The following is a 72089-nucleotide window of genomic DNA, read 5'->3' as shown; positions in this document are numbered from 1 at the left end:
GCCCTAACCGCTGCCCTCTCCGCCGCCGAAGCCTTCACCCCTCGGTGCCCTAGCCACCGGCGCTGACGCCGAGCACCGCTCCTCCCCGCTGCGTACGGTGATCCCGACTCCTCTGTGCTGGCAACCGAGCCCTAGAGCCGACGACCACCTTGTGCCCTAGCCGACTCCTTCCCGACGCCACTGCCCTAGGTTTGGGCCACAGCTTTTCATTTCCTTTCCTCTGCCCTTTGCTGTGGAGTTTACAGCCGCCGACCACAAATTTGCATTTCATCTGCCCTTGATTCATTCAGCACCGTCGGCCACAGTTTTTCCTCAGCCTTCTCCACTGCACAGTGCTGACCACGACCTCACCTTGTGCCCTAGTGCTCTTTGCCTTTGATCAAGTCCACGGTGAGGTTTTGTTTGGTTGGAAATTTAGTAGGTGCAAGGATTTTTATTTTTGATCTGGTTTGCTTGTGGTGTGCTTTGGTCCAGCGATTCACCTGGTTGCCAGTAGCAACGATCTTGGCAGAGGATCATCAGAAGAGGGGCTGTGAGGAAGAGGTAAGGTGTAGTAATTATGTTCATGAGTACTTGGATTTAGGTTTTTGGATTTCTATCTAATGGTTTGTTTAGAGGTAAGGTGTATAAATTTGTTCTGGTATCAGGTTCGTATTTGGAAGAGTTTAAGTTGATTTAGGTTTAGACCTAAATCAAATTTTATAGTGGAACGAATTAGGGTTCTGGTAAATAAGGAATTTTCTTTAGCTATGTGATATGTATGTAGCTAAATTAAATGTGGTTATTACAGGACTGGTCGCGAGACGAGTATCTCGATATCGGATTGGACCTTTCTATTTTTGGAGGCGGGTACTTTTGACTTATGTCATTTGATATGCTTAGTAATTAAATTAACATGTTGCATTAATTGTGTTTCTTATCTGTTTTCGGTTAATCACTACTCAAATCTTACATGCTTGATTGATTGATTGGTTTTGCATCTCAGGTATATTTTACCTGTTTGTACATGCTTATAGGGGTAGTGATATGCCATGCTTGACCATGTTCAGGACCTAGGTTTTTATACCTTCTGTGTACCTTTGATTCGATATGATTCGTTGACCTAGGGTGCACTTTTCTATATATATGGATTAGGTCAGGATGTTTATATGGTTATTGCCATGCATCATTTGCATGATTGCATGCTGTGCGATAGTCCGCTCCATTCTTGTTGAGCACATTGCCAGTTACATGGATCTGCACACACCACCACTCATGGGTTAGTGGTCGATTCAGGATGAGTGTGTTGCAGCAGGGACTCTGTTAGGCACCGTTGGTCCGCTCATGGGTAGTGTGACACAATGTGTTATCCGGCAGGGATTCCTCCCCGTCTTTGAGTACCGGGAGTTGAGAGCATTGCGCTCCCCCATCTATGATTTGGGGTAGGAGGATAGGCGTACTCCGACAGCATCCCGTCCACTCGGTCACTCATCAGGAGTAGTGACGACAGAGTGCACGGTTGTCAACCCACGGCCTCACGTAGAGATGATCGCGGGGTGACCGCATCATGCATCATACATGATCATTTATTCTGTTTGTGTTTATTTATATATTGTTGGATACCTATGTTTACATTCCTTATCCTGTTGACCTTATACTACTGGTTAGATTCTCTTATTTATGCATTCTTATCTTTCTTATGAGCGATGATTAGTGCTAGGTGTTGTTTCTTTACTTTGCATATCAACTGTACCTGCTGAGTGTTGGACTCACCCCGCCTCCATTGTTGTTATTTTCAGGTTGATGCTGTCAGGAGGGAGTTCCAGTCGCTAGTCCCCACTGCACGTAGTGCTACTCTGCTGCTGGTTTTTGAGTTGTTTCATTTTAGCTTTTCGCTATCAGACTTTATGTTAGTTTTGTTTTGGACTTACATATGGATATTGTATGGAATCTTTCCGTTGGATGAACTTTTCGTATGATTTGGATTTACTCTACTACATGCCTGCCTGAACGGCAGAAGAGGTAAGAAAAATCGGATTTGGGCTTTACGAGTGTAGTTGAGTAGGGTGGATTTTGAGTCAGAGTATTATTACTGCGTGGTTGTGTCAGCCAGAGGCTGAATATATATATAAACTGCGTGGTGATTGATTTTATTTATTGTTATGATTCCAGCCGCCTGTGGCTGAGTATTTAGTGCTTGTAGAAATTTTTGATTGTCCGTCGTACAGGGGAGATGCTGCCGAAATTTTCTCGGACAGGGACTCCTCTGGGGGCGTGACATGCTCAGCCTGAGCTTCAACCTCTCCTCGTAAGATATTTGCTTCAGTACTGGGAACAAGTGCGGCAAATTCTAATTCCTCTACCCATTCTCTCAAGATTTTATTGACACACTCTAAGTCTATAGCTATTTGGCTTAAGTGTATTCTTGAAGTGAAAAATTAAAAAAGAACAACAATGAGACTTTAGTCTATGAGATATGTTAGTGTTATCTTTGTCCATATGGTATGACAAGTTGTAGGTTTATCATAGTCGCATTCAGGGCATGCTCATCTGCGCATATTGATACTGCAGAGCCTTTTGATTGATCGCAAGCCTTTAACCAAGATTCGGCTAAGGGGCCATTCAATTTCAACATCCCATATGAGGATGAAGTAGTAGCTTCCATCCCTTGCTGGCTAGGCAATACATAAGATTGTCTAAATTGGAAAGGAGGATCAGTCGGAGAATTGGGTTTTGAAGGAAGAGCAATGGAAGTCCTTCGTGACCTCGAACGGACGAAGGCCAGCCAAGCAAGCAAAGGCTCTGATACTTTCTCGACCGGTCCAAGGTCTTGCACGACTATTTCTTCAGAGCCTGAGATGATGGGAGAGACACCTAAAGCTTGCGGCAGAGTCGGTTGAGTAGGTATTGTCTCCGGATATCTAAGGCAATCACACAAGACACGGATATACGAATGCCCAACTTCATCATAGCAATTCTAGAATAGCATCGACTATAGTTTTGAGATCCAAACTCTTTATCTTGAGCCAAAAAAAAAAAGCTTGGTTATATCAAGGGAAGGCCTCTTGGTGCTTGGTTGCTCAGGTAGATCTAGACCCGAAGTCCTTGATTGAGGCCTTAACTTTTGCGCTTAAATATTAGGGGGGTATTTGAATCTGAAGAGCTAGAAGAGGTTTCTTTGGGAGGATCTATAGGAGGTAGACAGCCGGCAGAGGACGATGCCCGCCCGGCCTCGTGATCCTTTAACAGGGCTTCCCTCCATTAGTTCAAAGCATCTCCCTTCAGCTAGGTCCTTTTGAAAAGGAAGGCAGAAGTGATAGCCTCCGCTGCAGCAATAAGTAAATATCATAAGAAAAATCTTTACAAACAACTAAGAAATGAATATTTTTTTTCCAAAGGTGGCGATCAACCCAAGGTCAACCGGGATAAGCCCAAACATATAGCAATCCCTCTATGGTTAACTCAAGTAAACTAAATTTTAGGCCTCTCAGGCTCTCCAAAGCCTTTCATAGTTCTGAATCGGTGCAAATGTTGCCCAAATCTGGGATAGGGGAAAGATGTTGCTGCTAGGTTATTAGGCAAGGCAAAGAGGTCAGAAGGTGAATAAAGAAGTATTTATCTCTCCATTCACCTGGGGCTGGAATCCAATCAAAAGAGCCATCTTTGGGAGGGTGCGGATAAAAGTAGTGGTGAAATAAGTGGGGAGACAAAGGAAGATCAAGTAAACAAAAGACAATGGTGAAACCACTCATAATGTGAAGAGAACAGGGAAGAAGTTGATGAAGTGGAAAGTGGAAATATTGGCTAAATACGATAGAGAAAGGATGGATGGGGAAGCGTAGTCCTGCCACCACTTGCTCTCTAAAGACAGCAATGCTTTCTACTGGGGAAGATGAGGGTGATCTTCATGGGTAATCCATAGTTGATGCTGAAGTTATAGGCATCTATGATGGTAAAATTGGAAGAGTATTGTGTATACCACTTGTTATTCTCAACCATTGCAGGTCAAGAAAAGAAGAAGAAGAAGTGAAGAAGAAGGTGCGGGAGCAAAAAAGGAGAAGTTGTGAAGAAGAAGAAGTGAAGGAGATAGGTTCTTAAGGATTTCTTATGAACCTTTAAAGGTTACTTTTTGGGTTCTTTTTTGCACAAAGCCATTGGATCATAGTTGATAGGCGAGCTAAATATTGGACCGTGGGATAAGCAGGTGAAACGGCGAGTATGGAAAAAATGCATTCACTTATAATAAGGCATACACACATGTAACCCGCAAAAAGCCTGTAGTGGTAACTGATTCGATAGGTAGTCCTCGGGAAGAGTCGATGCTTTTATCGAGGCAAGCCTTGTTTTTTGTGCTGCTCTTTTAAAGGCTCGACTGGTCATAAGCCCGAATGGTCAAGGGCCCGAACGGTCATTAGCTGAACAGTCATAAGCCCGAACAAGTTCTTAGGACACGCCCAGGAGAATACCAAGGAAAATAGAAAGAGGGGAGCTTGGCCAAATGCGTGCTGGACTAGCTCTTAATCCCGAGCATTGCTTAGGTCGAACGAGTTTAATCCCAATCGGTCCTAGACACCTTTACTTTCAAAATCTTTAGTCATTCTAGTTTATCTAGTTTTCAAGCTCAGATGAATAGTCTCATAAACTGTAACCGACCAGACTTTGGTTCAGGCATACTCACGCTCTCTTTAGTATATCATGAACATTCGGGTAAGAACACAAGCTACCAAAACTCAAGTTATTGAGCGAATTGAATATTGGAAGAATAATACAATGATAATAGAAAATAAATTTGATACAGACTTAATTGTTCACAATCGCAAACACAAACAAGGAGTTTTGATCCATTGACTAGAAGAAAACAAAGTCAAGCACAACAAATCAAAACAGTTGTGGAATCAAGTCGAGGGGAGCATTACAATTTATCCTTTTACGTTCAAGAAACCGAGCAGGGGGTGGGAAGCTAAGTAACCACCCTCCTTCAATTGCTCCACCGTGCCCTTCGCCCCAAGAAGAAGTGTTGGGGGTAATGGGCGTATTGAACTCAGATGTCTAAAGATGCACTTTTTTCCTCGCCTCAAAGTGCCCATGAACTCCCGCTTGATGTGCCTCCAATTCCACCCGGATGACCACCAGATCAGCGGAGATACCCGCCAGTTCAGATTCCTTGGAAGATAGAGAATTCAGGGCGGTTGCCAAGTACGAGCGAAAAGTTTCTTGCTCAGCACCTCGAGCAGACAGCTAGAAACTTTGGCAGCGAGTTCAACTTCATATGTAGCCTTTTGCTCCTTTAGCTGCAACAAGAGGAGATCGGTTTCGGATGTTAGCTGGGAGGATAGGCAGTCAAATTCTACACTTTTTCATCCAGCACTGTCTTAGGTTCGCCCGGAGGGTCGTTTTTGATTGAAGTTTAGCTTAAGCAATCTCCATGGCAATCTTCAAGCTAGCCGCCTTCTCAAGATTGGCTTTGAATAATTGTCGTGCCTCTTTAAGTTGGGTTTCTAGTTCACTCAGCCATTTAGAAGACGGGGCTATAGCAAGTTCAAAAACCTATTGTTTCAGCAATTCATTTTCTTGTGCCAAAGAGTATAACTGTTGGGTGGCATATATAACGACCTAAAATTCCTCATTACGAGTCCTAATATTACGTAAAAATATTTAGAAATACTTTAGAAAAATTCTAGAGATTTTTAGAAATTTTTAGAGTATTTTTACGCAATTTTTAGATGTCGTTTGGTATTTTTACTAAACGAAAGAAGTTTCGACAAAAATAATGTCCAAGCCGAGATTTGAACCGGAGAGCTCAGGCCAAGCCAACTCTTAAGCGAATCCGGCTGACTAAGTGGCCAAGCAGGCGTTACTGATTAAAGAAGGAGCAAAATCTATTTAAGCAGTAGTTGAGGAATAGGAAATAAATTGAAATAAAAAGGGGCGGCTGAGGAATCGAACCCGCGACCTATGACCAGGTCGAAACACGGCTAGCCAAGTGTTCAAGCAAGCGTTGCTGATTAAAGAAGAAGCAGAATTAATTTAAGTAATAGTTAATAGATAGAAAATAAATAGCCATAAAAAGGGTTCGGCAGAGGATTCAAACCCGCAACCTCCGGTCGAACCAAGAATCCGGCTGACTAGGTGCCCAAGCGGGCGATGCTAATCAAATAAGGACAAAATTTAGTTAAGTAGTAGTTAGAAAACAGAAAATAAATAGGATTAAAAAGCGATGTAGCCAAGATTTGAACCCGCAACCTCCGGCCGAACTAAGAATCCGGCTGACCAGGTGCCCAAGCGGGCGATGCTAATCAAATAAGGGACGAAATTTAGTTAAGCAGTAGTTAGAAAACAGAAAATAAATAGGAATAAAAAGGGATGCAGCCGAGATTCGAACCCGCATCCTCCAACCTGACCCGAACCTTAAGCAAATCCGGCTAACCAAGTGCCCAAGCGAGCGGTTATGTTTAGAAAAGATAGAAAAATTTATTTAAGGAGTTAACAGAAATACTAGGTTATAAAAGGGATAAGTTAGAAGAGGGTTTTATTTCCCGTGACCTAGAAACCTTTCTCCTCTCCTTTATTCTGCGCGCGGCGACGCCGATTTCTCAGGCGAAAACAAGCCGGAGCTAGGCTTCTCTCCGGCGGCCGGCGAAGGGCAAATCCCGAGAGTTCTTCACCTCCTTAAGATCCTCTCGTCGAAGAGAAGCCATGGGCACGAAGAAGAGCCAAAATCTCAAAAAACCCTAGAAGCCTAATTCAGATTGTAAGACCAAGAAACCAACGTAAGTGCTACTCACCTGCGGTAAGGGTAGTTTCGAGCTTTGATTTAGTGTTTTTTAGTTTTTAGAATATGCTGTAAAGGATTGTGGTTGCTTGGGAATTTAGAATAGATCCAAGATTTATTTTTCCCTTGTAATTAGAAATTCAGATTTTTATAGTGCAGATTTTTATCTAAGTTTATAGTGCAGATTTTAATTAAGCCTATATTGTAGATTTTAATTAAGCTTATAGTACAAATTTTTATGTAAGCTTATAGTGGAGATTTTAATTAAGCCTATAGTGCAGATTTTAATTAAGCATATAAGTGCAATTTTTTATTTAGGCTTATACACTACAACAAAAATGTCAAAAGACAACACCACAAAGACAACGGTTTTGGAAGAAACTGTTGTGAATTTGATAAAAGACAACGGTTTTTGACAAAACCGTTGTCTTTGAGCTCCCATAAAATATAAAAGACAACAGTTTTGATAAAACTGTTGTTGTTGAGCGATTTTATTTTAAATCAATGACACATTTTACAACGGTTATTTAAAACCGTTGTCTTTAAATACTTCTTAGGGGTTAAGACAACAGTTTTATAAACCGTTGTGTTTTTATATTGTTTTATATAGTCAAAGACAACGGTTTTAATAAACCGTTGTCTTTGACTTTATTCTTTCATTGTTTTCCCCTTCACATTTTTATTGCAACCGTGTTTTACTTTCCCTTTCTGCCAAAAATTTTTAGCGCCATCTTTTCCCCCCTTAGCCTTCTCGAACCCTAACCTATTTTTCTTTCCCTTTCATTATACAATCTCTTCATGCAATGAACCCTTGCTGTTTTTTCTTCCTCCTCCTTCCTTGGTCTCTGATCGAGTTGCCCCTCCTCCATGGTTAGACTAACTTCCACCCCGATCTTCTCATCTTTGGCACAAACTTCTTCTACACCTTCACCCTCAACCTCACCATCTTCTTGCTAGACGTGAAGACCACTTCTCTCACTATGAACGTTGCCAGCGTCATCAAGGATGGGCTCCTAATTGCCTTCTCCCGGTCCATCATCCGTGACACAATCAACCCCGTCAACCTCTTCCTCTATGATGTCACCTTCCTCGGCGTTTCCTACTACAACAAGGGGCCTCGTGGCCTCTTCTCCCGCCACATCCATCCGTCTCTACGGTTTCTTTGGATTTCGGGTACCGATTTTTTTTCCTCTTTATTTCTTCTACGAGTACCAAAGTTACAATCTTTGTTGACTCTCCTCCCGGCTCCTTTGATTGCTTTTCAATTTCAGCAGGTAAACGTTTCTTTCTCTTTCTGATCTTATGTTGTATTTTCCAACCTAGGGTTACTAAATCGGTTGTTCTACTTCGTTTCTGTGAGATGGTTCCACTGGAAACTGTTCGAGTAGATTTTTTTTTTCTTTTTTCCTTTAGTTTTTCTCATAGTATTCAGTTAGATTGGGAGTTCAAGATTGAAACTTTCAGTCCATTGAGGTCAATCTTGAATTTTCTCTTACACTTCTTGTTTAAAATTTTTACTTCTCCTTTCTTGGTATATGTGTCCGTGTCGTGTGACTATCTTTTGTCATCTATGTTCTATCCTGCTATTTTCTTTCGTTCTATTGAATTTTTTTTCAATGATGTTTCGTAATAGATTATTGGATCAACAAAGAAAATTGTATGGCATTGTTCTGTAAAGCTGCAGATGTATTGGATCACGGTGCATTTGCTTGAAAACTGTTTGGTGCTTGTGTAATTGTATTGTGGTCAGTGTCTTAAGAATAGGCAGTTTGTTGCCCCTAAACCCTCTGTGCATTGCATACCTGATCTCTTTTCCTTTATGGACATTTGTGAGTATGATTTTCTCATAGACTCAATTTTTTTTTTTTTTTTTGCTTCTGTGCTTATTTTGACCCTTTTACTAATTTATTCTTTGAATAAGCACGGAATTCTTCTTGTGAAGGAATTATGGTGAAGACTCTAGATGATTTTGGGTATTCTGCATCAAAACGTTGTGAGGCATGGCTGAAGGTATCCTAGTTTCTAACTGTTCTATATAGACAATCATTTTACTAATTTTCTTTAATTTTCTTTCTTTTAGGTAAAGCGTGATTATGTTGAAGGAATAGGTGACAGTCTTGATCTTGTTCTTATTAGTGCTTAGCATGGAAATGGAAGAAAAGTTGGATGGTACAAATTTTGAGTTTTTTGTTCTGCTGTCATTTTGTATGAAATCTATGGCATTTGACATTTCACAAGGATATTTCATATTTGTGGATTCCATCGTTCAAGTATAGTCCTTTCCTCGTGGCGTGCTACAATCCAGATACTGAAGAATTTCAAAGTGTCTGTCGCATCATGTCTGGTTTTTCAGATTCATTTTATTTAGAGGTACTCTTTTTTTGTTTGGTTTCATGCCCAGCTCATACATTCCATGCATAGCAGATTAAGCAAATTGATTATTTTGAAATTTTGCAATATATATATATAATAATAATAATAATAATAATAATATAATAATAATTATTATTATATAATTCTTAAGCCTAAGATTTATGGTATTTTTGGCCTAAGATTTATATTTCTCTTCTGTTACCTTCACCATGCTATGCTCCAATGAAAGGTAGAGACTTTAATAAATTAAAGAATGTATGTTTGGTGCTTTTGAGCTCAACAAAGATAAGATAAATTAAACTAATTCCCTGTCAGGTAATTAGTTTGTGTTTGATGTATCTGCCTTTACTGTGTGACTTCCTTTTACCATCATGCTTCGTTCAACTACTTTACTTTATCAAGATCGATTAGAAAAAGGATTAAATTTTGTTTTCCCTTTCCAATCGATAACTTTTGAATTGGTCATGACTTTTGCAACTGCTTCTAAGATTCTGCTCAACTGCCTTCTTCTTAAAGAATTGGACGCTCTGTAGTTGTGGGCGAAGTAATATTGATGACCTACTTGCACAAGAAGCACAATGAAAAGGGAAATACATAATTAATATAAGACAGTTCTATAGTGCTGTAGTGCAAATGTACTATTATTAAAGGTTAAAACAAAATAATAATCTTAAAATTACCAACTTGTGTTGGAAAGCTTGCAATGCTCCCCTTCGATGGATCAAATCAAGCTCGATTATTATAAGTTAAAGGTAATAATTTGTAGCCAAATGTGATGGATATAGTTTCCCATTAGATGTGTAATGGGCATTTTTCTTGCAGGGGAATGGTTGGCTGATCAAGAACCGGAAAGTAATATATATTATGTGACTTTCTTTTCTCCAGAACATAAATAAATAAAGGAAATAATGTCTTCTAGTTTTAAGTCTGAAATTTTTTTCTTGTTTTTATTTTTGATTTCTCTTGCATGGCATAATGTTTTCTGCTTGATTTTTCTGTTGGAGCAGTTCATGCTATCTAATGGTTTTGGAAGAAGAGAAACAAAATACCAAAATGAAATCTTTCATTTTAAAACTTCATTCTTCTTGCATTTATAGTCTCCAGCTTTTCTTGGTGTTTAGAACAAAAGTGAAAAACTAGTTCAGCAAGCCTATCAGTGGATTAAGGTATTATTAATTTTCCCACTGTTTAAAACTGTTAAAAGATAACGGATTTTATCCTTCCACAATCAGGATTCATTCTCTGGTTAACAATCAGAAACTGAGATTGAAGCGACAGATATTGAATACTATTTTAGGTACCTTAATATCTGTAAGGTATTTTTTTCAGGCAGTTAATAATTTAAATTGTTTATGCTGCAGCGTGGATAATCTCTGTAAGGACATTTTTCTTCGTGGCAAGATGGATGATCAAGGTTGGGTTCCCGTCTCATTGATTGCTGCCTTTAACATGGTAAGTAATCCATGTGATTATGGATATGAGGAGTAATTCCATGTTCAAAAAATTTAACTGCCTCTACTTCCTAACACATCACAATATATGCAGGTCAAAAGGGTGACCACGAGCATAGCGGTGATATTGAATGCTCTAAGAGATTCGATAGAACTTGAAATACAGGTACTTCACCCCCATCATTTCCCCTCTTTATTCTACTCTTATCAACTATGTTTCTTAAATAATTCATTTTGATATTTTTCTTCAAAACATGTTCCTGCATTCATCTACAAGCAGAGAAAATTAGAAGATGAGAGGATTGGATGAGATGGTTACTGCCCTCGATGGAAAATCCAAATGGTCATGGTTCCACACCTCAGTTGACATTGAACCATGATGATTCAGTCATCCACCCCATGCAGACTCTCGGATTAGAGGAATATTCCAGCCAGACCACCATGAGTTGTACTCAAACTGAGGTAGCACTTGATAGGGGATCTACATCCTGTAGCTGCAACAACCAGCAGGGTAGAGATCCAGCTCAACTAGAAGAACTTTACCACAGTGGTTCAAATCATGAAATAAGCAGTGACTGAATCATCATGAAATAGTCGTTTGGCTATTGTTCATTAGTTGTAAATAGAGTTTATTTATTTATTTGTATTGGGATAAATTTTATTTGAACATGAGATATGTTTCTTCTTTTGTGATTGTAATTCTTGTATAACTAACATTTTGAATGATATTGATGTGGGAAATATTCTTTCTTGATTATGATTCTTTATTATATTTTAAATTGATATATGATATATTGGTATTAAAAGATAATAAATTAAAAGACAACAATTTAAAATTGCTATTGTTGTCTATCACCCTCAAAGACAACGGTTAAAAACCGTTGTCGTAGCCCCTAAAACGGTTGTAATTGGCAGAAAAATGCTCTAAATAACAACGGTTTTAAACCGTTGTCTTTTCATTCAAAGACAACGGTTTAAAACCGTTGCAAAACTGTTGTCTTTTGATTCAAAGACAACGGTTTAAAATCGTTGTCGTAGCCCCCCACTTTTAACAACACTGCCAATTACAACGGGTTTAAAGGGCTACGACAACGGTTTTTAACCGTTGTCTTTTAATATTTTTGTTGTAGTGATATAGTGCAGATTTTAATTAAGTTTATCGTACAGATTTTAAATAAGCTTATAGTGTAGATTTTTATGTAGGCTTATAGTGAAGATTTTAATTAAGCTTATAGTGCAGGTTTTAATTAAGCTTATAGTGCAGACTTTTAATTAAGCTTATAGTGCAGATTTTAATGAAGATTTTTTTTATGTAAGCTTATAGTGCAGATTTTAATTAAGCTTGTAGTGAAGATTTTAATTAAGCTTATAGTGCAGATTTTTATGTAAGCTTATAGTGCAGATTTTAATTAAGCTTGCAGTGCAGATTTCTTAGAGCTTAAAATGCAAATTTCTTTAGAACAGATTTCTTTAGAGCTTATAGTGCAGATTTCTTAGAGCTTAAAATGCAGATTCCTTTAGAGCAGATTTCTTTAGAGCTTGTAGTACAGATTTCTTAAGAGCTTATGGTGCAGATTTCTTTAAAGTTTATAGTGCAGATTTTTGGTGGAACTTGAGTGTTGATTTTTGGTGGAATTTATAGTGCAGATTTTTGGTGGAACTTATAGTGCAGATTTTTGGTAGAACTTATAGTGCAGTTTTTAAAGAAAAAGATTATAGTGCAGTTTGGTTAAGTATTATAGTGCAAAATTTATGTTTGCATAGTATGCAGAAATTGTGTAGCATAGAATGCAGAATCTTGATTAGTATAGTATGCAGAATTTTGATTAGCATAGTATGTAGATTTTTTGTTTATGCATTTCAAAGTTAGAATTTGTTTAAACATTTCAATTTTTAAAGAAGCATTCTTTTATTAGAGGTATTAACAAGTATAAGAAAGATAAAGAAAAGAAATAAAAAGACCAAGACCTTAAGTAGATCCCAAAGTCAAGACTTTAGGGATTTGGCACACAAGGTGCTCGTTAAATGCCAAGGCGTTTAAAGAAGAAGTAATTAAGATAAATCAGCTTATGAATAAGCATTTTACTTTTATCAGTGGCACTGTGCTGGACTCTTAGTTGTCCTTGGGTTGGGCTCCCATAGTCGTCCCTAGGTTTAGATAACCTAGTAAACCCTACTAGTTTCGGGACTAGCTACCTCGGGTCTAGTTAGGGAGCGCGCATAGCAAGTACAATTGTCGGACCCATCAGCAACATGATTATTATTTTTATCTATTATGAAAATAGTTTTCAAAACTTCACAAATCAATTTTAGATTTATTTTATTCACATGCATATTCGAGTTTTGTGAGTTAGATAGCGCTTACTAAGCAATTTTGCTTATAGTTGCATTTCCTCTTACTGCAGATAAAGGAAAGGAAAAGTTATAGCAAAGGAAGGCGACAAGGAGGTGCGGATGGATGTGTGATGCCTGGACTATAGAAGTCTTGGGACCTAGCATAAGAATTTATTAAGATTGCCATTTGTTAAGAATGTATTAGATGAGTCTGTCACGCCCCGGAGGTGTCCCTGTCCGAAGAAAGTTCGGCAGCATCTCCCCTGTACGGCAGACAATCTGAAACTTTCTATAATCACCATATACCTCAGCCACTCGCGGCTGGAATAATAACAATAATAAAACAATCACCACGCAGTTAATATCAATTTCAGCCTCTGGCTGACACAACCACGCAGTTTAATAGTAAACAAATAGAATAGTAATACGATGACTCGAAAACAACCCTACTCAACAACACTCGTAAAGCTCAAATCCGATTTTTCCTACTCCACTACACTCATAAAACACAAATCAGACAAACTCTTCTCTTCTGTCGTCTAGACAGGCATGGAGTAAAACATATCCAAATCATACAAAAATCCATCAACGATAAGAATTCATACAAGATCTATAAGTAAAATATTTCAAGACAAAGATAGTCTGATAGAGAAAACTAAAATAACAACTCGTGATCAGCAGAGGACTAGCACTACGTGCAATGGGGACTAGCGACTGGAACTGCTTCGGATAGCCTCAACCTGAAAATATCAACGGAGGAGGGTGTGAGTCCAACACTCAGCAGGTACAACTAATATGCATAGTAAGGAAGTAACATCTAGCACTAATCATGCGTACAGTCTCCTGACGAAATAAGGTAAATGCAAATCTGAAATGAACAGGAGAATACTGTACTAACCAGGACCTGGTACAAGGACAAAACAGTCCGAGAGGTATATAAATCCTATATGCATGTCAAGCATGGGCATCCAACCAATATGCAGTAAATAAATGAAGCAAACACAATCACAAGAAATAAATGCATCAATGTGTATGATGCCAATGCAGTCATGGTCACCCCTGATGGCAGTCAACCATATCACACCCAATGGTGGAACCGAGTGGGTAGGGCTGTGATAACCGTGCACTCTGCATCACTACTCCTGATGAGTGACCGAGTGGACGGGATGCTGTCGGAGTACACACATACTCCTACCCCCAAAATCATAAATGGGGGAGCGCAATGCTCTCATCTCCCGATACACGATGACGGGGAGGGGTCCCGACGTGCTACCACGCTGCAATCACACTACCCATGAGCGGACCAACGGAGCACCGAACGAGCAAACTGACGTGCTACCACGCTGCGTCACGCTAGCCATGAGCGTCAACAATGGAGCACCGAACAGTGATGAAACTGGCGATGTGCTCGACAATAATGGAGCAATCTATCATATAGCATGCAATCATGCGAATGGTGCATGACACTTAGCATGGTAATATACTGAACCAAATCTATATACATACATAATGTGCACCATAATCAATAAATCATATCAAGATTTCACAGATCAGATAGGGTATCACACCTAGGTCCCGAACATGGTGAAGCATGGTTATATCACTACCCCTAATCATGTATAATCAGGTAAGCAATAACATGAGATGCAAAACGGACAATCAACCAAACATGTAACAAGTAGCGGGTAGTGACTAACCGAAACAAAATAATAAACATAATTATTACTATTTGTTAAATTCACTACTATGCATATCAAAGACATAAAGTCAAAAGTACCCGCCTCCAATCGAAAAGGTCCAATCCGATTGATCCTGTCTGAGAAGCTGACCGCGAAGGAGATTCGGAAGAAGGAAACCCATCGTACTGATGAAGAACAATTCCGATAGAACTTCGATCCGAGAAACCCAAAGCGGATCGAAAGAAAACCAGGATCACCGGAAGTAATCTGATAAGCCGGAAGAGATCGTAATCCAAAAGGGGAGAGAAACCAAACTCCCAAGCTTCGAAACCCCTGCACACAAGAGACCAACCAACACTATTGTCAGTGACCTAAGACCGGGGTGGGAATCCCTGGCTAGGCCCTCCGACGCTCAAGTTAGTGATCTCTCTTGATGTGAAGAAAGAAGAAGAAAGGAGATGAACAATAGTCAGAAAATTAGGGTTGTGAAAGTACACGATGATGTGAACTTACCTAGCCAACGGAGAGGATTCCCCCTTTTATACCACTTCATATAACCTCCACAGTCATGAAGTGGACCCCGATTTGTTAGAGTTCGTTATGACATCAGCTGCGTACTTGGGGAAAATGATTTTTAAGGAATCTTTTTTGTACCCCAGATGTACCTTCTTTGTCGTTTAGCGCCTACAAGACAATCTGAAAGCAAATTTCCCGCCAAAATATATATTCTCTATCATGAATTATTCTATTCGATATATTCATGCATGATTCTTCTTCCTGCGACTTTTGTCTTGTCCAAAAAATAATATTTTATTCAACATGTTTCTAAGGTATTTATTGAAGGAACTGTGTGTGTTCTTTGCTCGAAAGAACCCTCTTGACCGATATTGGCCTATCTTTGCTCTGAAGGTATGTCCCGACCGATATTGGCTTACCTTCATACGGCAGGCATGTATCGACCGATATTGGTCTGTCTTTGCTCCGAAGGTATGTCCCGACCGATATTGGCTTACCTTCATACGGCAGGCATGTATCGACCGATATTGGTCTATCTTTGCTCTGAAGGTATGTCCCGACCGATATTGGTTACCTTCATACGGCAGGCATGTATCGACCGATATTGGTCAATCTTTGCTCCGAAGGTATGTCCCGACCGATATTGGCTTACCTTCATACGGCAGGCATGTATCGACCGATATTGGTCTATCTTTGCTCTGACGGTATGTCCCGACCAATATTGGCTTACCTTCGTACAGCCGGCATGTATCGACCGATATTGGCCCACCTTCATTCGGCAGACATGTATCGACCGATATTGGCCTATCTTTGTTTTGAAAGTATGTCTCGGCCGTTATTGGCCTACCTCCTTTGATTCTTTCTTCCTTTTCTTTCCTTATCTGGAAACCCATAAAACCTAACCCATATCACCGATAATCGAGATACTCGTCTCGCGTCAAATTCCTGTGTCACCAATATATATATATATATATATATTTTTAACTAAAATTCTCATAAATAGCTAAATAAAATCTCTAACTCCAAATTAGGATAAAACCCTAATCATATTATTAGATTAAAAAAAAATCCTAATTCCTTTGACACATAAACACTATCTGAAATAATTGAATCAAAACCATGATCCATAACATGTATCAAATGTCCTACACCCTTACCTTATTTCTCAGCCTTGTTGATTTCTGGAACAAGGGGTGTTGTTGGTTGGAATTTTCTGCTAGAACCAAGTAAGCCCACAGAACACAAACTCCCTGTTGAAATCCTTCCCACTGATCATATCATATTGAGACCAATAATTGGGAATCACAAATCAAACAACAACCCATCTTACAACCTAATCTTACCTCAGGTGTGTCAATCTGTTGACAGGGGTGTGGTGGCCGGAATCAAGCAGGGACAGCAACAAACTCTTGATGCTGTGATAGCCGGAACGAACTAGGTCACTGTCTTCCAACAATCAAATCCAAAGAAATCACACTACGAATGCATCAACTACCCAATCAACTACTAGTGCACAACTAAAATTTCATCCTGATCCTTACCTTCATCCAGTAACTCATTGGAATAGAGGACGGAGGAGTTAGGGCACCGATGTTGTTTCTAGCAAGGGCTACTGAGGCAGTAAACTAGAGTGGAGGGGCGACGCCTGCATACGGATCCCAAGTGGTGGCCACGGCAGAGCCCTTACCGGCGTCGGAAGCAGAGGCTAGGGCAGAGGGACGGCGTCGCTGTGGTGGCGACATGAGAAAAGAAACCCAGGGCACAGCCGCGACTGGTGGTCGACGCTCCTTTGCTGAGGACAAACGGCCGACGGTGTGCGGCTCGGGAGAAAAGATGAAGAGGAAGATGGTCGGCGTCAGTGGGCAGAGATCAGACTCGCGGCGATGTTAGGGCACAAGATCGGGAGAAGAGAGGAAAAAAAAAAGTCGAGTGCGGAATAAAGAAGGAACGAGGGAGAAGAAACGAAGAACTGCCTTGAGCAGTTAGGGCACGGGGAGAAGAAGGCGCGCGGGAGAGAAAGAAACAGAGAGAAGAGTTCGGCGAAAACAAAGAAAGAGAAAAGGAAAAGAAATAAATAAATTGAACTTTTCCTCGTTAAAAAGGGATAGCCCAAACGGATTTTTCCCAGCCCCGTTTTCATCCCCGTTAACTCGTCCATACGAGTTCTGAAAAATTTCCGAAAAATTTCCAAAAATTTCGAAAAATTTTCTTATTAATATTCGTCTATTTTCGATATTTTACAGAGTCATTTCATCTTCCGCTGCTAGTTAATTGTATGTTTTGAGTTCTCCGAGAGTTTTAGGAATTACTATCAACATGTGAACAAGGTTAGTTATGTTGGGTTTTTCGGGCCGCGAAAACCGCTTTTCGCGTCACGGAAACCCCGAATCACCCAAAGCCGTAGGATCCGTGCAAGAAAAATTTTCGGAAAACACGAGTACGAGTTATAAACTACGATCTACAGTAGATCTACAAAGGAAAACACTTTATACCTTTGATGCGTGCCCTCACAAATCCCGCTCGTCCAAGGTACGTGTCGGATCTCCAAAGTATCAAGGTAGATACTTCTCTAGTGATATCCACACGAACAAGGAGTGCTCTCTAGCACTCAAGGATAGAGAAGAGAGACCCCAAGTGTGCTAGCACTCTCTCTAGGGCTCTCGGATGGGAATGGAAGAAGAAAGGAAAGCAAAGAAGAGAATACAATACACTCCTCTAAAAATATTACCTTTCTTCTTAGACTTCTTGGATTAACTCACTAAACCACCTTCTCCTCACCATGAAAGTCACGACAACATCTAGCCAAGAGAGGGGAGAAGCAAGCAAGAAGATGATAGAATGAATGCACACATAACTCCACAAAATCAAAACCCACCTCCCATTAGTGTGGCCGGCCACACAATGTAACCCGCTTCATTAATGTGGCCGGCCACATTAAAACCAAGGGAAGAGTGTAACCCCTATGAGGTGGCATACCTCATGAGGTGGAGGTGATGTGGCAAGGATGAGTCATCCTTATGATGTGGCAATACATCAAGTCAAACTTGATGTTTCAAATTCCATTTGGTCAAGTCAAAATTGACCAATTTCTTCCTTGTTGAGTTAAATCCAACCTTTGATTCAAGTCAATTTCAATTTAATGAATCTCAATTCATTAATATAAATTGACTCAATGAATCAAATTTAAATTAGACTCATTCAACAATTGAATCTAATTGAGTCTAACTCAATAAGTCTAATTCGAATCCAATCTTTGGTGCATCATATGAACCTAATCCAATTGATTCATCATATGAACCTAATCTCCATCCACTTATTCTTTGTGTGTGACCAAATAGACTCTTGTAACGTTGGCAATGTTTCTAAACTCCTTTAGAAACATAAGCAATGAGCGGCATCTAGCAATACATCATTGCTACCCAAGTTACAAGAATGTTGAGATCCAACATCACCTTGTGACTATTAATTGTGACTCCTCACAATATATGACAAGTGTCCTTCTATCCTAGACATCTAGATTGATCAATGTGAGGCATAGACCGTGTCATCCTCTGACCAATCTAAATCTTGAACTCCAAGTAGACTCACTCAATCAAATGAGCTCAATATCTCATATTGACTCATTTGGGTATGGCCATACACTTCGTGGTCTTACTCTATCAAGAATATCGATGTCACTCCCGTCATATAGGAGAGATAGATCCCATCTACATCACTCACATCTCTCTGCATAATTCGTTAAATACCCAGTAATCGCCTTTATAGTCCACCCAGTTACGGGTGACGTTTGACGAAACCAAAGTACATAACTCCTTATGTAGAGATCCATGGTGACTTCAGGTCTAAGGACTAATAGTCATACTAATAGCCACATGAGAAAGTATATGACACTCATATAACGATCCATGATACTTTCTCATGGCGGGTCATTCAGTATACATTCTCTAATGCATACCCATGTGTCAGCTTGATATCTCTATATCCATGACTTGTGAGATCAAGTCATCGAGCTAACCTACATGCTAGTCTTATTGTATTAACATTGTCCCTGAATGTTAATACTCGACTAGGAATGATTTAGAGTAGTGTTCCCTATATCATCTCACTATCGATTCAACTAATCGATTGATATAGGTATGAACCTTCTACTCAAGGACGCTATTATACTTAGTCTATTTGGCACTAATACAAATAAGTATAATAACTAAACAAATGCCTTTATTAATATACAAGAATATGATACAATGAGTCCATACAATCATCAAATGATTGGCTCTAGGGCTCTAACTAACAATCTCCCACTAGCACTAGTGCCAATCAGTATAGGCTCTAAGGCCTAATGACCTAGTGTGACCATCATGCTTCCTCTGTGCCAAAGCCTTGGTCAAGGGATCTGCGATGTTAGCCTCTGTAGGTACTCTGCAAATCTTCACATCTCCTCTATCGATAATCTCTCGAATGAGATGGAAGCGTCGTAGTATGTGCTTGGTCCGCTGGTGTGAGCGAGGTTCCTTTGCCTGTGCTATAGCTCCATTGTTGTCACAATAGAGCTCAACTGGGTCAGCGATGCTAGGAACCACCCCAAGTTCAGTGATGAACTTGCGGATCCAAACTGCCTCCTTTGCTGCCTCTGATACAGCAATGTACTCGGCTTCTGTTGTTGAATCAGCTACTGTGTCCTGCTTCGAACTCTTCCAGCTCACAACACCACCATTAATGCAAAACACGAACCCTGACTGCGATCTATAGTCATCTTGGTCGGTCTGGAAGCTAGCATCACTGTAACCCTTTACAGCTAGCTCATCATTGCCTCCATATATCAAGAAATATTCTTTAGTCCTTCTTAAGTTCTTAAGAATATTCTTGACCGCTATCCAGTGACTTTCACCTGGATCTGACTGGTATCTGCTCGTCATGCTCAAAGCATACGAGACATCAGGTCGAGTACATAGCATGGCGTACATGATCGATCCTATGGCTGAGGCATAAGGGATCTGATCCATACGGTCTCTCTCCTCTCTAGAAGAGGGACCTTGAGTTTTTGAAAGACTCACGCCATGTGACATCGGCAGAAATCCCTTCTTGGAGTTTTGCATGGCAAACCGAAGGATTACCTTGTCAATGTATGTACTCAGACTTAGGCCAAGCAATCTCTTAGATCTATCCCTATAGATCTGTATCCCTAGAATGCGGGATGCCTCACCTAAGTCCTTCATTGAGAAGCAACTCCCTAGCCAGGTCTTGACAGACTGAAGCATAGGGATGCCCTTCCCAATGAGTAGTATGTCATCCACATACAATATGAGGAAGACAACTATATCTCCTACAACCTTCTTGTAGACACAAGGCTCATCTTCGTTCTTGATGAAACCAAATTGTTTGATTGCATCATCGAAACGAAGATTCCAGCTCCGAGAAGCTTGCTTTAGTCCATAAATGGACCTATGCAGCTTGCATACTCTGCTAGTATGCTGTGGATCTACAAAACCCTCAGGTTGTGTCATGTACACATCCTCGAGCAGGTTTCCATTCAGAAACGCGGTTTTGACATCCATCTGCCATATCTCATAGTCATGGTAGGCTGCAATAGCAAGCATGATCCGAATGGACTTAAACATCGCTACTGGAGAAAAGGTTTCATCATAGTCAATACCATGAATCTGCTTGAAACCTTTAGCTACCAAGCGACCCTTATAGATAAGTCCATCCATGTAAGTCTTTCTCTTAAAGACCCACTTGCACCCAATGGGTTTTACCCCTTCAGGTGGATCAACCAAAGTCCATACTTGGTTGGTGTACATGGATTCCATTTCGGATCTCATGGCCTCTAGCCATTTCTCGGAATCTGGTCTCATCACAGCTTCCTGATAGGTGGTAGGCTCATCCTCTATGAGCATAACGTCATCATGGTCAGACAAGAGAAATGAGTATCTCTCAGGCTGACGCCGTACCCTATCAGACCTGCGAAGAGGTATGTCTACTTGAACCGGTTGTTGTTCCACAACTCCTTGTGGAACATCATCCGCAACACTTTGTGGCTCCAGTTCAACTTCCATCGAGGCTTCAGTGCTAGTATTCGCATCTTGAACTTCTTCAAGATCGAATGTGCTCCGACTAGTCTTTCTAGAAACAAAGTCCCTTTCTAGAAAGACCCCAGTCTTTGCCACAACTACCTTGTGCTGACTGGGAATGTAGAAGTAATATCCCTTAGTTTCCTTGGGATATCCAATGAAAAAACACTTGTTGGATTTGGGCCCTAATTTGTCTGAGACTTGACGTCTAACGTAAGCCTCACAACCCTAAATCCTCATGAAAGACACCTGGGCATCTCTCCCAGTCCATACCCTATATGGTGTCTTTATCACGGCCTTTGATGGAACTCGGTTGAGTATGAAAGCTGCCGTGTCTAGAGCATATCCCCATAGATATGTCGGAAGATCTGTGTGACTCATCATAGATCGTACCATATCTAATAAGGTACGATTCCTCCGTTCGGATACACCATTCCACTGTGGTGTTCCAGGAGGAGTGAGTTGGGATAGAATCCCACACTCAGCTAGATAGTCACGGAACTCATGGCTAAGGTATTCTCCACCTCGATCGGATCGAAGTATCTTAATACTCTTGCCAAGCTGGTTCTGTACTTCATTCTTGAATTCTTTGAACTTTTCAAAGGATTCGGACTTATGTGTCATTAAGTACACATAACCGTATCTACTGAAGTCATCAGTAAATGTGATGAAGTACCTATAACCGCCTCTAGCAGCGACTTTGAAAGGGCCACATACATCACTATGTATGAGTCCTAACAAATCAGTCGCTCTCTCGCTGTGCCCACTAAAGGGAGTCTTGGTCATCTTGCCTCGTAGGCATGACTCGCATATCTCATATGATTCAAAATCAAATGAGTCCAGCAAACCATCCTTATGGAGCTGGGATAAGCGCTTGTCATTTATATGACCTAAGCGACAGTGCCAGAGATAGGTGTGGTTCATATCGTTCGATTTGAACCTCTTGGTACTAACGTTATAGATAGAGCTCTCAAGGTCTAGAATATAGAGTCCGTTCATCAGAGGTGCACTACAATAGAACATATCATTTAAATAGACAGAACAACATTTGTTCTTTATTATAAACGAGAACCCTTTCTTGTCCAAACAAGAAACTAAAATTATGTTCTTAATCAAGGCAGGCACATAACAACAATCATCTAATTCTAGTACAAGCCCAGAGGGAAGAGATAGATGATAAGTTCCTACAGCAATAGCAGCAACTCGTGCTCCATTGCCTACACGTAGGTCTATCTCACCCTTCGTCAATGCCCTGCTATTTCTCAGCGCTTGTACATTAGTACAAATGTGCGAAGCATATCCGGTATCTAATACCCACGATGAAGAAATAGAGAGGTTGACTTCTATAACATGTATACCTGAAGTAGAAATCTTATTTCTCTTCTTCGTAAGATCTTCCAGGTATTCTTTGGAGTTCCTCTTCCAGTGCCTTGCTTGTCCTTGATATAGGTGACAAAGATGTTCAACCATATCGTAAGCGCTCATCAACTCATGTTGCTTCTGAAGCTCAGAGTTCATGGTTGCGAGCATAAGATTGGACACATCTAATGCGTCATCTTGATGCTTCTTGTAAGCATTCCGGTCAGCTCGCGTGGCAGTGGCAGGAGGAGCCTCCAGAATGGGCTGCTCCAAAACGTACAATTTACGTTCCTGAGTGAGAACTATTCTCAGGTTCCTGTACCAGTCCAGGAAATTTGCTCCGTTGAGCTTGTCCTTCTTAAGGACAGAACGCAGGGAGAAAGAGTTAGTATTCGACGTCATGGTTATCTACAACAGAAAATTTGCAGAAATAAATATCATATTCTTTTAAAATCATTTAATTAGGCCTTTAATTAAATGATGCTCCCACTGAATTCTTGTGGGACAAAATCCACATCATACTAACCCTTGAGTTAGCTTTGGCTAATACGCCCAAGGCTTAGTATGATCGGTAGGTAACGATTACCAATTACATCTCTATGCAACTCTTGTTTATAGAATCAATATCCGCATTTATATTAAAACTCGAGTTAGCTTTGGCTAATACGCTCGAGAGTTAATATAGATGTGATTTTGACCTATCTTTTCCAACCGTTGGAATAATGCCTATAGTTGACTCGATCCAACCGAGTAACTAGGAATACTCAATCTAATTGAGTTTGTATTCACCCATGCGTTGATAGGCGGGACCAAGATTGTCCCTCCGTACCCTACCAAGATAATATGTATTGCTCTGCTTTGGCAGATTCAACAATACATATGATCGAGGTAGTGATAGGTATCACGGCACGGTTAAGCATTTAGAGTTGGTTCGATCGAGATCTAATATAATCGAAAAGGATTTATCTTGTGCATGACTTAGATCTAATCTAATCGCAAGGGTGCATCATGAGCACGACTTAGATCTAATCTAATCGTAAGGCACTAATTAATTAATTACTTATTAAACATGCATCATATACATAAGCAATTAACTAATTAATCTATTTGTGATTTAGTCATGGCCCTACTACGATCTTCTCAAGCCAATGAGAAGATCGAATGGTCAACCTAGGGTCAACAGCTTCTCCAAGCTCCTCCCTTTGACCACCTTGTGTTGCTCGTGCCCATCTCGGAACTCCGTCTCGTGTGGACCCTCCACCGCTCCAATTTGTACATTACAATTTGAAACTCGAGTTACATTCGAGTCTAAATCTAATTTACAACAAGAATATAAGAGAAAGGCACGACGCGCAGGTCGCGGAAAAATAAAAACATACACGCAGGCCGTATTATGAATTACAACACAATCCAATCATATTGGGTTTTTGGGCCATGACTATCACAAAATTAATATATAATTCAAAATTATATATTTTCATAATTTTCTATAATTTTAAAAATAATTTTTTACAATTTTTACGAGTAAAATTTCCCGGCGGTCCCGTTTAGCGGTTTCGGGCGCAATCGCGGAACGAATCCCCTTGCGGGGTCAGGGGCAGCACCCCTACCCCCAATCTAACCATCGCGAGGGTTCCTTTGCGATCCAACAGCGCCTAAACCCGCTGTCCCAAAATGATTTGGGCCGAGACATTGCCGTTTCGGAAAAATCTTCTCGGCGGCTTCGTTTTTAGCGATTTCGGGTGCAATCGCAGAGCAAATCCCCTTGCGGGGTTAGGGGAAGTACCCCTACCCACGATCTAACCATCGTGAGTTGCTCCTTTGCGATCTAATGACACCTAAGCCCGCTGTCCCAAACGGATTTGGGGCAAAACGAAGCCGTTTTGGAAAAATCTTTCCGGTAGCCGAAGCCTACAAGTGCCGAGACACTTGTGCTTCGCTTCTACGGAAAAATTACCCATAAAAACTATAAAAATCATAATTTTACAGAAAATTAAAGAAACTTTAGTTTTCATAAAACCAAAAATTAAACTCGTACAAGCCTTGCACGTGGATCTGATACCACTGTTGGCTTTTTGGGCCACGAAAACCGCTTTTCGCGTCGCGGAAACCCCGAATCACCCAAAGCCGTAGGATCCGTGCAAGAAAAATTTCTGGAAAACACAAGTACGAGTTATAAACTACGATCTACAGTAGATCTACAAAGGAAAACACTTTATACCTTTGATGCGTGCCCTCGCAAATCCTGCTCGTCCAAGGTACGTGTCGGATCTCCAAAGTATCAAGGTAGATACTTCTCTAGTGATATCCACACGAACAAGGAGTGCTCTCTAGCACTCAAGGATGGAGAAGAGAGACCCCAAGTGTGCTAGCACTCTCTCTAGGGCTCTCGGATGGGAATGGAAGAAGAAAGGAAAGCAAAGAAGAGAATACAATACACTCCTCTAAAAATATTACCTTTCTTCTTGGACTTCTTGGATTAACTCACTAAACCACCTTCTCCTCACCATGAAAGTCACGGCAACATCTAGCCAAGAGAGGGGAGAAGCAAGCAAGAAGATGATAGAATGAATGCACACATAACTCCACAAAATCAAAACCCACCTCCCATTAGTGTGGCCGGCCACACAATGTAACCCCCTTCATTAATGTGGCCGGCCACATTAAAACCAAGGGAAGAGTGTAACCCCCATGAGGTGGCATACCTCATGAGGTGGAGGTGATGTGGCAAGGATGAGTCATCCTTATGATGTGGCAATACATCAAGTCAAACTTGATGTTTCAAATTCCATTTGGTCAAGTCAAAATTGACCAATTTCTTCCTTGTTGAGTTAAATCCAACCTTTGATTCAAGTCAATTTCAATTTAATGAATCTCAATTCATTAATATAAATTGACTCAATGAATCAAATTTAAATTAGACTCATTCAACAATTGAATCTAATTGAGTCTAACTCAATAAGTCTAATTCGAATCCAATCTTTGGTGCATCATATGAACCTAATCCAATTGATTCATCATATGAACCTAATCTCCATCCACTAGTTCTTTGTGTGTGACCCAATAGGCTCTTGTAACGTTGGCAATGTTTCTAAACTCCTTTAGAAACATAAGCAATGAGCGGCATCTAGCAATACATCATTGCTACCCAAGTTACAAGAATGTTGAGATCCAACATCACCTTGTGACTATTAATTGTGACTCCTCACAATATATGACAAGTGTCCTTCTATCCTAGACATCTAGATTGATCAATGTGAGGCATAGACCGTGTCATCTTCTGACCAATCTAAATCTTGAACTCCAAGTAGACTCACTCAATCAAATGAGCTCAATATCTCATATTGACTCATTTGGGTATGACCATACACTTCGTGGTCTTACTCTATCAAGAATATCGATGTCACTCCCGTCATATAGGAGAGATAGATCCCATCTACATCACTCACATCCCTCTGCATAATTCGTTACATACCCAGTAATCGCCTTTATAGTCCACCCAGTTACGAGTGACGTTTGACGAAACCAAAGTACATAACTCCTTATGTAGGGATCCATGGTGACTTCAGGTCTAAGGACTAATAGTCATACTAATAGCCACATGAGAAAGTATATGACACTCATATAACGATCCATGATACTTTCTCATGGCGGGTCATTCAGTATACATTCTCTAATGCATACCCATGTGTCAGCTTGATATCTCTATATCCATGACTTGTGAGATCAAGTCATCGAGCTGACCTACATGCTACTCTTATTGTATTAACATTGTCCCTGAATGTTAATACTCGACTAGAAATGATTTAGAGTAGTGTTCCCTATATCATCTCACTATCGATTCAACTAATCGATTGATATAGGTATGAACCTTCTACTCAAGGACGCTATTATACTTAGTCTATTTGGCACTAATACAAATAAGTATAATAACCAAACAAATGCCTTTATTAATATACAAGAATATGATACAATGAGTCCATACAATCATCAAATGATTGGCTCTAGGGCTCTAACTAACAAGTTAAGATAAGTTAGTAGTCCAGTAACGCTCCGCTCCCTCACGGACTAGTAGTGAGGAGGGTGGGGTGTTACAAGTTGGTATCAGAGCAATACCTATTCTCCAACATCACACATCAGCACCAGCCTTGCCGTCTTCAAATAAGAAAGTATTTAATTTTTTTTTAGTATTCTTTCTTTATTCTTTATGGTAAAGAGAAATCCTTAGAAGTATTAGATTATATGTATAGAATAGGGAGATGTTTAGAAGTGCTTATAAAGTTAAGAATTCTGCTTAGTTTCTTTCTACATAACTAGATGTCAAGAAGAGGGCATCCTCGTACTGCTTGTACTGAGGACCGAGTACAGGAGAATAAAAAGGACAAAGAAGTTATAGGTGATAGTGGATAGGAAAGTTAAGAGACTAAGGAACAAAGAAGTACCACTAGTGAAGGTCATCTGGCAGAACCAGAAGCACGAGGAAATTACTTGGGAGCGTGAGGACAGTATGAGACGGAAATATCCGGAATTATTCTAAGTTCGAAGATGAACTTTTTATAAGATATGGAGAATTGTAACGACCCAAAATTCCTCATTAGAGTCCTAATAGTACGTAAAAATATTTAGAAATGCTTTAGAAAAATTCTAGAGATTTTTAGAAATTTTTAGAGTATTTTTACGTAATTTTTGGAGGTCGTTTGGTATTTTAACTAAACGAAAGAAGTTTCGACAAAAATAATATCTAAGCCGAGATTCGAACCGGAGACCTCCGACCAAGCCAACTCTTAAGCGAATCTAGCTGACCAAGTGCCCAAGCGGGCGTTGCTGATTAAAGAAGGAGCAAAATCTATTTAAGCAGTAGTTGAGGAATGGTAAATAAATTGAAATAAAAAGGGGCGGCTGAGGAATCAAACCCGCGACCTCTGACCCGGTCAAGATTTAGCAAAACTCGGCTGACCAAGTGTCCTAGTGATCGTTGCCGATTAAAAAGGGGAATGAAATATATTTAACTAATAATTAATAGGAAACAGAAAATAAATGGGAATAAAAGGGGCAGTTGAGGAATCGAACCCGCGACCTATGACCCGGTCAAAACACGGCTAGCTAAGTGTTCAAGCAGGCATTGCTGATTAACGAAGAAGCAGAATTAATTTAAGTAATAGTTAATAGATAGAAAATAAATAGCCATAAAAAGGGTTCGACAGAGGATTCGAACCCCCAACCTCCGGCCGAACCAAGAATCCGGCTGACCAGGTGCCCAAGCGGGCGATGCTAATCAAATAAGGGACGAAATGTAGTTAAGCAGTAGTTGAAAACAGAAAATAAATGGGAATAAAAAGGGATACAGGCGAGATTCGAACTCGCAACCTCTTGCCGAACCAAGAATCCGGCTGACCAGGTGCCCAAGCGGGCGATGCTAATCAAATAAGGGAAGAAATTTAGTTAAGTAGTAGTTAGAAAACAGAAAATAAATAGGAATAAAAAGGGAACGCTGAAACTGAATGTTCTACATGTACCTAATAATTGTACACATGCTAGGGAGGTATTTACCACTGATACGGACTTCTGATCGGTCCACTGACATGACACGGGGAAGCTGTTAGAATTTTTCGGGCCACGAAAACCGCTTTTCGCGTCGCGGAAACCCCGAAACACCCTAGCCAAGGATCTCGTGCAAAGAAAAATCCGATTCGAAAAATTCCACGTATTTATATCATGCTTAATACCCGAATATGTTAGATCTACTCCTAGATCTATAGTTTAAAGAAAAACTACCTTTGATGCGTGCCCTTCGCTTATCCCGCTCGACTAAGGTTGAAGTTGGATCTAGAGGGCACAAAGTAGAGCCCCTCTATATGTGTCCACACAAGCAATTAGGTGGAGAAGATGACCGAAACAAGGTGTGCTAGCACCTATGTGGTTTTCGGCCAAGAAGAGGAGGAAGAGAGGGAGAAGTTGCCGAGAGCACCAAGGAAGAAGAAGAATCAAAAAATTGAATTCAAAAAATTCAATCAATCCACCATATCATGTGGCTGGCCACATAAATGTCATTAAGTGGGCAATTAATGCTCTTAATTGCCCCCTTAATGTGGTCGGCCACTCATGGGTAACCTCCCATGAGGTGGCAAGCATGAGGTGGCATGGTGATGTGTAGCATCCCCATTGGTTCTCCCATGCCACCTCATCAAATGTGGTGGCATCCAAGTCAAGTCAATATTGACTTTCAACCTTCCTAATTTGGCCAAAGTCAAACATGACCAAATTAACTCCCTTAATTGATTTATCCAACATTTGGATCATACTTGAGTCTAACTCATAGTCAAGTCAAACTTGTGGATTTAGGTCAAGTCAAACTTGCCTTTTATAGACTTTCCATATTTAGCCAAGTCAAACTTGACTTCATCTTTCCTCTTGGTTCATCATATGAACTAGTCTCCATCTATTGCTCTATGTGTGTGACCCTATAGGTTCTTGTCAACGTTGGCAATGTCCCTAAATCCAATTAGGGACATAAGCAATGAGAGGTATCTAGCAACACATCATTGCTACCCAAGTTACAAGAATGTTGAGATCCAACATCACCAATATGACTAATAATTGTGACTCTCACAATATGTGACATTGTCCTTCTATCCTTGATATCTAGATTGATCTTATATGAGGCATAGACCGTGTCATCCTCCAATCAATCTAAGTGTCTTGAACTCCAAGTAGACTCACTATAATCAAATAAGCACAATATCACATATTGCCTTATTTGGGCATGGCCATGCACTTAGTGATCTCACTCTATCAAGACTATGATATCACTCCTGTAATATAGGAGGGATAGATCCCATCTACATCACTCACATCCCTCCGCATAATTTGTTACATACCCAGTAATCGCCTTTATAGTCCACCCAGTTACGGGTGACGTTTGACGAAACCAAAGTACATAACTCCTTATGTAGGGAACCATGGTGACTTCAGGCTAAGGACTAAAGTCATACTAATAGTCACTTGAGAAAGTATATGACACTCATATAACGATCCATGATACTTTCTCATGGCGGGTCATTCAGTATACATTCTCCAATGTATACCCATGTGTCAACTTGATATCTCATATCCATGACTTGTGAGATCAAGTCATCATGTTGACCTACATGCTAGTCTCAATGCATTAACATTGTCCTTCTATGTTAATACTTGACTAGGAATAATTAAGTGTAGTGTTCTCTATATCATCTCACTATCGATTCAACTAATCGATTGATATAGATATGAACCTACTACCCTAGGACATTATTATACTTATTTATATAGCACAAATACACACAAGTATAATAATCACAATGCCTTTATTTATATATCAGAAATATATGTACAAGAATATGATACAAAGAGTCCAAAAAGTAACCATCACATGATTGGCTCTAGGGCTCTCACTAACATGGATCGGTCTGCCGACCGATCCAGGACCTCACTGATCGGTCGGACTGACCGATCCAGTGGCTCACTGATCGGTCAGCTGATCGATCAGTGGTGTGTTGTTCGCGATCCAACTATCGGGATTCTTTCTGTTCACGGCTGGATCGATCTGCCGAACGATCCAGCTACGAACAGAGAGTTATGACTGCCAAAACCAGCTCCCTGATCGGTCTACCGACCGATCCGAGACCTCCTGATCGATCTGCTGACCGATCAGGGGTTTCTGATTTCGTATCAGAAACTCTGATATCAACACTGATGCGTGCCAAAATCATTATACAACACTATAAAAGCTAAATGAACATTCTACTAAGTAATGGCTACATACTAAACATGATGTGAGATATGATTCATTACTTCATGACAAGTAACCACGCTAAGTGCGGAAAAACAACTAACAATGTTCTGATAGATAACGCTCTAAAGTTGTAAGGCAGTTAACTTGCTAAATATTCTAAAACATAAGATAAACTTGCTAGATCCCTCAGATCTTTATTCCAGGTTCCTCCCACACACATCTTGATCAGCATTGCCCTCCAGCCTCCACTAGTCCACTTTTCTTTTACCTGTATCTGCAGTATAAGAAAAGTAGCATTTGTAAGCTAAAAAGCTTAGTAAGAAAACATCTACCTCACAAAAACATGCATACGATGCAGATATGATTTTCAAAGCATGCTATTTGAAATATACTGACTAGGCTAAACATGGCATGGCATGTGATCATACAAGCATAGCAATCAAGAAGTGAACACAAGCTATCATACTTGCGAAAATAGAGCTGAGCATGAAAACTGAAACTGAAAACAAATCATGGAACTGAACTAAACTGATCATGATCTGTACTAAACTAACTGAGCTAGTACTGAAACTAAGCTGAACTCACATAACTGATGGTGAATTTGAAAAGCTATACATATAATAAGTGAAAATACTAAACATGTTGCTGATGGGCCCTGGCAACTGTACTTGCTATGCGCGCATCCCTATCCAAACCTGGGATTGCAAGTTCCGAACCTAGTAGGATTTACTAGGTTAGCTAAACCTAGGGACCACTATGGGAGTCCAGCCTAGTGGATATCTAATCCAGTACAGTGCCACTGCTGAAAGTAAAATACTGAATGCTATATACTTATTTTGCTGAATCTAGGTTATCTGAACCTAGAACTAGGTTGTCTGAACCTAGAGGCGACTGTGGGAGCCTACCCATTGGACTGTAGTCCTACATAAGTTGAGATAAACTAACTTGCTGTTTTAAATGTTTCTAGTGCATTTAATAAGTTCTTTAAACTGTCTATTACTGAACTAGACATTTAATCGAGCCCCTAGGATGCTCTAACTCTTCTCCCCCATTAGGGAGACCACCTCTAGGCACCCGACAACATCTAACCTTCTATCTGAAGAGGAAAGACGTGCCCGGCCCATCTAGAGGTGCTCAACTAAATCCCTAATCTGCGAAGAGAGTTAAATACACCCTAGATATCGATAAAAATCCGTATACATCCTAACTAAAGCATAAAAACTCAACCGGAAGCTATTATACTGCAGGTGAGGGGTTTCTTACCTTGTGTGCTAGATTTCTTACAAATCTAATCGCTAGAAATTCCGGTGGAGATGACTTCTCGACGATTCGCTCGCGTCCACGTGCTCTACTCGCGGAGGGGAACGTCCTTGTGCTGAAATCGTCGCCGAAAAGTGACCTTGGGGCCCTAGGGAGAGAACCCTAGGTCTTCTTGGTGTGGCGCCGAGAGAAGGAGGAAGAGAAGAGAGGTGTTCGGCGTGAGGGTTTGGAGAAAGAAAGTGGCGTGAGGTTTTGTGAGGAGAGGGCTGCCGAACCAAATTAAACCAAACCCAACTTAAGTTCTTAATTTATATTAAGTGGATTATTGAACCCAACTCTAATATAAATATAATTGGTTCCTCTTTCTTTCAGCACGGCCCTGCTGGGTTCACCGGTTACTAAGGCTAACTAAAGGTTTGGCGGACCCGAGAGGTCCCGGGTTCGATTCCCGCTTAAACCACCATTTTGCTTATCTAATTACTTTTGCTACTTCCGCTACTCGAAAAATTACAGAAAAATATCTAAAAATTCCAGAAAAATCATAGAATAATTCTAATGCAAGTTTGAGAATTTTCGGGCGTTACACGCAACCTCCAACCCGACCCGAACCTTAAGAAAATCCAGCTGACCAAGTGCCCAAGTTGGCGGTTATGTTTAGAAAAATAGAAAAATTTATTTAAGGAGTTAACAGAAATACTAGGTTATAAAAGGGATAAGTTAGAAGAGGGTTTTATTTCCCGTGACCTAGAAACCTTTCTCCTCTCCGTTATTCTGCGCGTGGCGACGACGATTTCTCGGGCGGAAACAAGCCGGAGTTAGGCTTCTCTCCGGCGACTAGCGAAGGGCAAATCCCGAGAGTTCTTCACCTCCTTAAGATCATCTCGTCGAAGAGAAGCCGTGGGCACGAAGAAGAGCCAAAATCTCAAAAAACCCTAGAAGCCTAATTCAGATTGTAAGACCAAGAAACCAAGGTAAGTGCTACTCACCTACGGTAAGGGTAGTTTCGAGCTTTGATTTAGTATTTCTTTAGTTTTCAGAATATGCTGTAAAGGATTGTGGTTGCTTGGGAATTTAGATTAGATCCAAGATTTGTTTTTCCCTTGTAATTAGAAATTCGAATTTTTATAGTGTAGATTTTTATCTAATCTTATAGTGCAGATTTTAATTAAGCCTATAGTGCAAATTTTAATTAAGCTTATAGTGCAAATTTTTATGTAAGCTTATAGTGCAGATTTTAATTAAGCCTATAGTGCATATTTTAATTAAGCTTATAAGTGCAGATTTTTATATAGGCTTATAGTGCAGATTTTAATTAAGCTTATAGTATAGATTTTAATTAAGCTTATAGTGCAGATTTTTATGTAGGCTTATAGTGCACATTTTAATTAAGCTTATAGTGTAGATTTTAATTAAGCTTATAGTGCAGACTTTTAATTAAGTTTATAGTGTAGATTTTAATGCAGATTTTTTTATGTAAGCTTATAGTGCAGATTTTAATTAAGTTTGTAGTGCAAATTTTAATTAAGCTTATAGTGCAGATTTTTGTGTAAGCTTATAGTGCAGATTTTAATTTAGCTTGTAGTGCAGATTTTAATTTAGCTTGTAGTGCAGATTTCTTAGAGCTTAAAATGCAGATTTCTTTAGAGCAGATTTCTTTAGAGCTTATAGTGCAGATTTCTTAGAGCTTAAAATGCAGATTTCTTAAGAGCTTATGGTGCATATTTCTTTAAAGTTTATAGTGCAAATTTTTGGTGGAACTTGTAGTGCAGATTTTTGGTGGAATTTATAGTGCAGATTTTAGGTGGAACTTGTAGTGCAAATTTTTGGTGGAACTTATAGTGAAGTTTTTAAAGAAAAAGATTATAGTGCAGTTTGATTAAGTATTATAGTGCAGAATTTATGTTTTCATAGTATGTAGAAATAATGTAGCATAGAATGCAGAATCTTGATTATTATAGTATGTAGAATTTTGATTAGCATAGTATGTAGATTTTTTGTTTATGCATTTCAAAGTTAGAATTTGTTTAAACATTTCAGTTTTTAAAGAAGCATTCTTTTATTGGAGGTATTAACAAGTATAAGAAAGATCAAAAAAAAAAAAAAGGCCAAGGCCTCAAGTAGATCCCAAAATCAAGACTTTAGGGATTTTGGCACACAAGGTGCTCGTTAAAATGCCAAGGCATCTAAAGAAGAAGTAATTAAGATAAATCAGCTTATGAATCCGTATTTTACTTTTATCAGTAGCACTGTGCTGGACTCTTAGTTGTCCTTGGGTTGGGCTCCCATAGTCGTCTCTAGGTTTAGATAACCTAGTAAACCCTACTAGATTCGGGACTAGCTACCTCGGGTCTAGATAGGGATGCGCGCTTAGCAAGTACAGTTGTCGGGCGCATCAGCAGCATGATTATTATTTTTATCTATTATGAAAATAGTTTTCAAAACTTCACAAATCAGTTTTAGATTTATTTTATTCACATGCATATTCGAGTTTTGTGAGTTAGATAGCGTTTACTAAGCAAGTTTGCTTATAGTTGCATTTCCTCTTACTGCAGATAAAGAAAAGGAAAAGTTATAGCAAAGGAAGGCGACAAGGAGGTGTGGATGGATGTGTGATGCCTGGACTATATTAGCCTTGGGACCAAGCATAAGAATTTATTAAGATTGCCATTTATTAAGAATGTATTAGATGAGTGATTTAGTCTTCCGCTGCTAGTTAATTGTATGTTTTGAGTTCTCTGAGAGTTTTAGGAATTACTATCAACATGTGAACAAGGTTAGTTAAGATAAGTTAGTAGTCCAGTAATGCTCCGCTCCCTCACAGACTAGTAGTGAGGAGGGTGGGGTGTTACAAGTTGGTATCAGAGCAGTTCCTATTCTCCAGCATCACACATAAGCACCAGCCTTGCCGTCTTCAAATAAGAAAGTATTTAATTTTTTTTTTAGTATGCTTTCTTTATTCTTTACGGTAAAGAGAAATCCTTAGAAGTATTAGATTATATGTACAGAATAGGGAGATGTTTAGAAGTGCTTATAAAGTTAAGAATTCTGCTTGTTTCTTTCTACATAACTAGATGCCAAGAAGAGGACATCCTCGTACCTCTTGTACTGAGGACCAAGTACAGGAGAATAAAAAGGACAGAGAAGTTATGGGTGTAGTGGATAGGAAAGTTATGAGACTAAGGAACAAAGAAGTACCACTAGTGAAGGTCATCTGGCAGAACCAGAAGCATGAGGAAGTTACTTGGGAGCGTGAGGACAGTATGAGACGGAAATATCTGTAATTATTCTAAGTTCGAGGATGAACTTTTTATAAGATATGGAGAATTGTAACGACCCAAAATTCCTCATTACGAGTCCTACTAGTACGTAAAAATATTTAGAAATGCTTTAGAAAAATTCTAGAGATTTTTAGAGTATTTTTATGCAATTTTTGTAGGTCGTTTGGTATTTTTACTAAACGAAAGAAGTTTCGACAAAAATAATGTCCAAGCCGAGATTCGAACCGAAGACCTACGACCGAGCCAACTCTTAAGCGAATCCGACTGACCAAGTGCCCAAGCGGGCGTTGCTGATTAAAAAAGGAGCAAAATCTATTTAAGCAGTAGTTGAGGAATAGGAAATAAATTGAAATAAAAAGGGGTGGCTGAGGAATCGAACCCGAGACCTCTGACCCGGTCAAGATTTAGTAAAATGCGGCTGACCAGGTGTCCCAGCGATTGTTGCGATTAAAAAGGGGAATGAAATATATTTAACTAATAGTTAATAGGAAACAGAAAATAAATGGGAATAAAAGGGGTGGCTGAGGAATCGAACCCGCGACCTATGACCTGGTCAAAATGCGACTAGCCAAGTGTTCAAGCAGGCATTGCTGATTAAAGAAGAAGCAGAATTAATTTAAGTAATAGTTAATAGATACAAAATAAATAGCCATAAAAAGGGTTGGCAGAGGATTCGAACCCCCAACCTCCAGCCGAACCAAGAATCCGGCTGACCAGGTGCCCAAGCGGGCGATGCTAATCAAATAAGGGACGAAATTTAGTTAAGCAGTAGTTAGAAAATTGAAAATAAATAGGAATAAAAATGGATGCAGCCGAGATTCGAACCCGCAACCTCCAGCCGAACCAAGAATCCTGCTGACCAGGTGCCCAAGCGGGCGATGCTAATCAAATAAGGGACGAAATTTAGTTAAGCAGTAGTTAGAAAACAAAAAATAAATAGGAATAAAAAGGGATGCAACCGAGATTCGAACCCGCAACCTCCAACCCGACCTGAACCTTAAGCAAATTTAGCTAACCAAGTGCCCAAGCTAGCAGTAATGTTTAGAAAAGATAGAAAAATTTATTTAAGGAGTTAACAGAAATACTAGGTTATAAAAGGGATAAGTTAGAAGAGGGTTTTATTTCCCGTGACCTAGAAACCTTTCTCCTCTCCTTTATTCTGCGCGCGACGACGGCGATTTCTCGAGCGGAAACAAGCTGGAGCTAGGCTTCTCTCCGGCGGTCGGTGAAGGGCAAATCCCGAGAGTTGTTCACCTCCTTAAGATCCTCTCGTCGAAGAGAAGCCGTGGGCACGAAGAAGAGCCAAAATCTCAAAAAACCATAGAAGCCTAATTCAGATTGTAAGACCAAGAAACCAAGGTAAGTGCTACTCACCTGCGGTAAGGGTAGTTTCGAGCTTTGATTTAGTGTTTCTTTAGTTTTCAGAATATGCTATAAAGGATTGTGGTTGCTTGGGAATTTAGATTAGATCCAAGATTTGTTTTTCCCTTGGAATTAGAAATTCAGATTTTTATAGTGCAGATTTTTATCTAATCTTATAGTGCAGATTTTAATTAAGCCTATAGTGCAAATTTTAATTAAGCTTATAGTGCAAATTTTTATATAAGTTTATTGTGCAGATTTTAATTAAGCCTATAGTGCAGATTTTTATGTAGGCTTATAGTGCAGATTTTAATTAAGCTTATAGTACAGATTTTAATTAAGCTTATAGTGCAGATTTTTATGTAGGCTTATAGTGCACATTTTAATTAAGCTTATAGTGCAGATTTTAATTAAGCTTATAGTGCAGATTTTAATTAAGCTTATAGTGCTTATTTTAATGCAGATTTTTTTATGTAAGCTTATAGTGCAGATTTTAATTAAGATTGTAGTGCAGATTTTAATTAAGCTTATAGTGCAGATTTTTATGTAAGCTTATAGTGCAGATTTTAATTAAGCTTATAGCGCAGATTTCTTAGAGCTTAAAATGCAGATTTCTTTAGAGCAGATTTCTTTAGAGCTTATAGTGCAGATTTCTTAGAGCTTAAAATGCAGATTCCTTTAGAGCAGATTTCTTAAGAGCTTATGGTGCAGATTTCTTTAAAGTTTATAGTGCAAATTTTTGGTGGAACTTGTAGTGTAGATTTTTGATTAGCATAGTATGCAGATTTTTTGTTTATACATTTCAAAGTTAGAATTTGTTTAAACATTTCAGTTTTTAAAGAAGCATTCTTTTATTAGAGGTATTAACAAGTATAAAAAAGATAAAGAAAAGAAAGAAAAAGGCCAAGACCTTAAGTAGATACCAAAGTCAAGACTTTAGGAATTTTGGTACACAAGGTGCTCGTTAAAATGCCAAGACATTTAAAGAAGAAGTAATTAAGATAAATTAGCTTATGAATCAGTATTTTACTTTTATCAGTGGCACTGTGCTGGACTCTTAGTTTTCCTTGGGTTGGGCTCCCATAGTCGTCCCTAGGTTTAGATAACCTAGTAAACCCTACTAGATTCGGGACTAGCTACCTCGGGTCTAGTTAGGGATGCACGCATAGCAAGTACAGTTGCCGGGCCCATCAGCAACATGATTATTATTTTTATCTATTATGGAAATAGTTTTCAAAACTTCACAAATCAGTTTTAGATTTATTTTATTCACATGCATATTCGAGTTTTGTGAGTTAGATAGCGCTAACTAAGCAATTTTGATTATAGTTGCATTTCCTCTTACTGCAGATAAAGGAAAGGAAAAGTTATAGCAAAGGAAGGCGACAAGGAGGTGCGGATGGATGTGTGATGCCTGGACTATAGAAACCTTGGGACCTAGCATAAGAATTTATTAAGATTTCCATTTATTAAGAATGTATTAGATGAGTCATTTAGTCTTCCGCTGCTAGTTAATTGTATGTTTTGAGTTCTCCAAGAGTTTAAGGAATTTCTATCAACATGTGAACAAGGTTAGTTAAGATACATTAGTAGTCCAGTAACGCTCCGCTCCCTCACGGACTAGTAGTGAGGAGGGTGGGTTGTTACAGCATAGGAGGTTGGCTTTTCCATTGTGCCAAGCTTCATAGCCCCTAGTAAGTATTGAGACTTAAATATTTATGAAAAAGTCTCCAATAGTGAGCATAATTTCATGAATAACATAAATCATTTGGCTTCCTCGGGTTAAGTCCACCTCCATAGTAGCCAAAATAGCCTGGTCTCCTTGTCATCAATTATCTCGAATCACTACTAATGCCATAGTGCCTTCCCTTTTCCTGTGTAGTATTATAGAGTCTTCGTTGATTCCTTCGATAATATCAAATTTGATCTTCAAATAAGGGGGTGTTGAAGGCTTTCCTCCTTTCCCAGTAGTCTTTGATTCTTCTTGTATCTCCCTTAATGCTTCAGCTATTTGGACAAGAAGTTGGATTTGTGTATTATTCTGCTTGATGATGGTTGAGATTGCTGAGGTGCCTTGGTAATCAGTTAGTTTTGCAAAACCAACAGAGGGGGCTTCAATTTGATCAGTAGCTACAATTGCATCTCGGTAGGAGTAGGTATTTCTAGTTATGATATAATTGCTCATAAAACAAGATGGATTGGGATGAGAAAGTCAAAAGTAACTACTTATAATCGAGGTGTCGTTATCTTTTGTTGGTTGAATGAATCAAGGTAGTAACTTCCTAGATTTGCTCACACAGGTGTGCCCTTGGACTTATTGCGACTTCTCTGTGCCTATAACGAAGTTAGCACCTATTCTTTTGCAACTTCCGGGTTGTTTAATACCATTAATTTAGAAGAACAAAAGGTAAAGTGCATGGTTACAATATTTTTACCTGGATTAGGGTAAATTAGCTAAACATCTCTTTGTATGAGCTCTGATACCAAAAAGGGGGGGGGGTCGTGGTGTGGAACAGGGAAAATAATAATAATAAGGAGAGTGAGAACACACAGATATTATTACTTTCAAGGATCTTCTTACAAGCTTCCCAAGTAGGGTTCAAGTATTTCTTGAATGCCCAACAAGGGTTGAGACCGCTCTTATTTATAGCGAGTATGTCGGGTGCTCATTGGGCCCCATCGTCACATGCTCTGCTATCAGGATAAGAGGGAATCCTCTCTTTACAGCACACTATCTTATTTTTATAGCACACAAACCACTTACAGAGAATCTTTCTTTAGCATGCTTAAGAAAAAGTATAGATAAGCGCAAATCTACTTTAGAGATTTGGGATGAGTCATTGGATTTGAGGGGTCCACCACGCCCGCAGAGTCAAAGGTGGAAGGAGTTCATTTTAGAAACGACATCTTGCAATAGGTAGGCCACCTGGGCAAGTTTTCCATCAACCTGCTTGACAGCTGGGTACCAATCGCCCTACCAATTATCCTTGGAACTCCTTCGTAGACATTCTTGCTTTTTTAGTTCATGAAGCAGCCTGAGCTGCTGGATGGAATTTGTTGCTTGGATTGCTGCTTCTTGTTGTAATTCATGGAGAGTTTGTTCAATCCGTTATCCTTCGTCAAGCGTGATTGGGTATGAGTTGTGCAAGGAGTTGAGCTGTTGCTGGTATTGTTGAGCGAGGTACAAAGGTCCTATAGGGCCTTCGTCATCTGGTCCTGTGTCTTCGGGTCGAGATGCTCCTTGAGCTCCTGAGTGTCTTTGCCCTCAACATGCTCAAATTGTATGGTATGGCTGACTCCAGTAATGTAGTCTATAAAAGAAATCCACCGAACTCTAGATTGCTTATTATGTGCTAACTTGCCAAAAAAGATGATTATGGCTTGGTAGTCTATTCTGATGAGTAACTCAGACTTGTCTAAGTAATAATCTTTAATGATTCTAGGGAATTCATTACTACATGTATTTAAGAATCGATTGTAGATTTAGGAGGCTTGAATTTTCCACTGGCGTATGCACAAACTTTTTATGTGGTTTTTGGGTCATGCTTTGCCTTCTTCCAATTACAGATCCTCCCCAGCCATCCATACATCGTCCACTTCTAAAATCATAAAACTTTCTTCAGGAGGAATTTCTAAGACTGGGAGGCTCTGGATTTCTGCCTTAATTTGTTTGATTAAGGCCCAGTCATGTTTATTTAACCTTTTATCACCGTTGGGGCTTGTCTTTGCGTATAGAGGACTGAGTAACTTTCCCAGATTTGAAATATAATTACGTGCATAATTTAATAGCCTAAGCTTGGATCGCAGACCTTTGGTAGTAGTAAGGTCCTTGTCCTTGAAGTCTGCTATTTTTGTGATAATATGTGGTTGTAGCTTGATCCTGCAATTTCCTATTATGGCTTACATAAATTCTATCTCAGAGGCTGCAACTTTCATTTTTGTTGGACTTAGAACTAGCCCATGTTACTTGCATATACTAAGTATTTTTCTTAAATGTTGTGCATGACTTTTTTCATCAGGAGAGAAAACCAAAATGTCATCAATATAAATAGCTATATAATTTTCTGTACCCTTAAAACAATTGTCCATCTTACGCTAAAAAACCGTGGGTACATTCTTGAGTCTAAATGGCCTAGCTAGGCACTCATATAGACCTTCAGGAACCCAGAATGTGGTCCATTCAATTGACTCAGGGTGCATAGCTACTTGATGGAAGCCGCTTTTTAAATCAAAATTTGAGAAAATACAGCTGCTGCTGACCTTTTTTAGGATTGTATTTATCCCCGGAAGGCTATACTGGTCTTTATAGGTAAGATCATTCAAGCGCTTGTAGATGAAAACCATACGCTCTTTGCCTTTTATTTCTTTGCCTGTTACTAAGTCAATGGAAGTGCCTGAATTAATAATAATTGCTATTGTTCTGTGCCTGCTTTTGCTAGGTCTGATGACACCCAGTTTTAGTAAGGCCTGAGTATGTTTAACAAAAGCTTCCTTTTGTTGAGGTGTCAGATGTTTCAGGGGTCTGTCTTCAATAATAAAATCAGGATTTTTAATATCTAATTGTCAGACAATTTTATTCTTACTCCAGTGTTATAGATGATTTTCACTAATGTAGCCTTGGTCACTTAGCTCCTTCAATATTGCCCCAAACTTCTGTTGAAAACTTGGATTAGTCCTTCCAGCAGAGAAGTTCACCATTTCCTTTATTTGTATATATTCATCTTCCTCTAATTCCAACTCTTCTATGGCAGTTGCATTTTCAGAGGATAAGGTGTTAATTGTTGTTAAATTCTTGTAGAAAGTTACCATGTTACCCTCGATTTGTAGTCCTCCGCTCCTTTCTCAAATAAAATTGCACACAATAATAAACTATATATTATCCCTTAGCATCATTGAGAAACTGAGGTGTATGGTATCCAGAAAATATTATCCCCTATAATCATCCTTCCAGCCTTTAGCTTCATATTTGCGGTTTGCTGGGAGTTAATACCACTAAAACTTACCACAAAGGTGTTTTGTTCTAATGCCTCCTTGGGGACTAACTTTTGGTCCACACAGCATGTAGTTGCTCCAGTATCTAGGATTGCCTTCAAAGAGAATTTTGATATGCCTGGAATATCCATTTCAATGGTGAGATTATATAGCATATTTTTCACTAACCTTGGGCCTTGTACTGATGCAGTTATTTTACTGGTTGATTCTTCAAGAAGCATATTTGCAGCTTCATTTTCTTCTTCTTCTTCCATCATAGTTTGGAAATTCTTCCGCATATCTTTTTCTAGCAATAGCTCATCAACTTGTGCTTTATACATATCTTTTTCTAGCAATAGCTCTTCAACTTGTGATTTATAGTAGGCTACTTCCTTTTGTAATCTTTCTAACTCCCCTTCACTCCTGGCTATATAATATCTTTTCTCCTGTATTAAATTTTTTGGAAAAAGGGGGTAGGAGGTGATGGAGCAACTGGTACCTGTTTGTTGAAGTAATAAGGTCCGTAAAGATTGCAGCCTGTTAAAAAGCACCCAGGGCAATGGATCCTAGGCCTCTGTTGGGTTAATCTTTTGTAGTAGGTACAGATTGTTGATTAAGGAGGCACGATTTGCTCATTCAATTTCCAGTCATGAAGACAATTTGACTGTTCTTCAGAGATTATAACTTGTGGTCTATACCCGCCATGTACTTGCCCAAGCATATATATGGAGTTTAATTGTAGGGTTTGGATAGACCTTTGTAAGTCATCTGTATCATCATCTCCTTCTGAAATGCTAAAAATTACATCACTCTGGGCTTCTCCTTCTTGTACAGATAGGTTATCGCAGACATAAAAAATATCTAGTTGTTCAAATAATGCAACTCTTTTGATATTTCTTCACTCGTTTGGGCATTCCCTAACATCTTTACATTCCCAAACCGGTGAAGAAATATTAAAAGAGTTGCGTTATTTGAACAATTAGATATTTTTTATGACTGCGATATCCTATCTGTACTAGAAGGAGAAGCCTAGAGTGATGCAATTTTTAGCATTTCGGAAGGAGAAGATAATACAGATGTCTTACAAAGGTCTATCCAAACCCTACAATTAAACTCCATATATATGCTTGGGAAAGTAGATAGCGGGTATAGACCACAAGTTAAAATCTCTGAAGAACAGTCAAATTGTCTTCATGACTGGAAATTGAATGAGCAAATCGTGCCTCCTTAATCAACAATCTGTACCTACTGCAAAAGATCAACCCAACAGAGGCCTAGGATCCATTGCCCCGGGTGCTTTTTAACAGTCTACAATCTTTACGGACCTTATTACTTCAACAAACAGGTACCAGTTGCTCCATCACCTCCTTCCCCCTTTTTCCAAAAAATTTAATACAGGAGAAAAGATATTATATAGCCGGGTGTGAAGGGGAGATAAAAATATTACAAAAGGAAGTAGCCTACTGTAAAGAACAAGTTGAAGAGCTATTGCTAGAAAAAGATATGTATAAAGCACAAGTTGAAGAGCTATTGCTAGAAAAAGATTTGCGGAAGAATTTCCAAACTATGATGGAAGAAGAAGAAGAAAATGAAGCTGCAAATATGCTTCTTGAAGAATCAACCAGTAAAATAACTGCATCAGTACGAGGCCCAAGGTTAGTGAAAAATATGCTATATAATCTCACCGTTGAAATGGATATTCCAGGCATATCAAAATTCTCTTTGAAGGCAATCCTAGATACTGGAGCAACTACATGTTGTGTGGACCAAAAGTTAGTCCCCAAGGAGGCATTAGAACAAAACACCTTTGTGGTAAGTTTTAGTGGTATTAACTCCCAGCAAACCGCAAATATGAAGCTAAAGGCTGGAAGGATGATTATAAGGGATAATATTTTCCGATTACCATACACCTACAGTTTCTCAATGATTCTAGGGGATACTATACAGTTTATTATTGGGTGCAATTTTATTTGAGACATGCACGGAGGACTACAAATCGAGGGTAACATGGTAACTTTCTACAAGAATTTAACAATAATTAACACCTTATCCTCTGTAAATGCAGCTGCCATAGAAGGGTTGGAATTAGAGGAAGATGAATATATACAAATAAAGGAAATGGTGAACTTCTCTGCTAGAAGGACTAATCCAAGTTTTCAACAGAAGTTTGGGGCAATATTGAAGGAACTAAGTGACCAAGGCTACATAGGTGAAAATCCTCTGCAACACTGGAGTAAGAATAAAATTATCTGTTAATTAGATATTAAAAATCCTAATTTTATTATTGAAGACAGACCCCTAAAACATCTGACACCTCAACAAAAGGAAGCTTTTGTTAAACATGCTCAGGCCTTACTAAAATTGGGTGTCATCAGACCTAGGAAAAGTAAGCACAGAACAACAACAATTATTGTTAATTCAAGCACTTCCATTGACCCAGTAACAGGCAAATAAATAAAAGGCTAGCTAGTTTTCAACTACAAGCGCCTGAATGATCTTACCTATAAAGACCAGTATAGGCTTCCGAGGATAAATACAATCCTAAAAAAGGTCAGTAGCAACTGTATTTTCTCAAAATTTGATTTAAAAAGCTGCTTCCATCAAGTAGTTATGCACCCTGGCTCAATTGAATGGATCACATTCTGGGTTCCTGAAGGCCTATATGAGCGGTTAGTTATGCCATTCGGACTCAAGAATTCACCCATAATTTTTCAGCGTAAAATGGACAATTGTTTTAAGGGTACAGAAAATTATATAGTTGTTTATATTGATGACATTTTGATTTTCTCTCCTGATGAAAAAGTCATGCAGAGCATCTAAGAAAAATTCTTAGTATATGCAAGGAACATAGGCTAGTTCTAAGTCCAACAAAAATAAAAGTTGCAGTCTCTGAGATAGAATTTCTGTAAGCCATAATAGGAAATTGCAGGATCAAGCTACAACCACATATTATCACAAAAGTAGCAGACTTCAAGGACAAGGACCTTACTACTACCAAAGGTCTGCGATCTAGGCTATTAAATTATGCACGTAATTATATTTCGAATCTGGGAAAGTTACTCAGTCCTCTATACGCAAAGACAAGCCCCAACGATGATAAAAGGTTAAATAAACATGACTGGGCCTTAATCATACAAATTAAGGAAAAAAATCCAGAGCCTCCCAGACTTAGAAATTCCTCCTGAAGAAAGTTTTATGATTTTAGAAGTGGAGGGATGTATGGATGGCTGGGGAGGATCTGCAAATGGAAGAAGGCAAAGCATGACCCAAAAATCACATAAAAAGTTTGTGCATGCGCCAGTGGAAAATTCAACCCTCCTAAATCTACAATCGATGCTGAAATACATGCAGTAATGATTTCCCTGGAACCATTAAAGATTTATTACTTGGACAAGTCTGAGTTACTCATCAGAACACATCAAAACATAATGCTAAGCCATAATCAGTTGTTTTGGCAAGTCAACACATAATAAGCTATCTAGAGTTTGGTGGATTTCTTTTATAGACTACATTACTGGAGCTGGCCATACAATACAATTTGAGCATGTTAATGGCAAAGACAATCAGGTAGCTGACGCCCTCTCTAGACTAATCAATTTACTTATGATGATAGAAAAGCCAGGCGAGGAAATGAGCAAATTGGAGCTTATAGCACCAGCCCTACAAGAGCTCAAGGAGCATGCCGGCCCGAAGGCACAGGACCAAATGGCGAAGGCCCTACAGACCCTCTATAGCTTGCTCAACAATACTAGCAACAACTTAACTCCTTGCACAACTCATACCCAATCACGCTTGACGAAGGACAACGGATTGACCAAACTCTCCATGAATTACAACAAAAGCAGCAATCCAAGCAACAAATTCCCTCCAGGAGCTCAAGCTGCTTCATGAACTAAAAAATCAAGAATGCTTACGAAGGAATTCCAAGGATAATTGGTGGGGCGATTGGTACCCAGCTGTCAAGAAGGTTGATGGACAACTAGCACAGGTGGCCTACCTATTGCAAGATGTCGTTTCTAGAATGAACTCCTTCCACCTATGACTGTGCGGGCATGGTGGACCCCTCAAATCCAATGACTCATCCCAAATCTCTAAAGTAGATTCGCCCTTATCTATGGTTTTTCTTAAGCATGCTAAAGAAAGATTCTCTGTAAGTGTTTGTGTGCTGTAAAAATAAGATTGTGTGTTATAAAGAGAGGATTCCCTCTTATCCTGATAGCAGTGCATATGATGATGGGGCCCGATGAGCATCCGACATACTCGCTATAAATAAGAGCGTCCTCAACCCTTGCAGGGTAGTTAAGCAATATTTGAACCCTACTTGGGAAACTTGTAAGAAGATCCTTGAAAGTAATAATATCTATGAGTTCTCTCTCTCTCTCTCTCCTCCTTATTATTATTTTCCCTGTTCCACACCACGACCCCCCCTCTGAAGGAAGAGACAAACTACATTAGAAATATCCAAGTGAGTGAAGAGTGGGGGTTAAAATACTTCACCTTGGTTTGTATGTAAGCGTATTCATCTGTTATCTCCCTAGGAGTAGCTCGCTGAGTTGGTTTCCTGCATCCTCCTAGGCCTTGGTTAAGCAACCCCTTAAAAATATTTGGCCGGACGAGGTAGTCGAGGGGGAAGTTGTGGCTTGGGCGAACAACATATCGAAAGTAGTTGAAAATTGATAAGGTCGTCTCGGCCCAGTAGAACCCAAGGGAATTTTCTCCCGAGGAGATACAAAGAAAGTTAAGTCTATAGGCTCGTCCTATAGGAAAATAACCTCCTGAGTTTGGGCAGTCACAGATGTCTAGCTAGTAAAAGGAAGAGCGGACAGGGTACGCTTAAAAGATTGGTCTTGAACGTCCTCTTGGATGGGCTCCGTCTGGGTAGGAGATAAGTGAGCAGAGGGCACTTCACTCAAGGGTGTTTCAGCCAGCATGAACAAGTTTACGCCCCTTGCGACTTTTTAGAGGAACATCCTCCCCCTCTAATGGAACACCTTCATGAGTTGGGGACGTAAGGGAGGGCAACTCATCCGAAGCAACAGTAGCACTGGACTCAGCCACGAGACTATCGGACGTCCCATCAGTGGGGGCAACCAGAGGTAAGCCTTGCTCGGCCTACAGCTCTCGCTCTTTAGCGTGAATATCCTCCTCTTCCAGGTCGATCTAATTATTGACCTTGGCAAAAAAAAGGGCGTTCAGTGTATAAAATAAAGAATACCTTTGTTAGTGATAATATAGTGGCTAAGTTATTGGAACTTACCAAAAGAGCCAGGAATCAACTTTCGGATAGGACTTAAGCCAAACAAATATAGAAACCCTTCGCGCTACCACTGGTGGATTCTAAATTGTTGGTGACTCAGTTTGGGAAAGTAGGTGATATAAGTAGTGTCATGCTTATAATTTCTTATGTTAGAATGGGGAGGAAGGGAAGATTCTTAGTCAGTTAGCCAAGAGGCAGGCTCTGGTATCTCATGGAAGAAGAAACGTGACTTCCAACCCTTATTGGAAGAAGGCATATCCTTAAGAAAATGGATTTCGGATGAGATTGAAAAAGAAAGGCTCCCGGTTCTAATATTTTAGGATACTAGAATAGGAAAATGTTTCAAGGTGTAGGAGGGATGTTGAATAAACGAAATAGCATGAAGGTGTCGCACAAGACATGAATTGCATTTGGGGAAAACTGTTGTTCTGGGATACAAAAATATTGACTCACCGAGGAAAGAAATGGGGGAATAGGGAAACGAAGACTGGTTGCTAATTGGTGCACAAAAAAGGTTATGTGAGTAGTAGGAGGATGATGAGGATGAGTGTCAAGAGAAGGGATGATGATTCAATAATTCTCGGGGATTTCGTATCGAGAACAAATGTAAGCTTTGTTAGCGGTGCCGATATCAAGGAGCAAAGCATTCTTCTGACATAAAGAATGAGAAAGCACATAGTCGGGACAAGAGCGAAACACTTACCGGTTGCTTAAGGAGGCGAAGAGAAGAACATCGTAGGTGAAAGGTCACCAGAGAAGAAAGCAAGGAAGACGAAAAGCAAAGTGTGGAGAAGAGCGGCTGTTTAGGGTTTGATTACAAAAATTTAGAGAGGAAGTATAGGAGAATTTTTTGGATGTCATTAACAAATTTTGTAGTGACCATATGATCCCAGTACCGAATATGGAAGAACATATGAGAACTCGTGGTTGCAGCAAACGTAATGGACAAATGATTACTAATTTTCATCTCTATCATGTTGAAATTTTTTATGAGGTATTATTTCTAAATATTTTATTGAATTTTAATTTGCTAGTAATATTTTTTATTCATTTTTTTATTGTTACAATATTAGATTCTTGATATGATGATTCAAGAGATGAATAATCAATTTTCAAAATCAAGTATGGAGGAACTTACATACATTGCTTGCTTAGATCCAAAGGACTCTTTTTCTCAATTTGATATTGGTAAGCTACTCCACCTTGCTGAAATGTATCTGGAGGACTTTTCATTAACTGATCGTGTAATACTTGAGAACCAACTTGAGACTTACATTCAAAATGTATGAGGTGAATTTTCTATGATTGAAGATTTGGGAAGTCTTGCTAAAAAGATAGTTGAAACAGGCAAGAATACAATTTTTTCATTAGTATATCATTTGATTGAGATAGCATTGGTTTTACCAGTTGCAACTACTTTTGTTAAAAGGGTTTTTTTTTGTGATGAAAATTATCAAGACTGATTTGGGTAATAGGATGGGGGATGAGTGGAAGAATGACAGTTTAGTAGTATACATCGAGAAAGATATTTTTTCCACAATTGAAAATGAACAAATTTTACAATATATTCAACAGATGAACACTCATAGGATACAGTTGTCTCCTCTTGTTTGTATGTCTAGACCTGGTACTAGTGGTTCAAGTATCAAAAAATAATTACTTTATTGGTATGCATATATTTTTATATCTGTATCATTATCATTATCAATTCAGTACTTTTATCTTTTGATATATTTATTTGATAACAAGAAATATTTTTTTAGTCTCTTCTTTGAGCACCCCTCTAAATTTTTATCTAGGTTCGCCGCTGACTCTAAGATAAACTTTTTTACGAGCCGATATGCTAGGTCTAGTTGTGGATCTTTGGTTGCTTCTCATCAATTTAAGGAGATGGTGAAAGCTTTGCATAATGCTGGAATTGAGGTTATTTTGGATGTTGTTTATAAACATACTAATGAAGCCGATGATCTTGCTGATTTTTATCAGACAATCTACCTCTTCGGATACCACATGAAACTACTCTAAATTTAAGGACGAGTTATTTTAACTAGGCCGGGTAACTGATGCAGGAGGATAGATAAAATTTTATTATTATTTTTGGTACTTTTTATGTTTTTATATTTAAGGTATTTTTGGTATCTTAGGTAATTTGGGTAATTTTTATCTTTTTTATATTTTTATATTTTAAGTCCGTTTAATATTTTTAGAATTATAAGTCTGTTAATAATTATTCCTTTCTTTTAAAACTTCTCTTCTTTTAGAATTTCTTTTCTTTCTTTACAAGATTCTCAGAGTTTATCTGTTATAATTTCTTTCCTTTCTTTATGTCTTAGAGTTGGAGTCTATATAAACATGAAATTAGTTGTTTGAGAATTAATCCTCTATTATTATTATATAAAATTTCCTTTTTTAAGTAAAACCTACATCTATAGTTTTCTCTTCTTGCCTTCTCCTCAAATCCCCCTTCTCGTTAACCCACAAGATAATCGATATTCTATTTGGCGTCACTTGTCCTACATTGGCAACCCAGAGCTTTGTGGGGAGCCACTCCAAATCAAGTGCCCAAGCGACAACCAAACTGTTGATAATGGAGTAATAGATGAAGAGAACAAGTATAAAGATGATGAGTATGGAAGAATTTGGTATGTCATTGGCTTTGCTCCTAGATTTGTGTTTAGCTTTTGGGGATTCATGGGTGCAATTATGATTAAGAAGAACCTAAGGATCAAATACATTTTACTGATCATCAATAGGATTATTGGTTGGTTTATGCATCTTAATGAAAACTAAGCGTTAAATAGGCCTAAATTAATTCTAGAATTTATGTATACAATAAGAGCTTGTACTTTTATGATATTCAAACCAAGGTTGTTGTAATGGATTAAGGTTGATTTTAGTATTTAAATTATAGATCATGTATGAAAAGTGTGCTTAAGTCAAATCATATTGTTTATACACTTACCACATGTTCATTCCTTAAACGTGTGTGGTAGACACTAATCAACCTACATCCGATATATGACTAAAGTTCCCAACCTTGAAATGTGAATCTTCATGCTCTTGAATTTGTGATTCCTATTTTCATTTGTTTTCCTCTACAATGATAACAAAGTTTATCAAGGATCAGACACTTTGTTGGGGGTAAAATATTAGCGCACCTGAAGGGGAGTCTTGGCGGAACGGTAAAATTGTTGTTTTGTGACCAAAAGGTCACGAGTTCAAATCCAAGAAATAGTCTCTTATAAAAAGCAGGGTAAGGCTCCATACAATGGATCCTTCCTTGGGACCCCGCATTACAGGAGCTTCGTGCACTGGGCTGCCATTTAAATATTAGCACACCTTTGTTTGAAAGTGTTGGTGTGGTTAGCACTAACGGTCTAACTCAGGTTTTGATAAATGACAAATTAGGTTAAGTTAGGTTTGTTGTTATCTAACACTCTGACCGAGTGTGCAGGCGAAGTCCAAGCAGGTCGACGGGCTGACCGGACACTTGGTACGAAGTGCAAATAGGTCGACAGGCTGACTGGAATTTGGTACGAAGTCCAAGAGGGTCGACGGGCTGACCGGACGCTTGGCACGAAGTCCAGCTAGGTCGAAGGGCTGACTGGATAGCTGGCGAGAAGTCCAGACGGGTCGAAGGGCTGACCGGACATCTAGCAGGTGAGTAAAGGTAAGTCACTGGAAGGGAGTGACTGTGAGGACACGTTCCCAGGAAGGGAACATTAGGCGTCCATCCGGCTTAGATCCATTTCGGATATCTAAGTCGAGATCGTGACTAGATTCCGGTCTTGAAAAGACAGAATCTAAGTCATACTCTTTTTGTTGAACTTATAAACTGTGCTAACACTTTATTTTGCAAGTTACACATTATATATTTGCCTCGGACTAATCTTGTCTTGTAGGAGAAGGATTTTCTGGAGAAAGGAGGTCCGGGTGCTCGGAAGGGATCCGGGCGTCCAGAGGCAAATATTATCCATTTCACGGCGTATACACGTGGAACTCGTTGGTTGGGCCTACCACGTCACACCAGGGCGCCCAGAAGGGATCCGACGTGCCCCGAGCCTCATATAAAAGAAGGGTCAGGGGTGGAGCTTCAACAACAACTCAAAAACTCTCAGACTGCTCTACTGTATTCCTGCAACGCCGCGAGGCCACTCCAATAAAAGCGCTCTCTTCAATTTAATTCTTTTCATTTTGTCGGTATTTTCTTTTCTGTTAATTCTTGTACTTAATTCTTTTGTAATCATCATTCGAATTGATAGTGATTGTCCAACGAAAGTACTCAACGAGTACGGGCCTTAGTGTAGGAGTCGACACAGGCTCCGAACCAAGTAAAAATGTTCTGTGTTAGGATTGTTCCTTCTTTTCTGCTGCGCTTACTCTTTTCGAAAGAATTTTCATAAATGATATTCACCCCCCCCCTCTATCGTACGATCACGGTCCAACAAGTGGTATCAGAGCAGGTACCGCTCTGATTTGGTCCAACCACCAATCAGACATAGGGGGTGATTTGTTTTCAAATTTTTTTATTTTCGGATTTTTTTCGTAAAATTCCAAATTGGTATTATTACCTTTTTGGAAATCTCCTTCTGTCGTAATTAAATTTAAATTGGTGCAACACCAATTTAGTTATTTTTATTTAATTCTTCCCGCGCTACTAATCCAAGACCAAGTCTTGGAACCTCTCTATTTGTTTTTTTTGTGCAGATTAAAAATGTCGCAGATCGAGGGCTTCAGCACAGTGCGACCTCCCCTTTTCAATGGGGATGATTTCCCGTACTGGAAGAAGCGAATGGAGGTGTACCTCAAGACGAACTTCAACCAATGGCTAACCGTCACAAAAACCTACAGACCTCCAATCGACAAGTCCGGGAATCCACTAGATCTTGAACAGTGGACTCCGGACATGAAGAAAAAGGCATCGACGGAGAACAAAGCAATCAACACTTTGCAATGCGGACTAACAAGAGAAGAACTGAACTAGGTCGGATCGCATCAAAACGCTAAAGAGCTGTGGGATAAACTGATTGAGCTGCACGAAGGGACCAACGACGCTAAGGTAACAAAAAGGGATTTATTATTAAATAAAATATTTAATATAAAAATGCAAGAAGGAGAAACACCGAGTCAGCTGCATGCGAGGATCAAGGATATCCTCAACGGGCTCCATGCAATAGGCCACCAGATGGACAACAGAGACCTTATCAGGTATGCGTTAAACGTATTTCCACGTAATAGTTTGTGGGCATCCATAGTGGATGCCTACAAAATTTCTAAGAATTTAACTAAGCTTAAATTAGATGAATTGTTTTGTGAATTGAAATTACATGAGCAGACTAACACTGGGGTCGAGAAATGTATTGCCTTATATGCAGGTTCCTCCAAGAAGAACAAGGCTGAACCTGAAGAAGACTCTGACCAGAGCTCTGAAGATGAAGAACACCTCGTGAACCTAGTAAGGAAGATGTTCACCAGGAGGAAGAGAAGCTTCAGCAAGAAAGATCTACAAAAGATCAGTTCGCTAGCCGATTCGAGGAACGTGGCATGCTTCGGATGCAACAAAAAAGAAGACTACAAAAACGAGTGCCCAAGACTAAAGATTGACAAACCGAAGCCGACCAAAAAGAAGGCCCTCAAAGCGACGTGGGACGACTCCTCCTCGGACGAATCGAAAGCAGAAGATCAGAAGCACCAGAGACACCTCGCGCTGATGACCGATGAAGCAAAGTCGGAAGACGGACCAGAAGACGAGTCCGAACCCGAATCGAGCCACGAGTCTGTACTCATTTCCAAAGGTTCCGAAGAGGTATTCCTAACCTTAAACCGAAAGTTCTTTAAAATTATTTCTTTCTTAAATAATAAGTTAGTTAAATTAAAAAATAAAAACAAATTGCTCCTCGAGGAAAATCAAATCCTCAAGGAACAAATTGTAAATAATAAACCAACTCAAGATCTAACACTTGAGGAGGAGAATTCATCATTAAAATTAGAAATTAATAATTTAAAAATATGTTAGAAAAATTTACTACCAGATCAAAAAATTTAGACTTAATCCTAAATAATCAAAAATCATGTTATAATAAAACCGGACTAGGATATAAGTCGAACTCAAATAAAACTTTTAAATCATTAATAACCCAATACAAACCAATGAATAAAGTCTGGGTTCCGAAAGCATGTTTGACCACGCAAATAGGACCTAACCAATATTATATCCCTAAAGATAAAATATATTTCGTAAAATCAAATAAACCAAATCAAAAACCAGAATACAAACCTAAACCAAAATCTAAATATATTAGAACTCACCAAAATTTAAACTATCACCAAGTAAAGTATAATTATAAAAGAAATAGACATAAACCTAGAACTAAAAATTAAATCAAGGGCTATTAATTCAGGGGGAGGCTCCAGAATAACTGGCACCTTCAAAACTAACCTACCCGGTAAGGTAACCCTAACCAACCTACCCGACAGGGTACTTAGGACTAAGTTAAAAAATGGTTCAAGTTTAACTTGAAAAATGGTACTGGTGAAATTTTGGATGATAGTACGTTAGGAAAGCTTAGTCTATGCATGTCTAGGAAGATATGGCTTCGACCTGGTGCATTTGGCTAAGTGGAACTGACCGAAGCTACCCTTTATAGATCCTAACTAGTTAGACAAGGTTTGTATTAAGTCCAGTGGATAGGACTATTTGGAAAACCTAGAAGGCATGATTACTCTAATGATGTCCAAGTGACTCACCATAGCCCAGAAGTTTATCCAGAGAACACCTATTTGTTGAACCCAAATCTAAACCTGAATATAATACAAGTTAAAAACAAACCCTAAAATTGAACCTAACTCATCTCACAAAATTATAGGATTCCCTGATTTAAAACATAGATCGGGTGAGATAACTAAGAAATAAAATAAAATTTAAATTAATTTAAATTAAATTAAATTAAAATTAAAATAAAAATTAAATTAAATTAAATTAAAATTAAAATTAAAATTAAAATTAAAATTAAAATTAAAATTAAAATTAAAATTAAATTAAAATTAAATTAAATTTAAATTTAAATTTAAATTAAATTAAATTAAATTAAATTAAATTAAAATTAAATTAAATTAAATTAAATTAAAATTAAATTAAATTAAAATTAAAATTAAAATTAAATTAAAATTAAAAATTAAATTAAAATAAAATTAAATTATAATTAAAATTAAATTAAATTAAATTATTTTTAACCTTAAAATTATTTTAAAATTAAACTTAATTTTTTTTAACTTAAAAATTATTTTAAAATTAAACAAAAATTTTTTTTAACTTAAAAATTATTTTAGAAATTAAACTTAAATATTTTAACCTAAAAAAACTATTTTAAAAATTAAACTTAAATTTTTTAACTTAAAAATTTATTTTAAAAATCAAATTTAAATTTTTAAATTTTTTTTAAAAACTTAAATTTTTTTAACTTAAAAATTTATTTTAAAAATCAAACTTAAATTTTTTTAAATTTTTTTTTAAAACTTAAATTTTTTTAACTTAAAAATTTATTTTAAAAATCAAAATTAAATTTTTTTAATTTTTTTTTTAAAATTAAATTTTTTTTAACTTAAAAATTTATTTAAAAAATCAAACTTTAATATTTTTTTAACTTAAAAATTTATTTTAAAAATTAAACTTAAATTTTTTTAACCTAAAAATTTATTTTAAAAATTAAAATTTAATTTCTTTTAAAATTTTATTTTAAAAAATTAAACTTAATTTTTTTAAATTAAAAATATTTTAAAAATTAAACTAAAATTGTTTAACTTAAAAATATCTTAAAAGTTAAAACTTAATTTTTTTTAAATAAATAAATAAATAAAATAAATAAAAAAACAAACTCAAATGTTTTTTTTTATCAATGTTAAATTTTTTTAACTTAATAATTTTTTATTAGACTTAACTTTAAAAAAAATCACTCTAATAAATCTCATTCAACTTACTCTCATCAAATTAAAAGAATGACTATAAGTCCAAAATTTAGACTAACCCCAATTCCTACTTATTGTATGAAACTAAGTGGATTTTGGATAGTGGTTGCTCCAAACATATGGCTGGAGATTACACAAAATTCACTCAACTCACCTACAAAAGCCTAGGAACAGTTGCCTTTGGAAACAACGACAAACTCAAGGTAATTGGTATAGGTAATATCGAACTACAAATTGACTTTATTATTACAAATGTTTTACTTGTTGAAAATTTCAAGTATAATCTTTTAAGTATCAGTCAATTGTGTGATACTAGGTATAAGGTTAGGTTTTTATCTACAGAATGCTTAATCAAACACTTAGACAACCCTAACATAAGCCTAAAAGGGTTAGAAAAGACAGCATCTATGCAATTAACTTAACCACTTCTTCAATTAAGTGTTACTTAACACAAAAAGAAGAAACCTGGTTATGACATAGAAGAATGCCACACACAAATTTTAGAAATATAAGTAGACTAAATGGATTAGTTAGAGGTCTACCAAAATTACCTAACTTAGATTCAACCATATGTAATGCCTGTCAACAAGGTAAACAAACAAAATCTATCCACAAACCAACCAATCAATCATAAACCAATTCAACATTAGAACTTTTACACTTAGATCTATTTGACTCCAATGGAGTTAAATCAATAAATGGAAGCCTATACTGTTTAGTAATAATAGATAACTATTCTAGGTTCACTTGGGTAAAATTCTTAAAAAATAAAGATGAAACCTTTGAAATATTTACAAATTTCTGTAAACAAATTGAGAATGAAAAAGATATCAAAATTAAAAGACTTAGAAGCGACAATGGGGGAGAATTTAAAAACCACAATTTTAGTAACTTTTGTCTTGAAAACGGATATCATCACGAATTTTCGTGTCCAAAAACCCCCCCAACAAAATGGAATAGTAGAAAGAAAAAATAGAACCTTACTTGAAGCTTCCAGAACGATGCTAAATGAATATAATCTACCTAAGTATTTTTGGGCAGAAGCTGTTAGTACAGCCTGCTACGTACAAAATAGAACAACACTAAATAAAATGCACAACAAAACCCCTTTTGAAATTTACTATAACAAACAACCCAATATAAAATACTTTAGAGTATTTGGGTGTCCAGTCTTCATTCTAAACACAAGAGAACATTTAGAAAAATTTACCTCTAAAATAGAAAATGGAATTTTTGTAGGTTACTCCCTAAATAGTAGGGGCTATAGAGTTTATAATAAGGTTACCTTAAGGATTGAAGAGACTACCAATGTGAAATTTGAAGAATCCAACAAAAACCTAAAACAAACTCAACCAATTGAATTTATTCAAGAAAACAATTCTGAAGGAACCAACCAACCCCTAAATCATGAAGAAGAAGATCAACCTCAAGAGAATCAACATCCTAGAACTATAAGAGTCAACCCTAACCATCCAACTGATCAAATAATTGGTGACCCAGACCTAAGGGTTCAAACTAGGTCATCCTTTATAAATCTAAGCCAAATATCATTAATCTAAAAAATTGAACCCAAAACCATAGCTGAATCCCTACTTGACCCAGACTGGGTCATAGCTATGCAAGAAGAACTAGCTCAATTTGAGCGTAATGAAGTTTAGGACTTTGTACCACCACCCAAAAATTAGAAAGTAATAGAAACAAAATGGGTATTTAGAAACAAACTAAGTGAAACTGGGGAAATTATTAGAAATAAAGCTAGACTAGTTGCTAAAGGGTTTAGTTAAGTATAAGGACTTGACTATGATGAAACTTATGCCCCGGTAGCCAGATTAGAGTCCATTAGAATGTTACTTAGCTATGTAACCCACAAAGGGTTTAAATTATATCAGATGGACGTTAAATCTGCGTTCCTAAATGGACTAATAAAAGAAGAAGTCTACGTAGGACAACCATCTGGGTTTGAAAATCTAGAACACCCTGACTATGTCTACAAATTAATAAAAGACTTATATGGACTTAAACAGGCACCTAGGGCATGGTATGAAAGACTAACTTCCTACCTAATCTCTAAAGGGTTCAACCAAGGTCAAATTGACCCTACCTTATTTGTCAAGTTAATAAAAGAATATATTTTTATAGCTCAAATCTACGTAGACGATATAATCTTTGGTTCAACAAATTCAGAATTTTTAGATGAATTTACAAGCGTAATGGAACACGAGTTTGAAATGAGTCTAGTCGGTAAATTAACCTATTTTTTAGGGTTACAAATCAAACAAACAAATGAAGGAAATTACATTTTTCAACAAAAATACACTAAGGAATTACTTAAGAGATTTGGAATGGAAAATACTAAAGAGATAAAAACACCTATGACAGTGAACACAATCTTAGATGATGACCCCAATGGAAAACCAGTGGATTTAAAATACTATAGGAGTGCCATAGGTAGCCTACTATACTTAACTGCAAGTTGATCAGATATTTTATTTGTAGTTAGTATATGTTCTAGATACCAAACCTGCACTAAAGAATCTCATTTGACTCAAGTCAAAAGAATCTTTAGGTACCTTAAAGGAACAACAAATGTAGGAATTTAGTATCCCAGAACCAATAACTTTGAATTACTAAGATATTCTGACTCTGATTATGCCGGGTGAAAATTAGACCACAAAAGTACAAGTGGTGGTGGTCAACTACTGGGTCCATCACTTGTCAGCTGGTTTAGTAGAAAGCAACACTGTGTTGCTCTATCCACAATCGAGTCAGAATATATAGCTATAGGAGAGTGCGTTGCACAATTATTATAGATGATGCACACCCTAAAAGATTTTATCTTAAACCTTACAAATGAAAAAGTTTTAATTGATAATATTAGTTCAATTAATCTAACAAAAAATCCAGTGCATCATTCCCGAACTAAACACATTGAAATTAGGCATCACTTTATCAGGGATCATGTCACTAAAGGTGACATTGAACTCAAATACATTGAGTCCAAGTCAAATTTAGCAAACATATTAACAAAACCACTCCCTGAAAGTGAATTTAGCAATCTACGTAGAAAATTAGGAATGTGTTTAATAGATTAGGATTCAAAACTGTTTCTAAAAATGAGTGTTTTAAATCCTAGGTTAAAATTGTTTTTCAAAACTTTCCTATTTGTAGAATTTCAAAAAGATTCTTAGCCTTAGACTAGGTCAATCCCTTAGAAATCATGTTCCCCTAAGATTAGCATTTGAGCATCTCACCAACACCCTAGTTTTACCTTGCTTGTGATTGATGAACATAGAAAGGGGTGAGATGAATAGACAGATTGCCTGGACTTAAGATGCTTATATCAGTGCATCAACATAAGTCTGGGCGTTAAATACAAAACAGACATTGATCAAGTTAAGTTATTCAGTTTAGTCAAACACTAACTAATTATAATGCACTTAACTTGACTAACCAAGTGAAAGCTGCTATCTTCTGATAGTCAATAAGTACCTAATTGGTTAGACAACTATTTTGAATGACAAAATGTCAGGTTTAGGGGGGGGGGATTAAATCAACCTACTTTTAGCACCAAAATTATTTTCTCCACTTTAAAAATAATGATTTTTTCAGTTTTGAGTTTGAAACTAAGGTTTTGAAATTTGAAGGTCTTACAAACTTAGTGCTGAGAAATCTTAATCAGTTTTGAAAAAGTAGATTTTTCAAACTTAGCTTTGAAATTTTGATTTTGAAAACTTATGTTTGAAATTTTTTTTGAAAACTAGATTTTATAAACTAAGTTTTTAAATTGAATTTTATAAACTAAGGTTTTGAAAACTGATTCTTTTACAAACTTATTTTGAAAAATTTTAATTAGTTTTGAAAAAGTAGATTTTTCAAACTTAGCTTTGAAATTTTGATTTTGAAAACTTATGTTTGAAAAGTGTTTCAATGTTGAAACTCATTTTGAAAATTTAAACCTTGATCTTGAAACCTTGGTTTTAAAAAAAAACTCATGCTTGAAAATTTAATTTCTTGAAATTTGAAACTTAAACACTTATGTTTGAAACTTAAACTTAACTTCCCTAAACTTATACTTGACTATTCACTTTTAAAGACTTTCTCTTTGAGTTGGCAAATTCCATCTTTAAGAATTACTGAAAATATTCTAAGTTAGATTGCTAAATTAAGTAATTTTCAAACCTAGTTATGTTACAAAAGTTAAGTTACTATATGGTGACATTTAAAACTCCCCCAAGTTGACTTGACATCATTTCTTCAACTTTTACTTTGTCTTTTTTGATTGCTTGACTTTTGTCCTTATTTGATGAATGTCAAAGGGGGAGGGATAGGTAGTTAAGTTAGAGCAAACAAAATGTTAAAATTTAAAACTAACTTAAACCTCAAAAATCATGTTGGTTTTGTTACACGCATATTTTTTCACTAACTTAACCAAGTTGTCATTCCATCAAAAAGGAAGAGATTGTTGGTGTGGTTAGCACTACCGGTCTAACTCAGGTTTTGATGAATGACAAATTAAGTTAAGTTAGGTTTGTCGTTATCTAACACTCTGACCGAGTGTGCAGGCGAAGTCCAAGCGGGTCGACGGGCTGATCGGACGCTTGACACGAAGTCCAAATAAGTCGACGAGCTGACCGAACATTTGGCACGAAGTCCAAGCGGGTCGACGGGCTGATCAGAAGCTTGGCACGAAGTCCAGCTAGGTCGAAGGGCTGACCGGATAGCTGGCGAGAAGTCCAGACGGGTCGAAGGGCCGACCGGACGTCTGGCAGGTGAGTAAAGGTAAGTCACTGGAAGGGAGTGACTGTGAGGACGCGTTCCCGGGAAGGGAACATTAGGTGTCGATCCGGCTTAGATCCATTTCGGATATCTAAGTCGAGATCGTGACTAGATTCCGGTCTCGAAAAGATGGAATCTAAGTCATATTCTTTTTGTTGAACTTATAAACTGTGCTAACACTTTATTTTGCAGGTTACACATTATATATTTGCCTCGGACTAACCTTATCTTGCAAGAGAAGGATTTTCTGGAGAAAGGAGGTCCGGGCACCTGGAGGCAAATATTATCCATGTCACGACGTATACACGTGGAGCTCGCTGGTTGGGCCTGCCACGTCACACCAGGGCGCCCGGGAGGGATCCGGGGCACCCCGAGCCTCATATAATAGAAGGATCAGGGGTGGAGCTTCAACAACAACTCAAAAACTCTCAGACTGCTCTACTGTGCTCCTGCAACGCTGCGAGGCCACTCTGACAAAAGCGCTCTCTTCAATTTAATTCGTTTCATTTTGTCGGTATTTTCTTTTCTGTCAATTCTTGTACTTAATTATTTTGTAATCATCATTCGAATTGATAGTGATTGTCCAACGAAAGTACTCAACGAGTATGGGCCTTGGAGTAGGAGTCGACACAGGCTCCGAACCAAGTAAAAAGGTTATGTGTTAGCATTGTTCCTTCTTTTCCACTGCGCTTACTCTTTTCGAAAGAATTTTCGTAAACAATATCCACCCCCCTCTATCGTACGATCACGGTCCAACAGGAAGTGTCTCTTTAGCATTGATTCTCTAGTGTAATATCAATTGTACTATAACATTTGGTTTCCTAATGTTAAGTGGGTTCTATACGATCTTTGCCAAGATATGCACAAAATTTTGATCTTTAACTTATAATATTATTTTGGTTATGCTAACACTTAGATATATTATGTTGGTGGTGAATTTGAGGTGGAACAAGTATATGAAGAAAAAACGAAGAAAATACTATAAAATTAAGTTTGGTTGAAGCTAGAGGAGGCATAAACTTTGTTTTGTGAACCCTAAGTCTTCCAAGATGGGACCTAGAGGAGGCATCAGCAGGAAGAAGTTCTCTGGGAAGTGCTTCAACTGTGACAAAGTGGGTCACGAATCTTCGGAGTGCAGAAAGTCCAAGAAGAAGCAAGAGGCCAACCTGAACGAGGGACCCGAAATAGACGAAATCTGCGTTGTGGTCTCTGAGTTGAACCTTATCGGTTCAAACCCGCGGCAATGGTGGATCGATACTGGAGTCACCAGACATGTCTGCTGCAATAAGGAGCTGCTCCACAACTTTGACGAAGTCACTGGAGACAAGTTGTTCATGGAGAACTCGACAACGTCGAACATCATGGGTCAAGGAAAGGTGGTGCTGAAGATAACCTCGGGCAAGGACCTTACTCTGAATAATGTGCTGTATGTTCCAGTGATTCGGAAGAATCTAGTGTCCGGATCACTGCTAAGCAAGCATGACTTTCACATTGTTTTTGAGTCGGACAGAGTTGTATTGTCCAAAAATGGAGTGTTTGTAGGAAGGGGATATGTATTTGATGGGTTGTTTAAGCTCAATGTAATGGCGATTATGCCTAAGATAAATAAATCTGAAAGCTCTTCCGCTTAATTTGAAAATGTTGTTTTCTGGTTTTTTTTTTCAAAAATCTAGCTTTATCAAACTTTGAGTCTTTCTCGTAGTTATTTTTGAAAATCCTATTATCAAGTTGTTAAACATCCATTTATGAAAATAATTTTTCAAAAATATTGTTTAAAGAAATATTTAATTTTTAAAGTTAACCTCCCCTAAGTAAATCCTGAAAAAAAATTCAAGTTACTTTACTTAGCCAATTCTTCCAAACTTATCTATGTTTATTATTTTTGATGAATCCCAAAGGGGGAGGGTTAGGTAGATTAAGTTAAGAAAAATACTAGACAAAATACCAAACTAACTAAATTAAAATTATTTCATTGGTCCAGTTATTTTTGAATATTTTTCACTAACTTAACCCAAGTTGTTATTGCATCAAAAAGGGGGGAGATTGTTAGTGCGGTTAGCACTAACGATCTAACTTAGGTTTTGATGAATGACAAAGTAGGTTAAGTTAGTTTTGTTATGATCTAACATTTTGACTGAGTGTACAAGAGAAATTCAACTAGGTCGACAGGTCGATGGGATAGCTAGTGCGAAGCCTAGCTAGGTCGATCGGTCGATCGGATAGCTGGCACAAAGTCCAGATATGTCAACAGGCTGAACAGATATCTGGCACAAAGTCTAGCTAGGTCGACGAGCTGACCGGATAGTTGGCACGAAGTCCAGCTAGGTCAACGGGTCGATCGGATAGCTGGCAGGAATTCCAGTTCGGTTAACGGGCTGACCAAATATGTGAAAAATGGTACGTAAAGGTAAGTCACTAGAGGAGAGTGACTATGAGGGCGCACCCCAGTTGAGGGATAGTAGGCGTCGGTCCAGTTTAGGTCCATTTGGTCCTAAGAGGACCAGAACTAATTACTCTATTTATTATATTTATGCTAACACTTGTCTTGCAGGGTATTTGAATAAACACATTTGTTGCAGGAAAAGAAAGCAAGTAAGTAAGCAAGCTGCCTTTGGGTGAACAGTACCCAAGGGCGCCCTCCATGGCTACGGAAGGCGCCTCGGTACTGTTCATGGAAGGCGCCTTTCGTGGCTGTGGAAGATGCCCTCCGCGGATAAAATTTGACTTCGCTGTGGATAAGTGCCAAGGAAATCAGGATAGCTTTTGCCTCATTGGAGGTGCCTTCCATGGCTATGGGAGGCGCCCTCCAAGCCCTTTATAAGGCAATCTCGAGTAGGCACTTATACAACAACTACATACGAGCTACTCTGCGCTCATTCAAGCTTCTGATTACTCCCGATTGCTGCTACGACTTGACTACAAAGCTGCTGAGCCCGATGAGTGATCAGAGGAGTTTCGGTCGTGCTCGGTAGACAGACATCAACACAGGAAGAGCTCTCATTTTGATCCATAAGAGTGTTGGTAACTTTTTCTTTGTACTTAATTACTATAAAAGGGTAAGTGCAGTGTGTTGCACTTGACCTAACCTTTTTGTATTCGATTCTCTCTTCTGGGGGTATCAAAAGAGGTTTTTAGTGAATTTTCCATCGATAGGTCTGCGGGACCTGGGCCTTGGAGTAGGAGTCGCCGAAGGCTCCAAATCAAGTAAAAATCGCCTGTGTTTTCTTATGTCTTGGTTTTTACTTTCTCATTTTTGTTTTTCACTGTGTACTCTACTTTTAATTTTTAAAATAAAATAAGTTTTTAAAACCACGTGATTCACCCCCCATCTCAAGAGCAGCACGATCTAACACTTTAGACCCGTCAATTCCTTTAGCTTGCACACTTGGTAAATATATTAGATCACACATAATCCAACTTTAACCTTTTGTCAAATATTAAAATCTGAGTTTGATTATTAATGCTAACTATACCAACAATCCCCCTTTTCTATATAATGACAACCTGGGTTAAAGCTAGAAAAAAATAGAGAAATGATAATGAAGTAAAATAACAACATCACTATAAATTTTCTTTAGTTATCTTATGATTTCCCTTATGATTTTTATTTATTTATCTTATGATTTTCCTTATGTTTTTTCTTTAGTTATCTTAACCCATTATCCTCTCCCTCGAAACAAGCAATACAAGTAAACAAGAGGAAGCGATCAATAGGTATCTAAAGTTGTAGACATATATAATCAAAAGGAACTTGTAAATAAGTCAAACAGATAAAAAGTACAAGCATATCCAATAAGTAATATAAACCAAAGTAGCAACAATATCTAAGGCTCACTAGCTAATGGAGATGGAGGAGAGTGAGTCAAATGTAAGACACGAAGAATGCCCTTCATCTACTCATCCATCCACTGAAATTCAGTAGCCACCAACTCACGAAGACTAGAAATTGACTGGTTGCTAATTGGTCCACAAAAAAGGTTATGTGAGTAGTAGGAGGATGACGAGGATGAGTGTCAAGAGAAGGGATGATGATTCAATAATTCTCGGGGATTTTATATCGAGAACAAATGTAAGCTTTGTTAGCGGTGTCGAAATTCAAAGAAGTTAGGGTATACCAGGGAGCAAAGTATTCTTCAGCCATAAAGAATGAACGTAGTAGGGACAAGAGCGAAAGACTTACTGGTTGCATAAGGAGGAGGAGAGAAGAACATCGTAGGTGAAAGGTCGCCAGAGAAGAAAGCAAGGAAGACGAAAAGCAAAGTGTGGAGAAGAGAGGCCGTTTAGGCTTTTATAGAGTATAATTGAATTGTAACCGTTGGATTAAATTGGCATGCAATAGATCGTTGATTTGTACAAAGAGAGAGACTATATAGTTGTGTCAGGAGCCGTGCGTCAGAAGTCGTCTCAAAAAATAAAAAGGGAGGCCACGTGGCATTAACCCATAAACAGACATTTATGATGGAGGTGACAACCACATCATTCATCTGTCCATACCCCCCCCCCCCCCCCCCCCCCCCCGGCGCATCCTCAATAATCTCTTCTGAACAATTGAACACGGACAAGCAATTATTGAAAAAATCGCTAAGTCCTCAAGGCACAAAGGAGAGTGTGAATTTCTGGATAGCTATTGTAGAAGGGATGGAGCGAATGAAGGCAAGACTTGGGTCTAGTTAGTCGGCTACGCCTCTGACTAGACTTAATGGGGAAGCTAGTAATACGGGTTACGACAAGTGGCCCCAAGATGTGATGTGGCAGCTAGAGTCAAGATGATGAGGCGGTCAAAGTTAAGATGGTGTGGCAATCAAAGTGGAGAAAGGAGAACACCCCTTCACTTGACTTCGATTAGTCGCGCAACACTAAGGTTTTTAGATCCAACCCAACCGAGTTACATGCCGACCGAGGAGAGGTGACCAACCCTAGAGCTAAACGAACCCAAATTAAGGACAGTCGACCTTGTGTATTGACTGAAATGACTGATTGACTCCACAATAAACCAACTGTAGGTATGATCAAGGGAAAAGCTAAACTCCCTACTTCGTATGAGTCTCCTTGTACACATTCGAGTGACCTTGATTGTTGGTCGCCCTAATTGGTTTCTAGATGACACTATGTATGTATACCTGACAAGTTATGAAGAAGGACAAGTTCATACACCCCGGCCATAAAAAAAGCCAGCCGGGTATAACACAGACCAGCTTAACATATTAACCAAACCCTTCTGAGCATAACTTCATTTCTCTAGGTAGCTCATTATATGTTCGATCGAATAAAAGGACGACTAGGCCTACGGTACTTGGTTTCATATTATTTTTTGAACAGATTTCGAACATGACCAAGGTGCTATATTATTCTCCGAACGAGTGTCTCAAGGCGGCCAGCTTAAGAATCAGCCTAGATATACTCATCAGACAACATCCTAACAAGATGACCGGCTTAAGGACCGACTAAGATATACTCATCAGATAACATTCTAACAAGTTGGCCGACTTAAATACTAGCTGAGATATGCTCATCAGACAACATCCTAACAAGGCGACCGACTTAAGGACCGACTGAATTATTCTTGGCAGACAACATTCTAACAACCTATCATAATAACAACTTTGTGTCAGAGAATATTCTTCTTGAAACTTCTTCAGGGACCATCATGTCTCCCATCAGCAAAAAAATTATAACAGCATATTCCTTCGGCAACCTCGGCAATAACAGAAGCTATAAACGACAAAATAGGTAAACATGTGGGTAAAAGAAAGATTCCTCATACAATTATGATGTATTCCCTAATAAACTCTAACACACTTTGTCACCTTATGATTGCGGAGGTTATGTGAGGTGGTATATAATTGGGAGTCCTCTCCGTGACGAAGGTACACTCTCTTTACATCTGTAACTTTACTCTCACGCATGCATTCTTACGGTTCTTCAGTCACCCGTTCAGATTCAGACTGACTTGAGCGTCTGAGAGCCTTTAGCAGGGACTCCCCCCTAATCTTTAGGTGTTAACATTTTGTTGGCTCGTCTCCTTGTGCGTGAGATAGAAGGAATGCTTCTTCTCAGAGAGAAAGGTCTTTTGCTGGTCAACAATCTATCCACTGCACCCAGCACACCATCTCTGCAAGTTTCAGACAGGATCAACATGGAAAGTGTCATGTTAACGGCTAAGGATTTAGAACTTCAGTTCACCACTTTGCTTTCAATTGTCATTAGTATTGACCTCTCTAACAATAATCTTATAGGCAACATTACTAAAGAGCTCACAATCCTTTATAGCCTTCGCTTCCTCAACTTGTCTATGAATCATTTCTTAGGAAACATACCAGATATAAGATTGGTATTATGGGTCAACTAGAATCAATTGTTCTTTCAAAGAATAACTTATCAGGCAGAATCCCTTCAAGTATCTCTTCTTTAAATTTTCTAGGCATCCTAAACTTGTCTTACAACAATCTTATTAGGAAAATACCAACGAGCAGTTATCTACAAATCTTTACCAACTTGTTGATGTAGGAGGACCATAAATTTCTATTATTATTTTTGATAATTTTTATCTTTTTGGTATTTAATGTATTTTTGTGTCTTGGGTATTTTTTGGTAATTTTTATATTTTAATTTCGTTTATAATTTTTAGGATTGTGCGTTTGTTAATAATTGTAGCTTTCCTTTAGAACTTCTTTCTTTTCTTGTAGAATTATTTTTTTCTATTTTTACAAGATAGGAATTGGAGTCTATCTGTTAGGATTTCTTTTTCTTTTATTGTGTCTTAAGATTGGAATATATATAAATATATAATTAGCTATTTGAGAATTAATCCTCATTTATTATATAAAATTCCCTTTTTTTTAGGAAAAACTTTGAGAATGGTGATTTCCCTACTACAAAATGAGCCTAAGGTATCACTTTGGAAGCAACACTTTAGTAAATTGTTGTCATCTATAAAGTTTTGGAAAAAACATGTAACACTTTCAAATAAGTGTTGCATTATAACTAAAATGCAACACATTTTTTAGAAGTGTTGCAGTTGATATTAGAAAAGGCAACACTTTTGTAAAAGTGTTGCAATAGTGCAGGAATACGTAACACTTTTTAAATGTGTTGTGGTAGTAGTAATATCTATAGCAACTGGGATGAATGTCATGTTTATTTTTCGCAAACTGCCAGCAACTATTTTTCACCAAACAGAGCTCCCGTGTGTGAACAAAACTCGTGAACTCCCTCCCTAAACTTGAGACCTCCCTCACGCGAACCTAAACTCGCAACCTCCCTCACGCGAACCCTAGAATCGTGTGTTCCTCCCCTCCCCCCACCGAACTTCTCTGGTCTAACCTTAAAATCGCAACCTCCTCCTCATGCTCCCTCGATAAAATTTTTCTGCTGCACGCCAACCTAAACTCTGTCTCCGTTGAACATCTCTAGAGAAGCCCTCTCCGCGAACGTCTCTAGCGAATTGAACATCTTTGTCAGGTGTATAATCGTGGGAAAAGTGAGGGGTTTGTGGAAAATTATGATTTGTGGATTTTTCATGGAGAGGATCCATTATCATTGAAAACTGCAAGAGATTTAGATGATGATGTTCCAAGAATCCATGAAAATATTAATGAATTATTACAAGATACGATAATTAAATAATAAATATTATTAAAGAAATAAATTTATAAAATTTTTTAAAACATTTTATAGATTTTTATAGATTTAAATAAAGTTACTAAAATGTGTCTTGAAAGAAATCTTATTTGAATAAAAATTAAATTGGAATTAATTGACTTCATTAAATTATTTAAATCTACGTATGTATATAATGGAAACTAAGTTCCATACCCTAATTCCTCTCCCGATTTCCCTTTCTCACTTGACGTCGCCATCCGTATCTCTCTCTCTCTCTCGTGAACTCACCACACGACCCCTATCACCGACGTCGCTGCCCTTGCAGCGCCATTGATCACCGTCTCCGTTCGTCGCCCAACCCAAGTAGTCGTAGGATGTGTCCTAGCTTCCTTTCTCCGCACTGAAACCATCCCTTCCTCCTCGAGCCAATACCGCCGATCGTGGTGTGAGCGTCATTGCCGACCCCTCTTCGGCCACGAGCGAGAGCCGCCGACCTCTCTTGTGTGATGCCCTCTCTCCTTCTTGCGCAGCGCTCATCGCGCCTTTGAAGTCACAAATGCCTGATCTCCCGCCAAAGCTGTCGTCACTGCTTTGCCTACCTCCACCCTTTTTACCATCACGGAAAGGGGCTACGGACGACTATTGTGGGTTGTCATCGGAGAGCCGAGACACTGCGTAAAATATCGGAAAATAGGCGAATATTAATAAGGAAATTTTTTGGAATTTTTGGAAATTTTTCGGGAATTTTTCGGAGCTTGTATGGACGAGTTAACGGGGATAAAATTTGGGTTCCGGGAAAGCCTGTTTAGGTTACCCATTTAAGTGAGGAAAAGCTTACTTTTTCCTTTATTTTTTCTTTTATTTCTTTTCTTTATTCTCTTTTCCTCCATTTCTCTTCTTCGCCGAACCCACGCGCGCCTATTCTCCTTGCCCTAACCACACTCGGCGGTTCCATCTCCCTCCGAGCGTTTAGGTTGTGATCAAGGGAGAAGCCGAGCACTCATCTTCGTTTTCTTTCTTCTTCTTTGCCTTCCGACGTCGATTCCTTGGCCACAGAAGCTTTGCGCGCCGGCCACAGGTTGCCAAACCATTTCCGATCTCCCTCTCTGGATCACGGCCAACAGGGGCTCGCCGGAAGTCTGATCTCTGCCCACTGACGCCGGCCATCTTTCTCTTCATCATTTCTCTCGAGCCGCACACCGCCGGCCACTTGTCCTCAGCAAAGTAGCGCCGCACCCCTTGTGCCATTTTTCCTCTTGTGTCGATCAAGTTTCTTTACCTAGTCGACATCATCACTGCCATCGCGAGTGCCCTAGCCGGTTCCGACGCCACTGCTGGCCAATGCCTTGTTTCGTGCTTGAGCAGCCGGCGATCGCAGGGATCTTCCTCACCAGTCCCGTGCCCTGGGTTTGATTTTTTTTTTTTCAGCCGACCTTACCTCATTTTTCTCGGAGACAAATCGATTAAGGTAAGGTTAGGTTGTTGATTAGGTTGGTGTTTAGATCTATGATTCCCATGGCTTGATATTTGTTCTTGTTCTGATCAAGGATATTATTGCTTGATACCATATTGATCTGTTCCGTGGGAAGAATTCCAGCAAGGTGCTGTTCTGTGGTTTGTTTTGGGTCCGACAGTTTTCTAACAGCGGCTACTTTTCTTCGGCAGCAACATTTCTGCTGGGAATCTAGGTAAGGTGTAGGATAACAGATTCTTGTAGTAGATTCTGTGTTGGTTGGACTATTATGATGATAGATGTGGGTTAAGTTTATATGTTGAATTAGGTATGTTGATTTATGATTTAGGGTTTTTGCCCTAGATAGTTTTAAGGACTCTATTTAGAAATTCACTGGAATTTTAGCTAAATAAATAAATCTCTGTTGGTATTACAGGATTTTGACACGAGACGATTATCTCGGAGTCGGATTGGACCTTTCTATTATCGGAGGCGGGTACTTTTGACTTTTTGTCTTTGATATGCTTAGTAATGAAAATAACACATTGCATCAATTGTGTTTCTTATCTGTTTCGGTTAATCACTACCCAAATCTTGGTACGTGCTTGATTGATTGATTGATTTGCATCTCATGTATATTTTACCTGTTTATACATGCGTATAGGGGGTAGTGATATACCATGCTTCACCATGTTCAGGACCTAGGTTTTTATACCTTCTGTGTACCTTTGATTCGATATGATTCATTTACCTAGGGTGCACTTTTCTATATATATGGATTAGGTCAGGATGTTTATATGGTTATTGTCATGCATCATTTGCATGATTGCATGCTGTGCGATAGTCCGCTCCATTATTGTTGAGCACATCGGGTTCGGGTTGGAGGGTATTCGGGTTGAAGATTTTCGGGTTGGGTCGAGTCGGGTTCGGGTTGACCCGGGTTGACCCGGGTTGACCCAAATATAGGGTTTAGTGGGGGTTTTTTAGGGTTAAATCAAATTTTATTTTGAAAATTAAGATGTTTTATGTATATTAATATCAAGTTAGTACGATAATGATGAAATATTGAGATAAAAATGAAGAATTATAGGGAAAATAGCTCCAGTCATTTGAGTGTTATCTGGCAGGGATTCCTCCCCGTCTTTGAGTACCGCGAGATGAGAGCATTGCGCTCCCCCATTTATGATTTGGGGTAGGAGGATAGGTGTACTCCGACAGCATCCCGTCCACTCGGTCACTCATCAGGAGTAGTGACGACAGAGTGCACGGTTGTCACAGCCCTACCCACTCGGCCTCACTATTGTGTGAGATGATCGACTGGCGTCAGGGGTGACCAGGACACATCATTGGCATCATATGCATGATGCATTTATTGCTTGTGTTTGTGTTTGCTGCATTTATATGCTGCATATTGTTTGGATACCTATGTTTGACATGCATACAGGATTTCCTTATCCCTCAGACTGTTTGACCTTATACTCAGGACCTGGTTAGTACAGTATTCTCCTGTTTACTTCAGATGCATTTTTATCTTTCTTATCAGGAGACTGTACGCATGATTAGTGCTAGGTGTTGTTTCTTTACTTTGCATATCAATTATACCTGCTGAGTGTTGGACTCACCCCGCCTCCATTGTTGTTATATTTCAGGATGATGCTGTCAGGAGAGAGTTCTAGTTGCTGGTCCCCTGAAGACCCGAAGACTTACGGATCTACTGGTTTTGTTTGTTTCTTTTTGACTATGTTATAGACTTGGTTTGTTTGGATACTTGGACTTTGTATGGATTTTGAGATGTTGATGGATTTTTGGTATGATTTGGATTTTATTCTACTACATGCCTGCCTGGACGGCAGAAGAGGTGAGTTCGTCGGATTTGAGCTTTACGAGTGTAGTGGAGTAGGGTGGATTTCGAGTCAGAGTATTATTACTGCGTGGTTGTGTCAGCCAGAGGCTGAATATACATATAAACTGCGTGGTGATTGATTTTATTTTGTTGTTATTATTCTAGCCACATGTGGCTGAGGTATTTGTGAGATGTAGAAAAGTTTCAGATTGTCCACCGTACAGGGGAGATGCTGCCGAAATTTTCTCGGACAGGGACTCTTCTGGGGGCGTGACAATTTAGTGGTATCAGAGCACAGTTTTATGATCTTTTGTTTCGTATTTTGGATTTCGGGATTAATCTGATACCAATTTATTTGGTATCAGAGCGGGTTATGATACCTGCTTTTGGTGTTCTGGAGATTTATTGGATACCTGTTGTTGGTATTCTGGATATTTGGGTTGGCCAGGTTTGCGAGTCAAACTGGGCATTATCAGATTTTCGATATGGTTATGTTTCGGATTTTCGTTTCGGATTTATATGGATTTCCGGCGATTTTTTCGTTCGAAATTTTGAGGTCAGAAGTTGGGGACTGGACAGCGATGGAACATCTCCAGACGGCAAATAGGTATGATGTTTATTTTATGATAGTTAGGACATCTATTAGCACTTTATCTTTACACATATTACATGTGATGGGTTAGCCATTGAGCAGGGTTGACCTTAATAGAGATCAAGGATTATAGTCTCTGATGATTTTTTTCCATCATACCATAAGTAGTTTTAGCTGCTGTTACTACTAGTAGGTGATGGAGGCACATACCAGCCTCCGCTATTGTTAGCTGGCTAATGGATGATACCTACATATTCCTGTTGACTTAGCCAGTAGAGTTTTTATACTCATATCTTTTGGATATTAGGATATCCGTTACGATGAAAATTGGTCATTTGGGGAGTTATCATGTTTGATCATTGTTGAGAATGATTTGAGGTTGAGGAACATTGTGAGATTAGATATTGTGATGTGTTGATTTCTAATGATTTATGAGAGTAAATGTTATGTGGTTGTCTGATGATCTATTACTAGATATTTGTTTTGATGATCTATTAGTGGATAATTATTTTGATAATCTATTATTTGGGTTATCGTTGATGGTGACATAGTAAGTGTCATGTATGATATTCACAGGTTTGATGATTATAGTTGGTGATCAGATATAGATCGGGTGCTAGAGAGTTTACGGTTGAGTGTGTCTATGAGATTTTAATAAATCTAGTTAGTTGTGGTTAGTTAACAGGATGATAAAATTGATGTTTACTTCCTCTGATATTGGACTATGTTGATAAATAGTGATATGATGTTTTGAATGTTAACTTGCTCTCATGGGGAGTAGAGACTGATTCATCTGATATTATGTGGGTTGATATTTTTGAGGATAAAAATGATAGTGTCTTGATGTTCTTGAATTCTGACTTTGTCTTTTGGGTCGTACACATTTATACATATGATTTTTGAGAGTGTCTAGTAGATTATACCCGAGTGGTTAGATATACATATCTGATTGTTTATTGGAGGTATTTGTCAATTAAAAACTATGTTGTGGAATGTGCACATATGTTTGAGTGTTTTATTGGATGTATCTTATCGATTAAATTTGAGTTGTGATATGTGCAGATGTGTTCGGTGTAATATTTGAGGTATCTTATTGATTATATTTGATTTGTGGATGCGCTTGTGTCTATTAGGCTTTGTTGGAAGTATTACGTTGATTATATTCTTGGTATAGGTATATATATGCCGTGTGAGGTTATTTGAGGTGTATTGTTGATTATACCTATGTTGATATATGCACACGGGTTTGATAGGTATTGTTGGAGGTATCACACTGATTTATACCTGTGCTATGAGTGTGTTTGGTGTGTACAAATTGGAGGATTATGTCGATCATACATATGTTGTGTGTGCAGGTGTACCAGGTGTATGGTGGGTAGCATCATGATGATTCTACCTATGTGGAATGTAGAATGCTGAGTGTCT

At 38.5% G+C, this 72089-nt stretch overlaps 1 long non-coding RNA gene across 1 annotated transcript in view; it reads left to right on the top strand.

Annotated features, from left to right (window-relative positions):
• The window catches only part of LOC122000222, a 20171-nt gene extending 18346 nt beyond the window's left edge, over positions 1-1825 (top strand). The window contains exon 3 of the long non-coding RNA XR_006117032.1: positions 1779-1825. This is a non-coding gene — a long non-coding RNA (uncharacterized LOC122000222). The remainder of the gene's footprint in view (positions 1-1778) is intronic.
• Positions 1826-72089: the final 70264 nt, after the last annotated feature.

Source organism: Zingiber officinale, chromosome 7A (assembly GCF_018446385.1).
Source record: "Zingiber officinale cultivar Zhangliang chromosome 7A, Zo_v1.1, whole genome shotgun sequence".
NCBI classification, from domain to species: Eukaryota; Viridiplantae; Streptophyta; class Magnoliopsida; order Zingiberales; family Zingiberaceae; genus Zingiber; species Zingiber officinale.
Note: the sequence above shows the minus strand (reverse complement) of the source record. Positions and strands in the feature narration are given on the sequence as shown.